Below are 60,948 nucleotides of genomic sequence, written 5' to 3'. Positions count from 1 at the left end.
CAAAACGAGTTCATCTAGACCACTGTGATGTAGTTACGTTTGCAAATAATGCACAATAGAGAGAACAGTGCTCTGAGGTACAATCAGGATTATTTTGGGAGATAGCAGATGTGAGTTTTTGAAGATACCTGTGCATGCATGCATCATTTAGTAGTGAAATTCTTAATCAATTCTTAATCTGTTTCTTTGTAATTTTTACAGTTCTAGGGTGGCAGTGGCAGCAGACTAAAGTTTTTGAACTTGTTGTGCAGCATGATACAATCATGTTTTATGATTGAAATTATTGCACAATTTAAGTGTTGTTGTGGGGAGATAATTCCCCTGATTTGCACAGGCTAGTTGTAAGCACTAAGTTGGGAAAGCAAGCACACACAGAGAAGACAGCACAGGGAAGAGAAATGTGATTAAAAATGCTCACATTTTAATTGAAATTTAGATTAAAAATAGCACATTAGGTATATCATTCATGCTAACAAATGTACATAGTGGTGACTTAAGAACAGAATAACAGTACCACAAATAAACCATGGCTCAGAATCTACTGTAGCTGGATTGCCACAGCCTCTCTTCCTATACAAGGCAGCTGTGGTGTCTACGTTGCTGCCATGCTCTGCTTTTCTTGGGCTCTGTCCATTCCTTGTGGTAGGCACCAGTGCCTGCTGCTTTCAAGGAAGACTTGCACTCTTCTCTGTTTACCACTAGAATGTGAGATAGATACTCTGATATGGGATAACAATGTAAAATGGAAATGATTTGGCTGAAAAAAATCTCAGAATCCAGAGAATTTTATTGAGTAAAATACATACAAAGGTGATATAGACAACCCAGAAATAGCTCAATAGGAATGTTTTTTGCAGTGCCACATTATAAACAAAACACATTAAGTAAATTTGCTGAGCCTTTTCAGCTTTTAGATTGTATATTGCCAGAGATGGATACAGCTTCACATTTTAATTGTCTGTATTATACAGATCTGAGTATTTCAAATCAATCTAGAAGAGGTTTTTGTTTAAAACTTTAAGCTACTGTTACTACTGTTGTATTCATCTTCAAAATCAGTGATTTTGTTGAATTACTCTATGCTTAGTTTGTCTACACCATCAAAACTCCAGCCACTTCTTCCCTGGGAAGTCACTTTTCAAATATCTTGTTTAAAACCAAAACCATAAAAAATAAACCACCCCCCCAAACAAACAAAAAAACCCAAAACCAAAACCCACTCCTGTTATTGCACGCCTCACACAAGTTTATATATAGATAAATATATATTAAAAAATGCTACAATTTTTAAAAAAAGGACTATGCACTTTACAGAATATAAGTTTACAAAGTCAATCAAACCACAGACGTTTGAAGAATTCTTCAATACCACAAAAACAAAGTTAAACTGAACTAATTGGCACACAGATTTTAAAGAATCCACAGCAAGTTCTTCTAGATCTTATGCAGTGCATGTACATTAAGAAGTAGTTACACTCTGTAGCTCCCTCATGAAATTAATTAAACTAACTATAAGCTGATTTCTCTTTTTTTTTTTTTTCAAAACATCTTTGAAAGCTATTGCTGAGGTGAAATTCAGGAACAACTTTAAACAGCTGTCAAATTTAATGAGTGCACCCTACACCTGAATCTGCAGTATATACCATCTTATCACTTGCTAGAAAAACAGGACCCTGAGAAAAAGAATTTTTTTTTTTTTCTGTATTTTTTTCCCAGCCTGTCTTCTGTCTGTGCTATGCGATGAACATGGATATTCTTGCAAGTTAGTTGATTATGCTGTTGCAGAGCAAGTAGATAGTATACCAGCAACAAGCAGAAAAGCTGGTTCTTCTTGGTTACAAATGCAAACAAAAGCAAAACATTCCACTGAAAATACCTAAAAACCCCACTATTCAATTTTTCTAAGCGTTCTGTAGATCACAGCAGAGGTTGGCTAGTAATGTATATGAAGGTTGGTCATTGTTTACTTCTAAGCCAAAGCACAGCTGAGCTGGTGCCCCAGCCTCTGTAACACACACTCCAGAAGGGGCCTCAGGAAGAACATCAGAAGGATGGTTTGAATCACCTTACAGTTGTGCTGGACAAGCCAAGTGCATGCTCTTCAGATGGTATATTTGTGTGTTATAGGAAAAAAAAACAAGAAGAAAAACACAGGTGTGGACAGGACATGCTGGCTGTGATTTTCATCCTCAGACACTGCTTTGTGCTAGTGATTTTGATTTGTTAAAATCTTCCTTTGTGCAGGTAGTCAGCATAAATGGTTCCAGTCTATCATAACTTTGGGTTTTTTTAATTAAATATTTTAAAGTTAATTACCCATTTTAGACTAGAATATGGTGTAAGTGGGCTGCAGAAGCAGGTGAATGCAAGAAGAGGCTAGATTAAAACAATCTCTTTTTAATATTGGCAGAAGTTGACCTTGGTTTTTGCACAGTGGCTCAGAGATCACCTCCATATCCATCCAGCATGTGGCTTGAATGCACACTGGGCACAGATGTGCTCAAGCTGGGATCTGGGCCTGGTTTGCTCCATAGCTTGGCTGGGACGAGATGGTGTCTGTGCTGCACAGCAGGCACTGAAGGGGTGCTCAAATACTGGGACTACTGGTGTTTGCCCATGCTCAAGGCTAGCCCTGGGCTTGCAATTGTGACTGCTGAACAAGTCTTGTATTGTGAATGACTTGAGCAATGTATTGAAATTAGCTATCTACCTGTACAGTAACAAAAAGTTTTTAATATCTATAAATAACTAATGGCACACTTTAATGGACTGACCAGGCATAAATGAGAATCTCTGCTCCATATTATACAGTGAAGTGATGGAGAACAACACTGGCATTGGATGATGTTAAACATTACCTAGAAGTAAGAAGAGGAGTCTAAAATTCACTTAATATTTCATTAGAATTACACCTCAGATTAATTCTTCCCAATGCAACCACAGTTGCATAATTCCTTTTTTTTTAAATACCTTTTAAATTTGTTTTCAGAAATAGTTATAGTAAGTGATGTGACACCACAAGTAATACAACCAACTGCCTTTGAGAAAGGAATGTAATTTGTGGCAAGGTCTGTTTTATTTCTGCTGATTTAGTTGGAAAAGGGTCCATACTACATGTGGTTAAAAAGATGGGAAAAGATCTTCACAGCCATTTAGACTTTGATATGACTTCCTGAAAAAATGTAAATTTCTTAAGGACTCAGCTGGCTCTGGGACATGAGACATACTGATCTGTAGACTAGTAATGAGGTTTTACTGGCAAGAGAAAGAATAATACTGTTTAAGTCCAATGTGTGATCTACATTTGTAGGAGAGGCTAAAGCCCAGGCTGGGCTGTTGGCATTCACAACATAATGCCCAGCTGTGCTGTGGGGAGTGGGCATCTGCTTGGGATTTCAGGAGTTTCTAATAAAGGCTGTAGAAATATTTCTAACAATGGGATTTCTAACAATTTTATCAGAATCAGGTGAAAGCCAGTGTAACAACAGCTTCTTTGTCCACTCAATGAAACCAGAATCATTTACCTGCTAAGTGGCACACACCTTGCACCATAAGTTTCAAGACAAAGAAACCTGGCAGGGACTCAACTTTAACTGCTTAAAGATTGGTGTAAATGGTGTCACATCAACTTTGCTCTCTCTATCATATACTTGCTATCCAAGAAGGCACTGTACTTTAAGGAAGTTCAGTATCAAAAAGTACCTCAAAGAAAAGTATGGTACCATATCAGGTGGTGGTAAAATATTCACAGGTGAGGGGAGCCCTTGGAAACAAAGCCTAATTAAAATAGATAATTAAAACTAATTAAAATATTTCTTTGTATAAGAAAAAAAAATGTGCTGGCTTTTATTATTTTAAATCCAAATTCTTCAAAGTGACCAAGGTAGATAAGGCAATCCGATCAATCAGAATTTGTCAGTTATAACAACAGCATTCCTGCTATATACACATGATTCCATACCTCCTCAATCCACTGCATCCTGATAATAGAATGAAACTAAAACATTCCCAAGTATTTACATTCTGCTTTCTTGGGATCCGTTGATCCTCGTTGCCCAGCAGGGAAGAAAGACCATTTCAGTAGTTCAGGGCTGGAATGCATGGGGCTCAATCACACGAATGGTGGAAACAGGTAAGCTGATCTGCTTGTCCAGTCAATGGAAAGCAAATTAAGATCCACGTGCTGGTGTTTTTTCCCACTGGAGTTAAAGGAGGCAGATAAGGTTTTTTCCTTCTTCTATTTCTTCTTGCACTTTGTCACTGGATGTGGCTATTTCAGCTTGCGCCGAGAAGACTGCACAGATGAACGTCAGAATAGTGCCACCAATAGCTGTGTAGAAAGCCCAGCCCAAGGAGCAGTCTCCTAGTTTGTAAGCAGAAGCATAAGGTCCACAATAGTTTATTGCTTTCTGGCATCCCCAACCTGCAGGGTAAAGTATCAAGCCTAAGATAAGGAAGAGGCCTAGAAATAAAAATAGAAAGAAGAGAGAAGTTTAACAAATGATCAGTTTAACACCAAACACAGCACATGTAGTAATGGTTATCATGGTGACTACTCACTCATAAGTACCAGGATTGGGAGAAGATGACTCTTCCCCATCCATCCGTCCTTTATTGATTGTTCCCTAGTATATACCACACAGTGTTTTATCTAAACTTGGAGCTATCCTACAATTTTTCTTATGAAAGGTTTACTTCATATGATAATGACTTTGTTCTTAATTTTAATCCCTGTATTCCTTCTACATCCTTTGTTTTCACACATTATTGCTAGGCATACAGAGCTTGCAAAACATTTGAGCATCCCTATCTACTGTTTATACTTGCACTTTTCAAATACTTAGGAATGTTTTCATCCCCTTTTGAATTTGTATTTAGCTAGCCCTCTCAGCTTTATTTAGTCATTCATCATAAACATTGTTGTCTTTTTCCTCTGGATTTTTCCTACCTTGATTTTCTTGCCTGGAAAAAATAAAATTTCAAACGGCATTTGCTTATTTGGCCACAGTAGACAAATAAGACAGACAGTTCAATAAGCTGCTTTTGCAATGAAGGGATTCTGGAGTCAGCCACAAACTAACGGATCTAAGTACCTGTCGCCAGTGCATAAGTAACACTGGGATCCTCTAAACAGGTGATCAACTGCTGCAGAAGGAAAGCACATTTCTAGTGATGCATGAGCAAAAGCCTCAACTCCTGATCTTGCTAAACCACCCGAACACCCTACTGTGCCTCAGCCTGGAAGTAAAAAGCTCAAACTAGATGTTTTGCCCATCTGATTGTCTCTCATATTGATAGTTTTCTCTCCTATGAGGACCAGTCTGTATCTAAGCAGTGAAGAGCTTCATTAAGGAAATGAAAAGTCACATTAGAGTCCCTGTACATATGATGTGTCTTTGTACAAAGGTGAGAGATTTAATCAAAATGCCTAATATGCTAGTGACTACAATGGTCTCATATTAGCCCTGCGCACTGGGTTTGCGTGGCAAGGTTTTGGTAGCGGGGGGGGCTACAGGAGTGGCTTCTGTGAGACACAATGAGTTAAAACCAGATCTCCTTCCTACAAGGTATGTAACTAAACATCAGGACAGCTCACAGGTATCAAAATTTGTTTTCCGTTTTCTTTAAAATTTTACTTATAAGAAGAGGAATAATTATGCAAAATAGTTTTTGCTTAAACACAATCAGTTTATCCAGAAAATGAATACAGCCTTCCAGATCCCATAAACATTACTGATTTTGTTGCCCTGCACTGTAAAGCACTTTATTCAGCCTGGCACCTTGAGGAAAATAGCTGGTAAAGGTGTTATCATCTTCTAGAAGTGGGCTGAAAGTTGTGCTTTTTATGTGTGGTGCTGGTTCATCCATAGATTTCATCCAATTTCAAAATTTCTATTAAGTAATAAACCAGTCACTTTTTCTACCCTATACTAACAGATTACCAAGAACAGCTGTAAAGACTTGTTTGCATCTTCAGTTCAGTTAGACTAGCCCATTCTGCAGTATGTTAGTGTTGGGATCACCCTGCACGGCTCGACCTTAAGGAGAAGGAGCTGTGGAAAACAACTAAGAAGAAGCGAGGAAAACAGGAACACCTGCAAGCAGCGAATCCTGACTGTGTGAGAGGCGTGTGGACAGCACGTGATATTTTGTATATAGCCAATTGCAATAATGTGTGTAACAAGCTGTAACCAATCATGACTGTGTGCGCAGTGACTAAACAAAGATTATGATATATATTGGAGTCAGACAAGACAATAAAGGGCTTCGGAATATAACTCTCATAGAGTTGTGAACTCCATCCTTCTCCCGCAACTGGTGACCCCGACGTGATACGATCTCTGGGATCTCATCGTTGAACACCGGTCAAGCGCAGAGGACGCCGCGGGAGAAGCCCGGTTGGAAGAATTGCAGTCAGCGGGACTGACGCAAGGAAAAAGAAAAAGGAATACGTTGCAACGGAGAAGCACCCAGCGAGGTGAGGTGAGCAACCGGGGCGGCATGGGGCAGAACACATCGCATGAAGAAGGGGCGATAGTCAGACTCCTGCTGCATATGCTCTCTAAGAGAGGACTGAAATATGATGAATATACACTTAGAAGGCTCCTAATTTGGAGCCGAAAGAAAGGGTACCCCCCCGATCCGTCTGTGGCGTTTAAGGCAGAGACGTGGGAGGAGATAGGAAAAATGTTATGGGAACATATTGAGAAAACCGCCGCAGAGTTAGTGACGGCGTGGAAGTTGATATTAACCACATTAAAAGCCTTAAAGGCAGAGACAAAAGCTGCAGCTGATATGGAGGAGGCTGTTAAACCGCCTTCAACCAATCCCTTTTTAACCGAGTCAGAGGGTCCAGGACCTTCAGCGACTCCGACTGCACCTCCTGAGGTGCCAGATGTACTGGGTGAACCGGCCGCATTAGATAAGTCAGAGATACAGATCTACGATGATATATGTGAGGGCAAGACGGGACAAAGCTGCCCAGAACAATGTACTCAATGTTCCCCTGTGTGTCCATGTGAAAGACTGATGGGGCGGGCTTCACCACCCCCGAAACCACCCAGACTTAACTGATTCAAAGCCGTAGTTTTGAAGCCCTCAGCCTGATAGCAACGACGAAGAAGAGCCTGTTGTAGAGACTATAGGGAGGCAAGAGCCTAGGATGAAAGGCGACCCTAGGGAGCGGTGGAAAGACGTTTTTTTAGGAGCAATGAAAGACGAGGAAACGGAGTTACTGATGGCATTTCCTGTTAGTGTACAGCCTCACGGGCCCAATCGCTGGGACCCATTTCATTGGGACTTGATTAAGAAAGTGCGGAAGGCAGTGCAAAATTATGGCTTGCAATCACCTTTCACGCAAGCTCTATTAGATAACATATTCACGGGAATGGTTCTTACACCATGGGATTGTCGGCAGATGATAGATATGTTGTTGACACCAACCCAAAGGTTATTGTGGGCAGACAGATGGTATAAACTCTGTATGCAAGAAGCCCTGAGAAACCTGGAGCGTCAAGACGGCGATCCGCTTCAGAACATTACTATGGAACAAATGACAGGCCAGGGACCATTTGTGGATGTTAGATTGCAAGCTCGGCTGCCTTTAGAAGCCTTGCAATTAGTTGGGCGATGAGCGTTGAATGCATTGCGAACAGTCCCTGAGGAGGGAAAGAGGCAACCATCTTACACGCAAATTAGGCAAGGGAGAGATGAACCATATATGTCTTTTGTTGATCGTCTGAGAGACGCTTTGAATAAGGTGTATACCAATGAAGACGCAAAACTAGCAGTGTTGTTGAATTTAGCGGTAGAAAATGCCAATGTAGATTGTAAAAGAATTTTCACAGAATCACAGAATCACTAGGTTGGAAAGGACCTTCAAGATCATCAAGTCCAACCATTAATCCAGCGCCACCATGTCCCCTAAACCATGTCCTGAAGCGCCACATCCACACATTTTTTGAACACTTCCAGAGATGGCGACTCCACCACCTCCCTGGGCAGCCTGTTCCAATGCCTGACCACCCTCTCGGTGAAGAAATTTTTCCTAATATCCAATCTAAACCTCCCCTGGCGCAACTTGAGGCCATTTCCTCTTGTCCTATCACTAGTTACTTGGGAGAAGAGACCAACACCCTCGTCGCCACAACCCCCTTTCAGGTAGTTGTAGAGAGCAATAAGGTCTCCTCTCAGCCTCCTCTTCTTCAGACTAAACAGCCCCAGTTCCCTCAGCCGCTCCTCATAAGACCTGTGCTCCAGACCCCTCACCAGCTTCGTTGCCCTTCTCTGGACACGCTGCAGCACCTCCACATCCTTCTTGTAGTGAGGGGCCCAAAACTGAACACAGGATTCAAGGTGCGGCCTCACCAGTGCCAAGTACAGGGGCACAATCACTTCCCTACTCCTGCTGGCCACACTATTCCTGATACAGGCCAGGACGCTGTTGGCCTTCTTGGCCACCTGGCCACACTGCTGGCTCATGTTCAGCCGGCTGTCAACCAGCACCCCCAGGTCCCTTTCCGCCAGGCTGCTCTCCAGCCACTCCTCCCCAAGCCTGTAGCATTGCATGGGGTTGTTGTGGCCAAAGTGCAGGACCCTGCACTTGGCCTTATTAAACCTCATACAGTTGGCCTCTGCCCATCGATCCAGCCTGTCCAGATCCCTCTGCAGAGCCCTCCTACCCTCCAGCAGATCAACACTCCCACCCAACTTGGTGTCATCTGCAGACTTACTGAGGGAGCACTCGATTCCCTCATCCAGATCATCAGTAAAGATATTGAATAAGACCGGCCCCAGAACTGAGCCCTGGGGAACACCGCTTGTGACCGGCCGCCAGCCGGATTTAACGCTGTTCACCACAACTCTCTGGGCTCGGCCATCCAGCCAGTTCCTCACCCAGCGAAGAGTAAACCTGTCTAAGCCACGAGCCGCCAGCTTCTCCAGGAGAATGCTGTGGGAGACGCTGTCAAAGGCTTTACTAAAGTCCAGGTAGACAACATCCACAGCCTTTCCTTCATCCACTAGGCGGGTCACCTGGTCATAGAAGGAGATCAGGTTGGTCAAGCAGGACCTGCCTTTCATGAACCCATGCTGGCTGGGCCTGATCCCTTGGTTGTCCTGCACATGCCCTGTGAGCACTCTCAAGACCAACCGCTCCATAATCTTCCCCGGTACAGAGGTCAGGCTGACAGGCCTGTAGTTCCCAGGATCCTCCTTCCGGCCTTTCTTGTAGATGGGCGTCACATTGGCAAGCCTCCAGTCTTCTGGGACCTCCCCTGTTAACCAGGACTGCTGATAAATGATGGAGAGTGGCTTGGCAAGCTCCTCCACCAGCTCTCTCAGTACTCTTGGGTGGATCTCATCAGGCCCCATAGACTTGTGGGTGTCCAGGTGGTTTAGCATGTCCTTGACTGCTTCCTCCTGGATTATGAGGAGTACATTGTGCTCTCATAGAGCTGTGAAGTCCATCCTTCTCCCGCATGTTAGGTTTTCTTAATTGTTTGTTTAAAGTAATTCAGACATGCAAAAAAAAATCCTCATTGAGAAAGAAAAACTGGGTCCTACCTAGTAAGCAGTTAATATACACAAAATGCAAAAACCATCATCCAACTGTCTAAAATTAATGTCTATGAATGCCAGACAGTTCACAAAAGAAAGTCCTTCCTCCAGCATTTTTCTAACGATGACACAACACCACGGGCATGAATGAACTAAATGTCATTTTTCATGGCAGCAAAATCCATTAGTGAGTGATATCTGTTCTCTGTGAAGGGATTTCATCACTGCTTACATATAAGAACAAATGACAAATTTTATGCAGTGTTTCCTGACTGATTGGCCAAACTACATTAAGTATAAAGTATTGCTTTATCTTGGACAGACCTAGATAAGCTGTACTTTCATCCTGCTGAGCCCAGCAGTTGTTTCAGACTAAAAAACAGCAGTTCCTTCTCCTCTATTCATCACTATTTTCCTGTTCTGTGTAACCAGCATGACTACATGATGTATTTTTCTGACTGTACATTGGTCCAGTTGCCATTTTTCTCTAATGATCACAAGCCCTTTGGTAGTTAAAAATCACCATCACTGAAGTAAGAAACCGAATCTGAAATGTCAATGTAGCTGCTGCCACCAAGGAAGCTTTTAAAGTTTACCCCCTCATCACTAACAAACCTAGAGAGCCTGTGTTTAACTGCAAACCTGGCTTATGGCTGAGTCACAAGCAGGACTGAGAAGTTACATCCATCTCTCTTTACCAACAATAGAGCACTGAACAACTCCTGAAAGCTACTGGTTCAATGTATGTATGCCCCAAGCTGAAAAGCCATTACTCAAAACTCAGCCCCCTCAAAAGGCTGCAGCACTGTCAAGTGTATTAATCAGGACTTTACTGAATTAAATTTTTTTAAAGAGTATAGAAAATTCCTGGAGAAATATTGACTGCAGCCCACAATTTGATAAACTACAGCTGTTTTCTTACAGTTGAAAACAAAATTTGGAGAAAAGTCTTAATTATGGGCTGTGAATACAGTCATTCTCATCTGTTTTTTTTTTCCTTTAGATGGCTAACTTCGTGAATCCTATACTGGCCTAGCATAATAAAAGAAAAAAAATGTAATGTTTTTACTACCAAACCTACCTTCTACTCCATTTCAGTGCAGACAGAAAGCTTCTCAGGACATGCACCTCTTCTCACTATCACTAATATTTATCGTCATTTCTCATTTCATTAATACCTGGTTCCTACTTGCTGGGAAAAGTGAATAAAGATGATTCAATTAAGCCAATTCAACATACCAACAACAGAAACAACACCCTTTGGATTTCATGCTGACTAACAGCAAGTGGAGAGGCACAGACTCTGACTTCACATATTCAGCTCAAAGCTCCAGTACCCAGCACAATGGCTGAGCTGCACAGGGTACAAAGATGCCTTCCTGACTCTCCCTCTCTGCCCAAAAAGGGGTGTTCATATAAAAAGATCAAGAGGAGCTTTGCTTCTTGCTTCCTAGTAACTACAAAAGAGCTACAGAGCTCATTTCTATGATTCCTGCAGCTTAAACAAAATACACACAAGATGCTTTACCGCCCACCAACAGAGCAAACTGTGGGCTAAAGCAGAAGCCAGCAATCCAAAGCACTTAACTGTCCAACCACCTGTAACCAGAGCAGCAGCTTCCAGAGACCCAAAGAAAAGAACCACTTCTGTGCTCCCAGGAACAGGGATGCAGAAGGAAGGAAAAATATCCATGTGGAAAGAACAAGGTAAGATATAGCAGGGGTAGCAAGGGCAGGAGAGGTTATGATACTGCTTGGAAAGGCAAGGTCTGCTTTTAAACAGGTGAACTGGTTAAATGTGATATGAATAGCGCAGCAGTCTCTATGTTCTTCCACCATTGACCTAAGGAGAAACGCACAACCATTTTATGCAACACGAAAAAGCCAGAGGGCTGTTTCTAAGGCTTACTCTGTAGCCTTGATCTACATCTAACACACATCCATGCAGCTGCAGTTGAGCAAAAAACACTTAGAGGCCAGTCTGCGGCTAGACGATCCACAAGGGGAAAAACCATGGTAAATCCTCAGCACTGATTACTCATATCAGCATCCACAGGGCAGAGCCTCGCCAGGTCCCTTACATCTCTGCTGCTTTCATAGAAGTTTATGCTTAATAACCTATATCCCTGCCTTTCTGTAGCCACTGCTCAGTCCCTGGGGCTCGCCTGCCTGCAGGTGTCTCATTTTGGTTATTTATTTGCATTACCGCAGAGCCTGACAGCTCTGCTCACAGTTTCTGCCTCCAATAGCTGACAACCTACTTTTCAGACAAGACACACAGAGACAGAGCACAAAGCAGAAGCGAGATAACCCCAACCAGCACAGTGGCAATAGTTTCATCACATCCATAGCCTGACAATAACCAAGTTTTTCTTTTACAGCCTTTGCAACAAGACAAGAAAAATGTCTATATTTGGTTTGCATGGCAAGGTTTTGGTAGCAGGGGGGCTACAGGGGTGGCTTCTGTGAGAAGCTGCTAGAAGCCTATGTCCGATAGAGACAGTGCCAGCTGGCTCTAAGATGGACCCGCCACTGGCAAAGGCTGAGCCAATCAGCAACGGTGGTAGTGCCTCTGTGATAACATATTTAAGAAGGTAGAAAAACTGCTGTGCAACTGCAGCCAGAAGAGAGAGGAGTGAGAATACGTGAGAGAAACAACTCTGCAGACACCAAGGTCAGTGAAGAAGGAGGGGGAGGACATGCTCCAGGCACCAGAGCAGAGATTCCCCTGCAGTCCCTGGTAAAGACCATGGTGAGGCAGGCTGTCTCCCTGCAGCCCATGGAGGTCCATGGTGGAGAAAATATCTACCCTGCAGCCTGTGGAAGACCCCACTCTGGAGCAGGTGGATGTGCCCTGAAGGAGGCTGTGACCCCATGGAGAGCAGATGCTGGAGCAGGCTCCTGGCAGGACCTGTGGACCCGTGGAGAGAGGAACCCACTCTGGAGCAGTCCATTCCTGAAAGACTGCACCTTGTGGAAAGGACAAGTGGAAAGGACCCAGGCTGGAGCAGTTTGTAAAGAACTACAGCCCATGGGAAGGACCCATGTTGAAGAAGTTTGTGGAGGACTGCCTCCCGTGGGAGGGACCCCACACTGGAGCAGGGGAAGAGTGTGAGGAGGAAGGAGCGGCAGAGACAATGTGTGATGAACTGACTGCAACCTCATTCCCCATCCCCCTGTGCCGCTCAGGGAGAGGAGGTAGAGAAATCAGGAATAAAGTTGAGTCCTGGAAGAAGGGAGGGGTGGGGGGAAGGTGGTTTTAGATTTGGTTTTATTTCTCATTATCCTACTGTGATTTGATTGGTAATAAATTAAATTAATTTCCCCGAGTCGAGTCTGTTTCGCCCATTACGGTAATTGCTGAGTGATCTCCCTGTCCTTATGTTGACCCACGAGCCTTTCATCATATTTTCCTCCCCCCCGTCCAGTTGAGGAGGGGGAGTGATAGAGTGGCTTTGGTGGGCACCTGGCATCCAGCCAAGGTCAACCCACCACAATGTCAAAGGAAGAGAAATGGGATTTCAGTTGCTTGTGGACAGCACAAAGCAGCATGGGTGTGCATGTTTTTTTTTTCTGAAGAGTCCCCAGGGGGGGTGGTGGAGGATGGTGATGGATGGGCTGCACAAAGCCAGGAGCAAAGTATCCCCCTAATGAACGAAAGACATCAGAGAGCATGGCCTGGAGCTTACAAGGGTCTGGAAAGGGGAGCCAAGCGCCTTATCCTTGGCATTCATTTATACTCACAGTGCACAGGAACAAAAGACCAGCTCCTAGCACAATCTACCAATTTGTGTACAAAAGTTGCTTTCTGGATCAATTAACTATTCTAACTCTCAGGTTTCTTGAATTTGACTCAGTTATTCTTACGCTTGACTCATTCAAATATTACTTTATTTAATCTGCATTATGCTGCTTTCTAAGCCATTTAATGCTGTAAGTTAAGATTAAAGCACTTATGCTTTTGTTAGTTGTAGAAGTACAGAGCTCAGTTTTGTGTTGTATAATTTTATGTCAGCATAATCTGATGAAGCAACAATTATCTCCTGTCAACAGTTTGCCTTGAGATGGATCTGGCAGGAGGACAGTAAATATTAATGATACAGATTTCTTTTTCTTAATAAATTTCTTGATAAAAAATCAGTTTTTGCTCTTGTCCCAGTGTCTTTGACCAGAAGGCAATCTTCAAGAGAAAGAACAGAGAACAAAAATCTGGTGCTCTATCTGAAGAAAAGTTTTCTGCAAGGAATCCTTCCAGTTCCTTGTGCTAACATACAGTAAATGAGAGTTTTAATTCACAGCCAATCTACCTGTGGATTAATTACTGTTTGTTCCACCTGCTGGGAGGAAAAAATTCATTTTGAAAACATTACAGGCTGTTTTCCACTGTGCTCCTCTACAGGCTCACAGAGCTCAGGCTTGCTCTGTTCTAGATTTAACCCCCTCTCTGAGCACAGCTGCAGTGCTGGGGGGTGCAGCTTCTGCTGTACGCATACTCTTGTTCTTACTTCTTAATTAGCTCTATCCCACTTCTTTAAATCAGTATGATAATTTTTCACAGTTACATTTTCCTTCTTAGTTGTTGCCAGTTCTCAGTTACCTTTTATCTTAGGATTCCTTAAAACAGAGGTCTGAAAGAATGCTACACAATGCCACCAGATGCCTAAGAACGACAACAGCAAACTATTTAAATGATTTTTTTTATCCAGAGACCTCATCTAAAACTCTTTGGTATAAGTCTGTCAGCAGAGAACATTTTCCCATGTTTCACTAAAGGCAATTTGCTCACATAACATTTTATTATCAATCCCTAATTACTTGCTTTCAAAGAGAAATAAAAAATCTAGATGAGGTTTAGATTTTATTTGGATTATTAGACTAAAATTATTAATTAGACTTCCTGATTACAACATAGACAACCTATTAAACATCAGCCCTTCTATATTCAAATGATGTAAAATCAACTCCTTTCTCCTAAAACACCAAAGCAAAACAATGCAGCATACTGTGAAATAACAATACGAATATGTCGATGCACCGCTTTGCGATGATGTTTCTGAAGACAGTTCAGTAATGCTTTTTCTATAGGAGAACCCTTTTTGTATTTGTACACTAAGAACTTTTCCCCTTCTAAGGGCCTGGAACTGCAGGAAGCAATCGCTCCTCATTTTTATACACTGCAGTAGTGCTGCTTGGCTAACATAATGGAAAACCAACAGACTGATCTATTGTTATGGGCATTTGTATGTCATATTATAGGCTGGTCAGTGCTGGGGTCAGATCTGAGTAAAAGCTTTTTCATTCCATCCTTAGAAACAATCCTCAAGACAGGGGTTAGGCAGATGCTTGTTTAGCTAAGTGAAGGCATGCTACTTAGTTTTGTCAGTCTCCTGTGCAGCTGTTGTGCCATATTAAACAACAACATATACTAACAAAGACAATTTCCATTGCAAAGCCTGAAACTATCTTCTCGTTTCCTAGCAAAATAGCAAAAAAAGCTTTTAAATGCTGCCAAAGAAACAAGAAATTAAGCAACTGTGATCAATGAGGTGGCAATGCAACAGGCTCCCATGGAGCAGCACAACCGAGCAACAACATTTTGAGACAGGAAGAGAAAAAAGGGTAAAGGCAGGGAGGGATTAGTCTTTCCCAACACCATGCAGGTAGCACAAGCAGGTCGCTTCCTCAATGGCAGCGATCCTGATCATTCTCAACTTCTGCACAACCACAAGAGATTAATGCTTCAGCCCAAGGGCATTGCACCAGCCAGGCAAAATAAACCTGCCTTTATTGCTCATATTTCCAAATGTGTCAATATGCTACCTGAACAATTTCATGCTTAAAATATTTGTACAAATGCACTATGTTAGCTTAATCTAAGGAAGCTTTCACATACGCAAACTTTACCTGACAAACACCCTACCCACCAGGTCACCATTCATGTGCCTTTGACTGCCTCATCCACCGACAAACAACTAAAGCAACAGCCTCATACTCAGCAGCTGTATAACAGATGCCTTCAGCCCTGTGAAATGATACAGTAATCCCATTTCAATCAGATCAGAGCTAACGAGGCAGGCTCAGGCCAGCTGACGTGGTGGTCACAGCACTCCACACTGGCTAGGAAAAGGGGTGAGGGTAGTGCCAAGGCACTGAAAGGAGTGCCAGTTACGGCATGGTGCCCAAGACCTGCCTCCGCAGCTGCTCTCCATCCACCTGGATGACTGTAGGCCCCACTGAACACAAGCAGCTGACCAGAGGCAAGAAGGACTTTGCACAAAAAGAAAGAGGAGACTCTGCAAGTCTGAGCGCCTTGGAGATAACATCTGGCCCGCTAAGAAATGTTGCAAAACAAACAGAAGAAAAATTCCTAACAATAAGAAGATCAATGCTTAAAAAAACCTACTCAGACACTGCACTCAATGCAGGTTCACACAAGCAGAGGGGATTTGGGATAAGTTGGAAGCATGGCTGTTGATGTTGGGGAGGGTTGCTCATTTGCACCAAGGCAAAGTCCATACCTCCATACCTGCAGTCACTGCTGAGGAACGCAGCCATATGCAGATTTCAATGTACCTGGGATACCCTAAGCCGAGGCAGGAGAATTCATTGTTTAAAATTATAACCAGATGATCTCTCAAAACCTGCACAGGTTTTTTTTCCCCTTTAAAATTGTCTTAGGGTTATATAAGGGGAAGTGATCATCCTAAGAGGTTACCACTGCCTACCCCAAGCTGAGGAAGAGGATAAGATCCCTAGTCTTTTCAACAGTAAATTAACTATGCCATTTGCTCATGTATCTTTCCCCATTTATTAAGCAAATAAAAGATGTTCATTCATAACCAAACCTATGTAAAAATAATACTTCTGATGGCATTACTGATGTTAGGGTGTGGAAATAGGAACAGGAATACAGTGCAGGGGATCTGTGTAACAGGGAAGGCTACTGATGGGAGACTCAGACTATTAAGTATATTTTGCTACCCACAGAAAAAGCCAAAAAAAAATCAGATTATAAATCTTGATGTGGGTTGCTTTGCTTTGGCAGAATGACAGCATATGGGGGATTTGTGATTTGGTTTTTTGATATTGGTGTGATCTTACTGATTGAACTCCTCTTTAACAAAGCATGAGGCTGTAGACTCCTGTTTTTAGGAGGGGAAGGGCCAATTCCCCATTAGCTTTTAACAAATTTTATATATGTGGTAAGAGTCCCCATTAGTTGGTGTATGGGATTGCCCGGCTAGACCGGTTTCGGAGCACGGGGGCGAGATGCAGGGAGCTGTGAATCGACTCAGCTTCGTCTCACCTTGACAGACCCTTATCTATGCAGAGATGATTTGGGGGGAGCTGCAGAAATGGCTCAGCCCGGTGTTGCCTGAACATCATGATAAGAACTGAAACCTGAATGGAGCCTTGAATAATCCATTAACAAGCAAATGCCCTGAGTACCATTCCACCACTTTTCAGTTATTTGGTGTGCTGATGGACCATCATACCACCAGAGATAAACACATAATCCACTCAGGTGAGTCCTGCCCCCGCCCATAAATGAAGGCCATAAGGCTTTGGGCGGGAAAAACCGGCAGGAAGAACCGGTTGGGATGGGCTGCCCCCGCCCGCCACAGCACACCCCACCGCCGAGCAGGGAGAAGCTGTCTGTGGCTCGGCTGCAGCAAGAAGTTGCACAGGGTAGGAGTGGGGGAGCAATGGACGCTGTACAAGGTAACTTCCCAGGGATTAGGAGGCCTTGCTTGACAGAGGGTAAGTGATTAAGAAACACGCATGCGGTGTTTGGCATGCTTTGGGATTGTGATTGGTGCACTCTTTTAAGGTATTAATGTCTAGCACACCTGTGGTTTAGAATTGCAATAGTGCATTCCTCCATTGTATCCATAAAAACCTGCAACAGTGGTGTATTGGACCTATGAGTGAAGTTCAAATATATTGTTACTGGACCTGTAAGTGAAGTTCAAATATCTAATTTGAACCTTACAGTGAAGTCTCTTTCTCACCGTCACAGTTGAGAAGGAAGGAAACATGGAGATTCAAAGTAAGATGAGTCCCAAGCCCTGAAATGACACCAAAGGCCCTTTGCTGGCCATCAGCCATGTGGAGTCATGTCACTGCACTTCACAGGGGCTCCTGTGCAGAAGAGGCTAGCCCTGCAATTAAGTCAAGATCAAGCACTGTATAGGGGAAAAGCCAAATGCTTATGAGTTTTCAGCAGTGCAAAGGTAACCGAAGACCTCTGCTTGCAGGGCCACTGCTCAGGCACAGCTGTGAGGGCTGGTCACTGCCCATGTTTGGCCTCAAAAGCCAATGAAGCATCAAGTGTTTTTAATCTAGGACAGCCCAATAACAGGCTTGAAACTGCTAAATGAGTAACTAAATTGCGGATAGTAAATTTGAGAGGTTCCTGAGTTAGGGAAGGAAATAATGGGCTATGTCAATTATTCCATCCCCAAAAGAAGCAGAGAACACCTGGTGCGTTTCACAACACTTGACATAACCTTTCCCAGTGCTGTCCGACTGGTGAGAATCAGTGCCCTCCAAACCATCAGTTGCTTATGCTGAATCATCGGAAAAGGAAAGAAAAACACTACCTGGCGACCATGGCTCTATAAAGGAGGCTAAAGCAACAACCTGCCTCAGCTTAAACAGAGGTAAAAAGGCTGCAGGCCATTTTTTTTTCATGGCATTACATTCCCTCAATACTGATCCCGCAGCGCAAAGATGACCTTGGGGCAGGCTGCAGAGGGGCTAAGGCTCAGCGAGAAGGAAAAGGCAGAGGGGAACATAGGAAGGGGAGAATTTTGGGTGGCTTGGCGGGCCATACTGCAGCAGAATGTAGGCTGCCCGTGTTGGGGAAGGAAACACAGCTCAAACCCACCAATTTCCTGCACCACCATGCCAGGCGCACCGAAGAGAGGAGCTAAGCATCAGTTAGCCCCCCCATCTTGAAAGAACCACTTTCATCTTTTTTCTTGCATTTGAGTGAAAACACAGCCTTTGTTAAATTTAAATAGTCTGCTAGTGCTTGCAACCTATATATAACAGCAGCATCAGTCTTGGCTCTGAAGCCTGGAAGCAAAAATCAAACCAAAAGGGAGCCCCGCTACTCTCCCATCACCCCCACCCTCTTGGGGGGCAGCCCTGCATCGCCAGGACAGGGGGAGCATAAAAAAGTTCTCAGCATCTCACCTACACCAGTAGAGGTAAGGGACTTTGGCATGCACATGTGCCACAGTAAAACATTTCTCAGTGGGTAGCGCGAGAGTCTCACACTGAGCACCATTTGATGGAAGAAATTTATGCTTGCTGAGAACATCAGCTGCCAAACTTGATCAGTGAAAACCTGCATTTTTGTCTATTTTTCTTTTCTATTTACAATCTGCTGGGTGTATACTGGTTCCATCTTGGTACCACAGGAGATGAACCAACCACCAAATCTAACCAAACACAGAAACCTTCACTTTATTTCTTTGAAGTTACTAATACTCTCCCTCAGGCTCAATGGCAATTTAGCACTTGAACTCATTTTCCTTCTCTGGCATATTCCATCACAGCAGTCTCCTTAGCTTGAACTTTCAGCAGTCAAGTGTATATTAGATGTTGCGCTGGCATTTGGCCATATAGGTCACAGGAAGCATTATACTACAGAAAGCAGTTCAGACCATCAGGATTTCCATTAGAAATCCCCCCTCCTTTTTTCTTTCTTCTCACCCCAAGAATTCAGAATTTTGGCATCAGAAAAGAAAAAAACTAAGCTAATTCCAGGAGGAAATATGCTTTTTGAAAAACGCATGCTCTGCGTTTTAGAAAGACAAACAAGAAGCTTCCTTGCCTTCGAAGGCAAAACTGCTCTTGCTCTGCTCTCCTACTGCCCAGGCTCCCCAGCTGAGCAACAGCTTCCGTCACCCACAGGCAGCAACATGAGCTCAAAAGGTGCTTTCTTCCTTGCTCATCCGCTTGGCCCTTTCTCAGACAAAATAATACATCTTTACAGCGTGCTGCTGCCTGCAACCAAATATCCTAAACTATTCTAGAACTATCATAACCTTTCGCGTCATGCTCTGAGCATCAGAGCTCTAGCAGCCTCATGCCCCCTCTGCAAGAGCTTGCTCTCCTGCGTTTTCTCCCCTCTCCAAGGAAAGTCCCGGTTGACCTCTTCTTCCTCAGCTTCCTCCTCTGCAACTCCCAAGGGCCTCCTTACCTCCCAGCAGCCAGGAGCATGCAGCTGCATGGCCCCACATACTGTGAATCCTCAAAATTGCGCCTCCCCCCATGCAGCTGGATCCTACTTTGTACACCCCCACAAGCAGCTCCAGATCATAGAATCATAGAATAATAGAATAGTTTGGGTTGGAAGGAACCTTTAAAGGTCATCTAGTCCAGCCCCCCTGCAGTGAGCAGGGACATCTTCAACTAGATCGGGTTGCTCAGAACCCCATTCAACCTGACCTTGAATGTTTCCAGGGATGGGGCATCTACCAATTCTCTGGGCAACTTGTTCCAGTGTTTCACCACCCTCATTGTGAAAAATTTCTTCCTTATATCTAGTCTAAATCTACCCTCTTTTAGTTTAAAACCATTACCCAGTGTCCTATCGCAACAGGTCCTGCTAAAAAGTCTGTCCTCATCTTTCTTATAAGCCCCCTTTAAGTACTGGAAGGCTGCAATCAGGTCTCCCTGGAGCCTTCTCTTCTCCAGGCTGAACAACCCCAACTCTCTCAGCCTTTCCTCATAGGAGAGGTGTTCTACCCCTCTGATCATTTTTGTGGCCCTCCTCTGGACCCTCTCCAACAGGTCCATGTCTTCCCTGTACTGAGGGCTCCAGAGCTGGTTGCAGTACTCTAAGTGGGGTCTCACCAGCGTGGAGCAGAGAGGCACAGAATCACCTCCCTCAACCTGCTGGTCACACTTCTTTGGATGTAGCCCAGGATACGGTTGGCCTGCTGGGCTGCAAGTGCACATTTCTGGCTCATGTCCAGCTTTTCATCCCCCAGTACCCCTGAGTCCTTCTCAGCAGTGCTGCTCTCAATCCCTTCATCCCCCAGCCTGTACTGATACCGGGGGTTGCCCTGACCCAGGTGCAGGACCCTGCACTCAGCCTTGTTGAACCTCATGAGGTACACATAGGCCTACTTCTCCAGCTTGTCCATATCCCTCTGGATGGCCTCCCATCCCTCAGGCATGTCAACTGCACCACTCAGCTTGGTGTCGTCTGCAAACTTGCTGAGGGTGCACTCGATCCCACTATGTCATTGATGAAGATATTAAACAATACTGGTCCTAACATGGACCCCTGAGGGACACCACTTGTCACCAGTCTCCATCTGGACATTGAGGCATTGACCACTGCACTCTGGATGTGGCCATCCAACCAGTTCTTCATCCACCCAACAGTCCACCCATCATCTCCATTTTAGAGAGAAGGATGTTGTGGGGACCATGTCAAAGGCCTTACAGAAGATCCTCTTCCCCTTCAGATGGTTCCCATCATTCCCTGCTCAGGTAATCTTGTAATCACCCAACCTCCCAAATGAAAATGATGACCAATAATTATAACACGCCAAACTATTTCTTAGTGCAATGGATGTAAAACAAACTCTTCCAGCAGCAAAGATGGACTGTTACAGACACAGCTGGCTTCAAACTTTCATCTTTTCATTTTAGAAAATTGTCAAGATGTTCCCTTGCATTTGAGAATAAAGCTGTACTCCTGTAACTGAACTATTGCCCGGGTACTGCAGTAGTTTCTGATCGAGGAACCCCCCCCAAGGTACCACAGCAGGGAACCGAAGGCATGAACAGTAATACAAGGGAAAAATAAGAAATCATGAAGAGGACAGAAAAATGAATGCAGGAGAGCTTGTGAGGATACCTGAAAAGAGAAAGAGAAAAAAGAAAGAGACTTCACTGCTTGGGGCTGAGCAGGACAAGCGCCGGGGGAAGAAAAAACCATCCTCAGAACAAAGCCGGGGTACAAGAGGAAATGCTGGGCAGGAATAAAGTAGGGTGAAATGTTAAGGAAACCCCAGTGCTGGAAGATGAGAGGAGAATACTAAAGTGGGACCCAACAAAGGTTTCTCATGGGAAGAAGCTGAGTCATCTCCCTGGCAATGCTGGAGGAGAAACTGCTGGGGTGAGGGAGAGAATCCCAAACCTGCAGTGTTTGGCCCAAGCTGAAAGTGGCTGGGGGAACCTAACACTCCCAGCCCATCTGCAGCAGCCCTTGAAGACAAAAGCCTCTGCCTCATCTGACTGAATGTACAACCATTAAAGGCATAACTGTGGCCTGGCCCAGTCTGCTTAAGCCACACAACAGCAAAATGCAGCCATGCATTCACCTGACGAAACCAGACACACCCCTTGGCATGCAGCCAGCACGCAGCTGGTCTCCTGACTGACATAACAGGATTTTTACATACTTTTTTTTTTTTTGCATGCTTCTGTCAGAAACCCTTTTAGTCAAGCCCCGTTTGAACTAGGAGACTGTGGATCATGAACAAAGGGGTGAGAGGGGGGTGACCTGTAAGAGGCCTCCCAGATGAAGCCATCAACACTCTGGAAAGACCTTACATAACAGGAGCTATTTTATCCCTTTTTGGTAAACCTACCTGGCAATACAGCCCTACTCTGGCACGGAAAAGCAGGAATAACAGAAACTGAATTCCCAAACCAAGCTGCCTTCCTGACACTCCAGCACCCCTTCCCCTCTGCTCTCTCCAAAGCTTTCTCAGGCACATGATGGTGTAGTTCCCCACAAGGAAACACAGGGGCCTGCTCAAGTTTTGAGGTCGAGATAATATATGTGCTGCTAATTTAGCTTCTGCTTCTTGACATGCAGTCAGTATGTCACTAGCAGGTCATGGCTCACCTGCATGTGTCAGCCACCGGCCACACTGCTGGCTGTGGAGAAGAGGCTGTGTCTGCTCAGCCATGAAACTGGGGCCCAGCTGTGCCGAGCTGTGCCCTTAGAGGTTAAAAAAAAAAGCCAAGAAAAGTTGTTGATTGATGAACTTCATAAAGGAAATTGTGTCAGAGACAGAAGGCTGAACCTGTTTTAGGCTCTATCCTAAGCTCCCCCCTACCCTCCTTTTGAGGCCAGGATATGTTTAGATTATACTACAGTGCAGTACCAAAGCCCAAATAAAGCTTGTAAACATATATGCAACTATCCTATATCCATATCAATATATGTCAATAGGTGTGGAGTAATCGCTGAGGGGCACTTTGGAAATTTACCCTCTAAGAACAGCATTGAAACCGGGTGGAACGTAGTGCTAGTGTACAACGAGTCTGTACCATGGCGATTCCCTAGACAACCCTAGATGTTGGCAACATCAGGGGCACTTGGTGTGCTGACTCTGGGAGAGATTGCATGGAGGGTGGAGCGGAGTGGAGACATCGCGGCCACGCTCTGTGAACAGGGGAATTTAAGGGTACACAGTGTGTACATTAATAAGCTGCACATGTGATGCCCTGGGTCAGTGACCTGTCAACTTTGATGAAATGCTGTACTTGGAGTGAACTTTGCTTATTATAATATCATTATAATACTAAAACGCACACCCCTCTCAAAAGTTACCCACCTCCCAAGGTGCGACCACTCCTCAATGAGCATGCGCACTGAATTTTTCCTAGTCTGTACCTTTAAATGCGAAGCGAGAGAATTTTGAACCAATCCTGATAAAGGTATGTATGACTAGAGTCACTCAAGCTCCACCTGCAAAGTAAAACACTATAAAATAGTTTGAAAAGAGCTGGATGTCAGGGAAGACACCATCACTCCTGACTTTTAGGATCCACCGACGGGCTGACCCTCTCTTCCCCCCCATCGGGACGCCTTTGGGTAAGATTCGAACACTTGGTCATACCAAGTGCCTCCCCGGGAAACTTAGAAATCTCTATAGAGTCACTTTACATCTTTTAACACGTTTATAGCCAAGCAGTGTTACTCATACTTTTGGCATTTGCACGTGCTTTGTAGGCAGTGAATTTATCACCGGCAATCCAAAGAACCTGTGTGTCTGTTGCTTCAATAAATCGCACTATTGATTGACTCAGCCGTGTGTGTGTTGTCCCTGAACGTGACCGTACCTCTTACCTCTGAGTGTGGCCGTGTGAGTTCAGGAGGTGTCCAGCTGAGCAGGTAGTGTGATGTTAGTAGTGCATCCGGACCCGTGATAGTCCAACGAAGGTGTTGGGTGCGACCGGACTACTAACGCTAACTTTGGGCATCATTCAGAACCTAAGCTCAGCCACCCCCAGTCCCTCTGATATCTGAGGATCGACTGGAAAGCAAGGGGGTTTAGTTTCTGCCAAATTGCTCTGCCTCTTAATGCAACAATAGGGGATCATCAATTATTTACTTCCTATAAATATATGATTACTGTGAAAATTTACTTTGAATTGGTTCTTATCAGCTACCATATAATAACATACTGCCTCTTCTAGCCTCCCCATTTCAAGTGATTAACAGACTGTAAAAATAGAATACTTCCCCAAAAAAAGACATTCAAATGAAAGTCTGCCTGGCCTTCTTGCTGCTGGGTAGTAATTATCTATTTTATTACATGGCTCCATTCTTTGCTCTATCTATTGCAAAGATGCTTTTCCAGATGAAACAATCCTCAAACATTTCCAAAACCAGGGCTACTGATTACTATTTCTACAGCTCCAGAATGAAAGACCCTGCAGTCTGAAAATAAGTGGTAGAAAATCTTGCTCTATAACAAAGGAGTTACATGAGTTTAAACAAGAGCCATATTTTCTTCCTTTATAGCTTTGTATTTCTAATTTTCTGCCACAAAAAAAACAACCCTCTGTGAACCAGATATGTGTATGGCTCCTTCCCATTGACCTAAATGAGAGTTTGCATGTTTCTCCAAGGGCCATAACAGAAGAGATGTGGCTCTGTGTTCTGCAATTTCACCGTAGGCATCATCCAGGTCACAACCAATGTTGCTAGACTGAAAAGATATATCCGGTATCTGTTAATGTTTTTTCATTATGAATTCCAGGAATAAATTAACTTTCTGTATGTTTTTAATTATATTAAATCTCCACAGCAAAAATATAGATATCTTAAATGAGATTAAGTCTGCAAGGTCCTGAGTTCCCATAGATGACTCTGCTGTGGGTACATCTTATCTTTGAAAATGACGTTTGACATACTTGCAAATATTGTACTGATATAGGCTGATAAACAAAATGATTTTGTGAATTCTTCTCCTACATTTATTAAAAAAAACATAATCGTCCACATTTGAAAGAATGATCTTATGCTTAAGATGATTAAGGCTGGATTGTATCTTGTTCTCTGGTCAGGGCATTAATATAGCTATTATAATCCTTGTATGGATTAACCATGATGACAGGGTTAATCAAGGACAAACTGTCCTTCTTGAACAAATTGCTTAAACATTTTCCAAAACTTGGGAACTGAGAAAGATGAAATTAACAGCTGTGATAAGTCATAAGGAAAATACTTTCAACTAAGTAAGCAGATGCTGTAATGCTACTGGCACAAAAGTAGCAGTGGACCCAATAAAATTAATCTCAAGAAAACAAGTTGTTAGCCACAAGACGCCTGGCTGCAAATACTGGCAGGCGTACTTCTCATAGCAATGGTTTCAGTAATGTGACCTTTCAATCATCCAGTTTCATGCTGTGTCATTATTTATCTGAATTATAAGAAGGGAAGTGCTTCTATCCTCAATACAGCTCAAAAAAGGACTGATCTATCCCCTAACATGTAAGAAATACTTCATCTACTATATTGTTCAGTTCTTGAGGTCACGAGTCCCTTTACAGGTACATCTGGTTTGATAGGGGTTGGACTAGATGACCTTTAAAGATCTCTTCCAACCCAAACTGTTCTATGATAATAAAACATAAAACTGCCTTTGCATATATTTTCTGACAAATACATGGTCTCCAGAACAGTTTTCTAAGATACAAGAATCTACTTCCTGCTAATCTTGATGTCCGACTAGATATTTTGAGATGGTACCAGAATTGTAAGTAAGGTTATCTTTTCAATAGACCCAAGTTTGATGTGCCAAACATCTACTTATGCTGCTAACCAATCTCTCTCGTACAAATACAGTTCCAACAGAAAAGAAGTAATATCATCTCTTGAAAATCAGGTTTCATGGATTATTTCTGAAGTACAGGGTAAGAAAGCAAGAAGATAAAACCTCCTCCTGGCTCTAATCTGCACTGCAGAGCTGCTTACTTTGTCACGCTGGTTCTGGCAAATCCTGTAAACCAGGAGTGACTACAGCAAAATGTGTAATTTTTATCTAAAGGATAAATCAGATAAAGCAGATCATTAATCTGCTACTTGTATGCCATCATCTGGACAGAAGCATCTTGAGCCAACTTAGGGATCTAATTCTGCTCCAGAAGCATGAACCTTACATTGTGGGTGATGCGAAATAAGCAGTACGCTTTTATACTGAAATTGCTTGAAATGGAGGACAGTGAGTCATTGCACTAGTGCTTTAGGAGTCAGTGTCGGCCTGGCCCTGGCCTGTACTGCTGGCTCCGGAGGGCTGCAGTGGGCATCAAATTCAGTTTTTGACTACTTCCCCATGTGTGTTTAGAATAAGATTAATTTAGGCCTCAACTAAGCAAATGAAACCAGCCAACTTCATAAAGGTTTGAACACCTATTGTTACACCTCCTGTCTAGGTATGGCTACCACAGACATGTTTGGCTGCCTCAATAGAGGTGAGGAGGGGGGAAGCCAGATTCCCATTTTGAGCAAACAAGTTAAAATTCCTAATTTTTATTGTAATGAAACCATTTTATGAATTAAAAACATCTGCTTAAGAGCATCACCAAGAGGGAAAGAGGAGTTGGCCCTGTTCATTCCTTACCTCCTCACAGGTCTCTGAGGGCTGCCAGAGGTAGGGCAGAAGACCACCCTCCTCCTCCAGATGACCACACTCACGCCACAGAAGATGAAAACCTGCGTATGGGACAGGTTCTTCACATGGCTCACTGGTGAGTAAAGAAAGCCAAATACTGCTCTAACTAGGACTGTCCAGTGTTGGTTTACATAACAGTCACTTAATCTCTGTAAAATCCACGGGTTTAAGCAGAAACACTAGAACCAATTCATCTTTTCAGGCAAAGCACAGCTGAGACTTGGATGGTGAAGAGATAAGCTCACAGGTCTGTGTAATTACAGCTGAACAATAAGCGGGCTAAAGGAAGGGTTTTTTGTAAGGTATTGCTTGTCAAGCTCACAGCCTTGAAGGAGGCTACTTAGCATGAAACCATGGGTGTGTGACTGCAGGCTGTTCTTATCTCTGGGGTGGTATTTGCTCTCACTACAGTCATGAAGTGTCTGAGACATAAAAATTACTAAAGTAGTAAGAGGGAGATAGACTGCCTTAACAAGAGTATTAACTTTGCTCTCTGCTGGTAACAAAGGAGAGAAGGTTTTGTTACTGAAATTCAAACAGAGGGGAAAAAACTGAACAGCAAACAAAAGCAACATTGGTCAGTTCATTTTGGCACGCACCAGGCTGCAATCCTGCTGCCAATGTCAATGTATTACATGCTCTGTAGCTATAAATTTCAGTTGTGTTTGAATAAACACCAGCATATAGAACTGCTTTGGGTCCGCCTAACGCAGTCTGTTTGTAGACAGGACAGAATCACTGTTTCTTCAGCTGAATGGCACAAAAATTAAAATCTTTAGCTGCTCTCAAAGTACACTTACCTGCAATCCCTTGTAGCAGCCCACAGACATTAAAAATGCTTTTCTTCATAATACTCTGCACACACAGAGTAAAGATGGACACAAATGCCATGGCGCAGAGAATCATGATTCCTGAGGCTAGGAAAATAGCGGTTGCCTGCCAGAATCCACTGGCAATCTCACTGAAGTTTTCTGCATAAGGACCACAAAGTGTGTCTCATCTGGAAAGATGCATATGGGAGATTCTGGTGCAGCGCCCATAGATGCCCAGCGTTGGATGGTAAGGCTCCTGCAACCCCCCTGTTCTGTTGTCCATGTCCTCAGAGCTCAAACTGTTTGCTTTACCAATCAGCCAGTCTGCACTCATGAAAGCAGTGAGCTCTGTGAAAGCCACGACAATACTCATGAGAGTCCATAGCATTGACCGACATGTTACAATGACATGACACATTTTGATGTTCAGTGCTTTTGATCAGTGCAGCTGACAGTCTTAAAATCCAAGCACGAGGGGAAAAAGAATTAAATTAAGCAAGAAAAGAAGGACCCTTAGAAAGTCACTGTGGCTGCTCTGCTTGCTCTTTCAGCTCTCTCACAATGGCCAAGACAAAATTTCTCAGGAGAAAAAGTGAATGGCCCCAAGTTTTGCAAGCAGTACAGTAATCTGTTCTCTCTGTTTAGTTCTTCCTTTTTTCTTTCTGGGATGCTGATCTCTGAAGTATGCTTTTCTTTCTTAACATTCATACTGGCATACGATGCTGCAGGCTGGTGGGGGAGGTTGCAAGGACTGCCCACTGTTTGACATCACACATCTACAAGAAAAAAAAGAGACAACACAGCAGCAGCGAGAAAAAAGTTTTCATTTCCACCCCCACAACAAACCAAGATCCTGTGCAGATCCACATCAACATGAAAAAGCTCTAATGAGGGCCTGTCAAACAGACCCTGCTGGAAACCTCCTGGGTTTGTCCCAAGGGAGTGATTAATCTCCCTCTGCCTGGCAGTGCAACCCATTGCCAGTGTTTGTCAAGCCCTTTGCAAGCAAAGGTCTCAGTAACACCCAGTGGTCCCACCCACTCCTACCACCACACCTCCATCATCTTCCTCTTGTCAAAATTACCAAGGTTGCTGGCAGTTACCCAGCAAAATGTTCATACACGTTTAACCAGTTTCACAGACGTGCAGCTCAGGGGGCTTGCTGCCCTGCCTTTGATTCAGGGAAGCAGCATGGCATGCCTTTGGAAAGGAAGCTGGGCACAGCTCTATATGCCACAGTCACCCAGGTGCGAGGGGCAATGAAGGAACTGCCTTCCAACCTGCAGTGCAAGGAGCTCCTGCAACCTTCTAGGCTTCTCCTGACTGCAGCCGACTCAGTCCCAGTCTCGAGAGGAAGCAAACAGGATTACAGCATGGACAGCCCATCCCGCAACATGGTGACACTGAAGTGTGGGTTTTGCAGAACCGGTGTTTCCCTGGGTTCTGTATCCAGCTTTACGCTAGTGTTTCAGAAAAGTGATCTGCCTGCAGGTATGTCACACCTTGTCTTGAAATGATGCTGACACCAGCAGCCTCCAGGTGACCTATGCCACTGTAAATAGGAAACTGTGGAAAAATGTCCCAGTCGCTGCCAAGCAGCCAAGAGCCCCGGTGAGAGGAGCTGCCAGTCAGCCATGAGCTTCCTAACTCCCCTCAATCCCTGCCCTTCCACAGTCCTCTGCAAGCTGGGACTGCAGGAAAAAAAAGGGCTTTCCCCAAGCTTTTATGCTGCCTTTGAACAGTAGCTGATGACATTTCTAGAGTTACACTTACCTTAGTACGAGATGTAATCAGAGATCGCTATACTTCGAACTCGTATCCAAATATCGTCCTTAAAATAACAAACAGGTCATTGCACATGCTTCTGCACTTGAACAGAAACTATGACACTTGGGGGGGGGGCAGGAAATGCCCTCATGTTACCCCTTCGGTGATGAGATGTATTGGGTTTGCATGGCAAGGTTTTGGTAGCAGGGGGGCTACAGGGGTGGCTTCTGTGAGAAGCTGCTAGAAGCTTCCCCTATGTCTGATGACAGAGACAATGCCAGCCAGCTCCAAGACGGACCTGCCACTGGCAAAGGCTGAGCCAATCAGCAACGGTGGTAGCGCCTCTGTAATAACATATTTAAGAAGGGGGACAAAAAACTGTGCATTTTGCAGCCAGAAGAGAGAGGAGTGAGAATACGCGAGAGAAACAACTCTGCAGACACCAAGGTCAGTGAAGAAGGAGGGGGAGGACATGCTCCAGGTGCCAGAGCAGAGGTTCCCCTGCAGCCTGTGGTGAAAACCGTGGTGAAAACCATGGTGAAGCAGGCTGTTCCCCTGCAGCCCATGGAGGTCCACGGTGGAGCAGATATCTACCCTGCAGCCCGTGGAAGACCCAGCGCTGAAGTAGGTGGATGTGCCCAAAGGAGGCTGTGACCCTGTGGGAAGCCCGTGCTGGAGCAAGCTCCTGGCAGGACCTGTGGACCTGTGAAGAGAGGAGCCCACGCTGGAGCAGGTTTGCTGGCAGGACTTGTGACACTGTGGGGGACCCACATTGGAGCAGCCTGTTCCTGAAGGACTGCACTCCGTGGAAAGGATCCATACTGGAGCACTTCATGAAGAACTGTAGCCTGTTGGAAGCATGCATGTTGGAGAAGCTCGTGGAGGACTGTCTCCTGTGGGTGGGACCCCATGCTGGAGCAGTGGAAGAGTGTGAGGAGGAAGGAATGGCAGAGACAATGTGTGATGAACTGACCGCAACCCCCATTCCCTGTCCCCCTGTGCTGCTTGGGGGGAGGAGGTGGAATAAATTGGGAATGAAATTGAGCCCGGGAAGAAGGGAGGAATGGGGGGAAGGTGTTTTAAGATTTGTTTTTATTTCTCATTACCCTACTCTGATTTGATTGGTAACAAATTAAACTAATTTCCCCAAGTCGAGTGTATTTTGCCCATGACCGTAACTGCTGAATGATCTCTCCCTGCCCTTATCTCAACCCACGAGCCTTCTGTTATAATAACTCTCCACTGTCAAGCTGATGAGGGGATTGATAGAGCGGCTTTGGTGGGCACCTGGCATCCAGCCAGGGTCAACTCAACACATGGGGATGTAGCACTACCAAGTTTTCCTCACAAAAAAAGATACCAACATTCAACTGGAGGTAAAAGAGTCAAGAACCAGATCTGCACCTCACCGCTGCACTACTGCCAAACACAAAGGGGTCAGCACATGCCAGAAAAACATACATCCCTGTTCGTGTCTCAATTTTTTTTGGTCATGGAGCTGGTATTTAATTTCTTAAGAGTTTAGAGCCCAGCGGTTGAATCCTAGTCCCACTGAATTCAAAACGTAAACCACACATCTTCAACACATTCAGAATTATCATCCAGTAATTTTTACTCTCTCCTATACCAGTTATAGTGGATCATCAACATTTTATCCACGTTATTATTATTCCTCGTCTAGATCTGCAGACTCTTTTGGTACTGACAGATACACAGACTTAAGCTGCCATGCCAACAACTGAATTTTGTATCCCTTAGATCGATGTTACAGCATTGCTTTAAGAAAAGGCAAAACATATTAAGTTGTGCTTTTAGCCCTACTGAGACAATAGTTCATCTCATTTTCCTTTTTTTTTTTTTTTTGGAAAAGCATGAAGTTTTCAAGCAACCTGACAGACTGGTGACTCAAATACACCCTTTGAAACAACAGAGAGCTTATGCCGACCAGACCCAACCCACAGGGAAGTCTGCTGCCTCCCTGGGGCCTGGGTGAGAGATGTTACGAGGAAACTCCCTGGTATGGTACGGTCCACCGATTACTACCCGCTGTTGGTTATGCAGGTTGACTACGACGAGGTTGCACAAAGAAGCCTAATAGTGATTAAAAGGGACTTCAGAGCACTGAGGTGACTGGTCGATGGAGTGGGAGCACAGGTAGTGTTTTCCTTAATCCCTTCAGTGGCAGGGAGGAACAGTGAAAGGAACAGGAAAACATACCTGGTTAACACATGGCTCAGGGGCTGGTGCCATCGGCAGAATTTTGGATTTTTTGACAATGGGGTGGTTTACATGGCACCAGGCCTGCTGGTGGCAGAAGGAGCTCAGCTGTCAACAAGGGGGAAAAGGATTCTCGCTCATGAGTTCGCGGGGCTCATTGAGAGGGCTTTAAACTAGATTCGAAGGGGGAAAAGGATTCTCGCTCATGAGTCCGCGGGACTCATTGAGAGGGCTTTAAACTAGATTCAAAGGGGGAAGGGGATAAAACCAGGCTCACTAGAGATGAGCCTAGGGATGGCATGCTGGTGTTGGGGGCAAGATCAATAGCCCAGCTCAAGTGCATCTACACCAATGCACGCAGCATGGGCACCAAACAGGAGGAGCTGGAAGCCATTGTGCAGAGGGACAGCTATGACTTAGTCGCCATCACAGAAACATGGTGGGATCACTCACAGGACCGGAGTGCTGCAACGGATGGCTATAAGCTCTTCCGAAGGGATAGGCAAGGAAGGAGAGGTGGTGGGGTGGCTCTGTATGTTAGGGAGTGTTTTGATTGTATAGAGCTCAACGATTGTGATGACAAGGTCGAGTGCTTATGGATAAGGATGAGGAGGAAAGCAAACAAGGCAGATACCCTGATGGGATTCTGTTATAGACCACCCAACCAGGACAAAGAGGCAGATGAACCATTCTACAAGCGACTGGCAGAAGTCTCACAATCGCTGGCCCTTGTTCTTTTAGGGAACTTCAATTTATCGGACGTCTGCTGGAAGTATAACCCAGAGAGACAGTCTAGGAGGTTCCTGGACTGTGTGGAAGATAACTTCCTGACACATCTGGTAAGTGAGCCTACCAGGGGAGGTGCCTCGCTTGACCTGCTGATTACAAACAGAGAAGGACCGGTGAGAGATGTGGTGGTCGGAGGCCGTCTTGGGCTTAGCGACCATGACATGATAGAATTCTCAATTCTTAGTGAAGTAAGGAGGGGGGTCAGCAAAACCACTGCCATGGACTTCCGGAGGGCACATTTCAGCCTGTTGAGGTCACTGGTTGAGAGAGTCCCTTGGGAGACAGTCCTGAAGGGCGAAAGGGTCCAGGAAGGCTGGACAGTCTTCAAGAAGGAAATCTTAAAGGCAGAGGAACAGGGCGGTCCCCATGTGCCGTAAGAAGAGCTGGTGGGGAAGGCGACTGGCCTGGCTGAACAGGGAGCTTTTGCTGGGACTCAGGGAAAAGAGGAGAGTTTATCACCTCTGGAAGAAGGGGCAGGCAACTCACGAAGAGTACAAGGATCTCGTTAGGTCAAGCAGGGACAAAATTAGAAAGGCAAAAGCCCAGCTTTTTGACTCTCTCAACCAGTGACTTGAACAGGCCAAAGTCTGCCCTCCGGAAGTCCATGGTAGCAGTTTTGCTGACCCCTCTCCTTACTTCACTCACAACTGAGAATTCTATCATGTCGTGGTCGCTAAGCCCAAGACGGCCTCCGACCACCACATCTCTCACCAGTCCTTCTCTGTTTGTAAACAGCAGGTCCAGCAAGGCACCTCCCCTGGTGGGCTCACTCACCAGCTGTGTCAGGAAGTTATCCTCCACACACTCCAGGAACCTCCCAGATTGTTTCCTCTCTGCCGTGTTATACTTCCAGCAGATGTCCGGTAGGTTGAAGTCCCCCACAAGAACAAGGGCCAGCGAATGCGAGACTTCTGCCAGTCGCTTATAGAATGTCTCATCTATCTCTTCATCCTGGTTGGGTGGTCTGTAACAGACTACCAGCAAGTTATCTGCCTCATTGGCCTTCCCCCTCATCCTTACCCATAAGCACTCTAATTGGTCTTCACAATCATTAATTTCTATGCAATCAAAACACTCCCTAACATACAGAGCCACCCCACCACCTCTCCTTCCATGCTTATCCCTTCGGAAGAGCTTATAGCCATCCATTGCAGCACTCCAGTCATGAGAAGCATCCCACCATGTTTCTGTGATGGCGACTAAGTCATAGCTGTCCCGCTGCACAATGGCTTCCAGCTCCTCCTGTTTGGTGCCCATGCTGCGTGCATTGGTGTAGATGCACTTGAGCCGGGCTATCGGTTTCAACTCTGGCACGCCACCCCTAGGCTCAACTCTAGTGAGCCTGGTTTTATCCCCTCCCCCCTCCAAATCTAGTTTAAAGCCCTCTCGATGAGGCCTGCCTTTGGGCTGCTTAGTGCAACCTCATCGTTGCCAACCTGTAGGACCAACAGGGGGTAGTAATCAGTGGGCCGAATTCTTATTTTATTTAGAGTTGACCATCAAAAATGCCTATATAAAAAGCCGAACTTCAACAATGATCATCATCTCAAAGCACTAAGAAAAAAAAATTGTTACAAATTCAACCATCCACTCAATAAATCAAAATAGAAACAAAGCCGCTTGCATGCACATCAAGTACACTGCCAGTCTCCAAGAACTGTTGCATGAGTAGTGTCTGCAGCACATGCAGGAGATCATCAATTTGGCACCTCTTGTGCCAAAATGGCACAGTAGGCTCCTTATCTATATGACAGGGGATTCATTTCTACATGATAGTGGACATAAAATTAATTAATCTGTGTTCAGCGAATGCCATCTTTAAAAAAGTAAGGGGTTATTTGTTTTGGGTTTGTTTTTTTTCTTTTCCTTTAAACTTGAATTCATTGTCTGCAACAAGAGTTGACAGATCAATTTGGTGTTTTGCATAGGATAAATTCCAAAAATACACTGGTTCGTGTACACTACGCTTTCTGCACTGGGGTAAGACAGAACTTCCCAAGTTAAAAAAGAAAACACAAACAAGTTGAACTGACCATTTGAGTCCTTGATCCCGGAATCACTTTTGCCTGTCTATTCTCTGAGCTGTCAAGATGGCACAGGAGTAACTGAGTAGAAGCTCTCCAAGCTTTTCCATGGAGACTGGTCCATTTGCAGCACAGCCAGAGCATGCAATAATATTTAACTGGTCTGACTCATCATTTGGATAATGATCTCATCTGAAAAGAAGCTGTGAAAATACTAAGTGACTTGATATGATATAATTGCTGTTGCAAAATCTAGATTCTTCTGCAAGTCTCCTAGAAAGAGGGTTTTGTTGGAAAACAGAGATGAGAGACTCTTAAAGCAGACACTCCTAGGGATGTGCCCAGAGGCCAGTTGGTACATGCGCACAGCTAGGTCAGAGCTGCCGGTAGTGCTTGCAGGAGCCTCTCAGCAGCAGGCTGTCCTCTCCCAGCTGCTACTCATGCCCTGTGCCCTTACTGGTTTTGCCCTTGTAGGGCTGAGATCGACCTCAATTGCTTGCCTTTGTATTTGGAAAAATTTTCCATGTACCAGACTTTGGTAGTGGAGATGTTGCCACTGGCTTCATAGCTGATGGCATCTGCACTGTTGATGATACCTGCTTGAGTACTGAGCAATATTTTAAGACGCTGCCTGAGCAGGTCTGGATAGAGCACTAAAGAACACAGCTTATGTTTTACCAAAATTCACAGGCTTATCTTCTCAGGACTGGAAGATACCTTCACAGATTGCTGCAGGAGATGAATGGCAATCGTGCTCCTCCGTGTTCAAGGTGTGTGTCACTGACTACAAGAACACTGACATTTGTATACTCCATGTGTTTTTCCCAAGAAGGGAAAGAAACTACTTTATTCCTTTTTCACTACAATCAAAATCTGCTATCCTATTCAGGGAAGAGCATATAAAAGGCAGAAGGTATTAGATGGACAAGTCCTCCTTGTTTTTCTCAGTATTGTGCTGTTAAACAGTAATTTTTGAACTGTTTCAAAACCAAGCTTAGGATAATTCCTGCCTTCTAAGCAATATTCGTATTTGCTCATAATCATCATAAGGGCATGACTCCGTAGTGTGAGGTAAAACTTCTATGAATCCTAGTAGCTGTATTGAACTCTTGAATTTCTTTAAAATACATAGCTACAAAGGAAGAACATCAGTATCCACTCCGGGGGGGTTTAACATAAAATTATCAGAAAAAAACTCTAAAGTATTTTGAAGAGTTTGAGAAGAGTCTGTTTATCTAGGACTTGCACAACATCTTGTCTCCCAACTACAGGTTAAAGAAAGAAACCGCAGGAGCTGTGCAGCAACACTGCTCTCAATTGCCATATGCTAGAGCCAGATACTGCTTGCAGCACGTGTGCAGCCCTTATTCTCTTTGTTATTCCACAGATGCTGTCTCGTACGTGTGAGGGCTTAAAAGCAGTTGAAACTGCAATGAAATATGCTGCAATAAGAACAAGAATGCATATAGCTCCTTTCCCCAAATGTGGAAAACCTTTTGTGTACCAGATTTTTGGTTTCTTTATGAGCTGTTACAATAAGGTTGTATAAAAAGGTACTTGGGAAGTTGTTTGGTTGGTAGAAAAAACAAAAAAACGTGACAGGTTAGGTTAGATTAGGCATGAGTGTCTGAAATGTAAAACTAACATATTGGTCACAGTTATACCTAGTAAATCAATCCTCTCCCTTGTTTCCAAACCAATATTTATGTTTAAGGATTATTTTTTTACAGGGAACTATAAAAAGAAACAATAAGCAGAAAGTACTTAAACCACAAGCAAATGCAAGGAAAAGATAAGGTGAAATACTAAAAATAAACCTGGAGCAGTTGTGAGTTGGTGAGGAAGGAAAGTAACAGTAAAACATCCATGTCTTCATGCAAATATGGTTAAAAAAGAAAATAAAGGAATAGGAAACGGCTGGTGAGAGGGAGTGTGGTGGAACAAAGTACACTATGGAAATGCAAACACAGACTGTTACAATAACTTGCACAGGAAAGCTGCATACATAGGAAAAGGTCAAAGCACTACTACTATACTCAAAGATGATGAGAGTTGATAGAATGATAGAAATGATGGCTATTCAGTTGCACCTGTGTGGAGACTGATGCATTTGTTCATGCTCCTAGAGCCTCACTGCTGAAGGACAACTCAGAAAGCCTATGCTGTTCTTCAAGGACAACCTGGCAGGGCAGCTCAGCAGCACCATTGCTTCTCAACAACAGTGGAGAGAAGCAAGCTCTGCTTGACTCAGGGCAGGTTTGACGTGAGCAGGTGTCCTCACTCCAGGTGCCTCTGAGGTGCATATGCTTTATACCACTTATTGGCACAAAAAATTACATAACCAGAAATTTAAAATACAAATGTTAAATGATGACCTAGGAAATGTGATACTGGATTTTATAAGAATCTGTAGAAGAACAGCAGATAATTGAAATGTATGCAAAAGAACAGTCAGTGATGGTTTAACCTTTAAAAACTCTTTGTGGATTTGTAAAAAGAAGTTTAATACAGATGACTGGAATTTATCAAACATAGCAGTAACCTTTCAACATTGAAGAATGTAGTGCTGGGGGGGGGAAATAAATAAATTCAACCCAGCCTCAACTAAGACCAAGAAACAGGACACCTATGAATTCTTGTAAGCAATTCCCTTAAACCCATGAAGAACATGGATTATGGAAATAAGTCTAACTTTCCCACAGTCTATTCCTTTAGAATGACAGGCTAAAATCCAAAGCTTAAACTATTGTTTCTTTGTGAGGAAAAGATCAAGAAGAGTCTTGGGACAAGCAGGCAGTTATCCTTCCATGCATTTTAAACTATATTTTGTCTCCTGAAAATACTAGGAAGATATACACAGAAGAATGATGCTGAAGACAAGTTGAGTTAGACTAAAACTGGCTACATCCCTTTATCAGACCCCAAACAACTCAGTTTCCTAAGGGTAGGCTACCATTGAAAATCTTATAACTAAGGAAGTAGAGCATTCAATAATTCAGTACAGCTGCAAGGATTTTTATCTCACACTGCAGAGTCATGCCCTTATGATGATTATGAGCAAATATGAATATTGCTTAGAAGGCAGGAATTATCCTAAGCTTGGTTTTGAAACAGTTCAAAAATTACTGTTTAGCAGCACAATACTGAGAAAAACAAGGATGACTTGTCCATTTTCTCTTCTGCTTTTTGAGACAGCAGAGAAAAAAGCATTCGTTTAGGATTGTTGGTATTGTACTTAAGTGGTAGTTAATCACTCAAAAACAAGTGATGTCTTTGTAAGACAAGTAAGGCATGGAAACGATTAACACAGAAAATCTCTATTTACCTTTTTTTCCTCCCTGCCTTGGCAGACATAAGCCATATTTGCATCGATACTGGAAAAACAGGGAATATTGTGACACTTCCACTACTCTACCTTTCTTAAAAGCTGATTTTAAAAATCTACTATAAACTCAGTTCATTATGTAAGGTAGCATATAAAGAACATATCTTTTAAAAATATCTATATTTAGCTTGGCAAAATAAAGCATTAGCATATAGAAAATTTTTAAGTCTCACAATAATACTACACGTACATCTAAATTAATTCAAAGTCATGCTCTGTATCTCAGGGAGGTAAGTGTTATTCCAGTTCTGATAAACTATGATGCATGTTGTCAAACAGATGCACTGTAAAAATCAGAGGGAAAACAGAGAACAACCCCCCAGACGTTTTTTCTCCCCAGTCATGAAAGCAAGAAATTGAAGCCCATGTGCTTCCATCAACAAAATCAAGGCAATGCTCACTGGGCAGAAGTGGTGGGAGTGTTTCTTTTGCGGAGATAAAACCGCCGCAGAGTTAGTGACGGCGTGGGAATTGATATTAACCACATTAAAAGCCTTGAAGGCAGAGAGAAAAGCCGCAGCTGATGTGGAGGAGGCTGTTAAACCGCCTTCAACCAATCCCTTTTTAACCGAGCCAGAGGGTCCAGGACCTTCGGCGACTCAGACTGCACCTCCTGAGGTGCCAGATGCACCGGGTGAACCGGCTGCATTAGATAAGTCAGAGAAACAGATCTACGATGATGTATGTGAGGGCAAGAGGGGACAACGTTGCCCAGAACAATGTACTCAATGTTCCCTTGTGTGCTCGTGTGAAAGATCGATGGGGCGGGTTTCACCACCCCCGAAACCACCCAGACTTAACCGATCGAAAGCCGTAGTTTTGAAGCCCTCAGCTGAGCCCCTGCCACCTTTATGGCTCCCGTTGCCTGATAGCAGCGACGAAGGAGAATAGCCTGTTGTAGAGACTATAGGGAGGCAAGAGCCTAGAATGAAAGGCGACCCTAGAGAGCGGTGGAAAGACTTTTTTTAGGAGCAATGAAAGACGAGGAAACGGAGTTACCTATGGCGTTTCCCGTTAGTGTACAGCCTCACGGGCCCAATCGCTGGGACCCATTTCATTGGGACTTGCTTAAGGAAGTGCGGAAGGCAGTACAAAATTATGGCTTGCAATCACCTTTCACGCAAGCTCTATTAGATAACATATTCACGGGAATGGTTCTCACACCATGGGATTGTTGGCAGATGATAGATATGTTGTTGACACCAACCCAAAGGTTATTGTGGGAAGACAGATGGCATAAACTCTGTATGCAAGAAGCCCTGAGAAACCTGGAGCGCCAAGACAGCGATCCACTTCAGAACATTACTATGGAACAGATGACAGGCCAGGGACCATTTGTGGATGTTAGATTGCAAGCTCGGCTGCCTTTAGAAGCCTTGCAATTAGTTGGGCGACTAGCGTTGAATGCGTTGCGAACAGTCCCTGAGGAGGGAAAGAGGCAACCATCTTACACTCAAATTAGACAAGGGAGAGGAATAAAACATGATGAAACCTCAGTAAGGAGGGTTTTAAAATGGTTCTGAAATCAGGGCGTGCCAGCAGATGCTGTGACTGTCTTTGAGCCAGAAACATGGGTGAACGGAGGGATGATGTTGTGGGATGCCATCTCGAAAGGAGATGGGCAAGCAGCGGAGCTAGCAACAATGTGGCGATTGCTATTCGAGACTGTTTTGAAGACCCAGGGGCTAGCAGCAGACTCTGCAAAAGCTTTTGAGTTATCTACCTGGGAGAAAGCAGGGAAATTGGTGTTTGACGCAGCCTCCAAAGGGGATCATACGGCTGCGAAAGTGTTAACAACCTGGTGATTAGTCAGAGACTCTATAAAGGTGATAAAATCAGAGCGGACAGCGGCGGCAGCAGCTGCCGCTGCCACAGCCCCAGGAGAGAAGGGAGGCCGAGCTGGGGATGATGATAACGAGCGACCCCCGCCCGCGCCCCCCACCCCACTGCTAAAGACCAGAAGATCCTGTCACGTCCCACGGACGCAGAGTCCAACTCCGACGTGTCGCCAGCTGACGCTTTTGCTCTTGTATGGGGAATGACGGCTCATTGACTGTTTCAGCAGCACTCCCTGTACGGTCAAGAGCAGGAACTTCAATATGCCATATTTGTAAAACGGTGTTGTGGGTTTGTTCTATGTCGTTGTAATTATTGTCACAAATGTATCATTTCTTTTGCAGGGAATCAAAGAGTATATTTGAATAAGACACTCTCCCCACGGTGTATACGGTGTAACAGAGTTGGGGGGATAGAGAATTTTGGGTATATTCGATATTTCTGTTGTATTATAGAACAATATATCAGGCAACGAAGATGGAGGGAGGCAGTAAGTTCATGGTAAGAGTGCAGCCATGGGCAGACTATTTCTGGGGACGAAGCACCATCAACAACAGAAAAAGGATAAATACCACTTGCAATCTGCCAGAAGTTTTTTGGGCGCTCGAAATAGGGGAACGAAAACCTACCTCAAAAATGACTTTTTGCAACAACCAAGCAGACCCAAAAGAATGGAGTTGTCATATGCTAATAGATACAGGAGCGGATATAACCATTATTTCCAGCAGGGACTGGCCAACAACCTGGCCAACACATAATCCAACCCATGGGTTGATTGGGGTCAGAGGCGTCTCTAATACCATGCAAAGTTCAGTACTCTTGCAATGTAAGAACCCAGATGGGTATACAGTAACAGTAAAACCATATGTAGCTCCCATCCCAATCAATTGGCTAGGGAGAGACGTTTTGGGACAAATGAGTTGTGTTCTAAGTAGCACTCCTGAACATTTTGTGGAGCGGCCATTGAGGAGCGACCAACACTCAAATTGACATGGAAAACTGATACACCGGTTTGGGTGGATCAATGGCCGTTATCTCAAGAAAAGGTTGCTAAGCTACAGGAATTGGTAAAAGAGCAATTAGAAAAGAAACATATTAAACCCATTACAAGTCCATGGAATACACCTGTATTTGTAATTCCTAAAAAAAAAAGTGGCAAGTGGAGATTGTTACATGATTTAAGAAAAGTGAATGAGGTAACTGAAGACATGGGGGCCTTGCAACCAGGTTTGCCGTCCCCTAGTGTGATACCAAAGAATTGGGATCTTTTGATCCCAATCGACCTGAAGGATTGCTTTTTTACCATTCCTTTGCATGAACAAGATGCAATGAGATTTGCTTTTTCAGTGCCATCAGTTAACAAAGCTGAGCCTATGAAAAGATATCATTGGACAGTGTTGCCACAGGGTATGAAAAACTCACCTACAATTTGTCAGATATTTGTTGATTGGGCTCTACAGCCTATTTGGGCTCGATGGGGTCAGCTGTTGGTTTACCACTATATGGATGATATATTAATAGCGGGAGAAAACCTTGAAAAGAAACGATTAGTAGACGAACTAACAACACAGCTAGGTTCATCTGGTTTGCAAATTGCTCCGGAAAAAATACAGCATAAACCACCATGGAGTTACTTGGGATGGAAAATCACGCAAACAGCCATTTTTCCACAGAATGTGATGTTGAGAACCAAAATCAGAACATTGAACGATGTTCAAACATTAGTGGGAGATTTGAATTGGATTCGTAATATTTGTGGAATAACAAATGTAGAAATGACACCATTGTTGAATCTGTTATCAGGAGATTCAAACTTGAATGCTCCTAGAGCATTAACGCAAGAAGCTAAACAAGCATTATCAGTAATTAGTCAGAAAATAGCGATAGCCTATGGACATCGCAGAATATTGGAACAAGGTGTCCAGGTTGCTATCACAAATCATGAACAACATCCTTTTCCAATCTTAATGCCGTGGGATGAAAACGAGAAGGATCCATTACATGTGCTAGAATGGGTTTTTGCCGCTTTCCAACCCAAAAAAAAGATTGTAACCTGACCGGAAATATTTTCGATATTACTTATGAAAAGTAGAACATGGGTGGTGGAAACAGTAGGAGGCGAACCACAACATATTTTAATACCAATTCAGAACGATTACTTAGAATGGGGACTTCAAAATTCTTTGGCGGAATAAACCCATGAATGTTGTTTGTGATTCAATATATGTAGTTGGTGTAGTTCAAAGAATAGAAAGAGCTATTTTAAAGATAGTTGTCGTGGTTTAGCCCCAGCCGGCAACTAAGCACCACGCAGCCGCTCACTCACTCCCCCTCCCACAGTGGGACGGGGGAGAGAATTAGGAAAAAAACACCTCATGAGTTGAGATAAACACAGTTTAATAGGACAGAAAGAGAGAAGGAAACAACAATGATAATACCAACAAAGGAATGTACAAGAACAAGTGATGCCCAATACAGCAATTGCTCACCATCCAGTGATAGATAGCCCGTCCCCGAGCAGCGATTTCCGCCCCCCAGCCAGCTCCAGTTTATGTACTGGGCATGACGTCGTATGGTAGGGAATATCTCTTTGGCCAGCCTGGGTCAGCTGTCCCGGCTGTGTCCCCTCCAAGCTCCCCGTGCAACCCCAGCCTGCTCGCTGGCAGGCCAGCACAAGAAGCTGGACTGTCCTTGACTGCTCAGCAACAACCCAAAACATCAGCACATTATCAACAGTTCCTCATCCCAAATCGAAAACACAGTCTCACACTAGCTTCTGTGAAGAAAACCAGCTCTATCCTGGCTGAAACCAGGACAGTACCCACCCCTTATTCCATACCATTTACATCATGCCCGGGTCCTACACTTTTCAATACATTCCAATTATTCATTATTACTCTTCCTGTCTTTTAATATATACACACAGATATCACTTTCTTAGTCCATGGGCCATCACTTTAAAATGTCTGTGGAGTTCAGTCAGTCCATGACTCTGGGCTTCATCCATCATAGCAGTCTCTCAGGGCAGGGGAGATGGTATGTGGTGTTGGATTGTCATCTGGCACGGTCCATGTCCATGATCTGCAGGTCGAAGATGTCGGTCTCGAGGGAATTGTTGGGCGCAAGCTGCTGAAGCCAGTTCTGGTTCCATCACTGCTGCACGTTGCTTGGTTTCAGTGAAGCTCATTCTTCATCAGTCTGGGTGATTCTTACTGTAATACCATTGATATGGTAGATAGCAGCCATAGTAGTAATGACATACTGTATTGTGTAACAATTAACGTAACACAGTTCAAATCATTGACTTCTCACCCAAAATCAAGTCTCCTTGAGGTACACATCGGACTTCCCCATCCTTCCGCATTACCCACCATTGCACCCAGGTCCCTGGGCAAAGGCAATCCCGCGAATGGGTTTGCCTTTGCCTGTGGCAGGAGTAACCCAGACTGTCTTCCCCAGCATATTTCTCACATGCACCACAGGGACTTTATCCCCTTCTACGGTACGTAAAAGTTTTGATTGGGCAGGGCCGGCTCTATTAGTAGATCCCCTGGTGTTGACTAACCAGGTGGCTTTTGCTAAATGTTTATCCCAATGTTTGAATGTCCCGTCACCCATTGCTCTCAGTGCAGTCTTTAACAGTCCGTTGCATCGTTCAATTTTTCCAGAAGCTGGTGCATGATAGGGGATGTGATACACCCACTCAATGCCATGCTCTTTGGCCCAGGTGTCTATGAGGTTGTTTCGGAAATGAGTCCCATTGTCTGACTCAATTCTTTCGGGGGTGCCATGTCGCCATAAGACTTGCTTTTCAAGGCCCAGGATAGTGTTCCGGGTGGTGGCATGGGGCACAGGGTATGTTTCCAGCCATCCGGTGGTTGCTTCCACCATGGTAAGCACATAGCGCTTGCCTTGGCGAGTTTGTGGAAGTGTGATATAGTCAATCTGCCAGGCCTCCCCAGATTTATATTTCAACCATCGTCCTTCATACCAGAGGGGCTTTAACCACTTGGCTTGTTTGATCGCAGCGCACGTTTCACATTCATGGATAACCTGTGCAATAGCGTCCATGGTCAGGTCCACCCCTCGATCCCGAGCCCATCTATATGTTGCATCTCTTCCCTGATGGCCTGAGGTGTCATGGGCCCACCGAGCTATAAATAATTCACCCTTCTGTTGCCAGTCCAGATCCACCTGAGCCACTTCAATCTTAGCAGCCTGATCCACCTGATGGTTGTTTTGATGTTCTTCAGTGGCCTGACTCTTGGGTACGTGAGCATCTACGTGACGTACTTTTATGACCAGGTTCTCTAGTCTGGCAGCAATATCTTGCCACAATTCAGCAGCCCAGATGGGCTTGCCTCTGCGTTGCCAGTTGCTCTGCTTCCATTGCTGTAGCCACCCCCATAGAGCATTTGCCACCATCCATGAGGCAGTATAGAGTATTGGCCATTTTTCCCGTTCAGAAATATCTAAAGCCAGCTGGATGGCTTTCACCTCTGCAAACTGACTTGATTCACCTTGTCCTTCAGCAGCTTCTGCCACTCGTATAGGGCTCCATACAGCAGCTTTCCACCTTCGATGTTTGCCTACAATACGACAGGACCCATCAGTAAACAGGGCATATTGCCTTTCGTTCTCTGGCAGTTCATTATATGGTGGAGCGTCTTCAGCACGCGCCACCTCCTCTTCTGGTGATATTCCAAAATCTTTGCCTTCTGGCCAGTCCATGATCACTTCCAAGATTCCCAGGCAATTAAGGTTTCCTATTCGAGCCCGCTGTGTAATAAGCGCGACCCACTTACTCCACGTAGCATCAGTCGCATGATGTGTAGAGGGGACCCTCCCTTTGAACATCCAGCCCAGCACCGGTAGTCGGGGTGCCAGGAGGAGCTGTGCTTCAGTACCAACCACTTCTGAGGCAGCTCGAGCCTCTTCATCTGCTGCCAATATCTCCTTTTCAGTTGGAGTATAGCAGGACTCAGATCCCCTATATCCTCGACTCCAAAACCCTTAGGGTCGACCTCGAGTCTCTCCTGGTGCCTTCTGCCAGAGACTCCAGGTAGGGCCATTCTCCCTGGCTGCCGTGTAGAGCACATTTTTAACATCTTGTCCTGCCCGGACTGGCCCGAGGGCTACAGCATGAACTATCTCCTGTTTGATTTGTTCGAAGGCTTGTCGTTGCTCAGGGCCCCATTTAAAATCGTTCTTCTTCCGGGTCACTTGATAAAGAGGGCTTACAATCAGACTGTAATTTGGAATAGGCATTCTCCAGAAACCCACAACACCCAAAAATGCTTGTGTTTCTTTTTTGCTAGTTGGTGGAGACATAGCTGTTGTATTGTTGATCACATCCATTGGGATCTGTCGATGTCCACCTTGCCATTTTATTCCTAAAAACTGGATCTCTTGTGCAGGTCCTTTGACCTTACTTTGTTTTATAGCAAAACCAGCTTTCAGAAGGATTTGAATTATTTTCTTCCCTTTCTTGAAAACTTCTTCTGCTGTGTTAGCCCATACAATGATGTCATCAATGTGTTGCAGATGCTCTGGAGCTTCACCCTGTTCCAGTGCAGTCTGGATCAGCCCATGGCAAATGGTAGGGCTGTGTTTCCACCCCTGGGGCAGTCGATTCCAGGTGTATTGGACACCCCTCCAAGTGAAAGCAAACTGTGGCCTGCACTCTGCCACCAAAGGGATCGAGAAAAACGCGTTGGCAATATCAATGGTGGCGTACCACTTGGCTGCCTTTGACTTCAGTTCATATTGAAGTTCTAGCATGTCCGGCACAGCAGCGCTCAGTGGCGGCGTGACTTCATTCAGGCCACGATAGTCTACTGTCAGACTCCACTCTCCATTAGACTTTCGCACTGGCCATATGGGGCTGTTAAAGGGTGAGCGAGTCTTGCTGATCACTCCTTGGCTCTCCAGCCCACGAATCAGCTCATGGATGGGGATCAGGGAATCTCTGTTGGTGCGATATTGCCGCCGGTGCACTGTTGTGGTAGCAATCGGCACCTGTTGTTCTTTGACCTTGAGCAACCCCACCACAGAAGGGTTCTCTGAGAGACCAGGCAAGGTGGACAGCTGTTTAATTTCTTCCGTCTCCAAGGCAGCTATACCAAAAGCCCACCGGTACCCTTTCAGGTCCTTGAAATACCCTCTCCTCAGGTAGTCTATGCCCAGGATGCACGGAGCCTCTGGGCCAGTCACAATGGGGTGCTTCTGCCACTCCTTCCCAGTTAGGCTCACTTTGGCCTCCAGTACAGTCAGCTGTTGGGATCCCCCCGTCACTCCAGAAATACAGATGGGTTCTGCCCCTGTATGGCTTGATGGCATTAGAGTACGCTGTGCACCAGTGTCCACTAAAGCCTTATATTCCTGTGGGTCTGATGTGCCAGGCCATCTAATCCACATAGGCCAATAAACTCGGTTGTCCCTCTCCTCTGCCTGGCTGGAGGCAGGGCCCCTCTAGTCCTGCTCATAGTACTCGTTACCCACTTGTAATTATGAATCAGAAGTCCCTTCAAGAGGATCAGAGGTGAGATCAGCTCTTCTATTCTTTCTGGGGAACTGCCCACTGTAAAGTCGAGTGACGATATTTCTGGAGGAACCCGAACCCCCTTTTGTAATTGTTTTTCCTTGCAGCTCGCGTACTCGTGCCTCTAGGGTCGAGGTAGGTTTTCCATCCCACCTCCTCATGTCCTCTCGGTAGTCACGCAACTGAAACCACAGGGTGGCTCGCGGTGTGTATCCTCTATATCTTCTCTCTTGAACAGAAGAGCGCTTACTCCTAATGGCTGAGACACTGGTCCGTACGGGTGGAGGGTAGGGCATATCCTCTTTGAGTTGCTGGAACTCCCGGGACAGTTTCTCTACAGCAGAGAGTCAGGCCCGTAGGGAGGAAGAGAGACTTTCTTCGTATTGCCGGAGTTGGCCAGCCAATTCATCCACCGTTGGTCTCTCTCTGTCCTTCCAGGCCATTACTGCTAATGAGTTGGCATATGATGATGGCGCACTCCGTACAAACTTCCGCCACATAGGTCGCGTGCAATTGACTTCATCTGGATCTTTGGATGATTGTCCATTGTCCAAGTCACCATAAATCACTTCCAGCACAGCTAGCTCCCTCAGGTACTGGATACCTTTCTCCATGGTGGTCCACTTGCCTGGGCGACATAGAACATCTTCCTTGAAGGGATACCTTTCCTTCACACGCGACAGGAGTCATCTCCAGAGGCTGAGGACTCGTGCACCTTTTCCAATTGCTTTGTCAATGTCCCCTTCCCTAGAAAGGGATCCCAGCTGCTTGGCTTCCCTACCCTCTAATTCCAGGCTACTGGCCCCATTATCCCAGCATCGGAGCAGCCAGGTGACAATGTGCTCACCTGGACGACGGCTGAAATCCTTTCGCATATCTCGCAATTCACTCAGGGTCAGAGATGGGGTAGTTACCGTCTCTTTTATGAGTTCTTCCTCTTCCTCCTCTTCAAGCGATGACTCGCTCTCTTCCCTCTTCCGTACTTTTGATGGCCCTGCTTCAGAGCACTCTGCCTCCTCACTCTCTTCCTCTGCCTCCTTCTTAGCTGGATCTTCCTCATCCCTTACTAAACGAGCTGACTTCCGCTTCCAAGATTTCTTTTGTACAGGGGCAACTGATACCGGGATGGGCTGGTTCTCTGGTTCAGCTGCAACAGTCTGAGTAGCTACAGTGCCTGTTGCAGGGGTTGGAGTAGTCACAGTGCCTGCCACATTGCCATCAGATCCAGAGAGCCTCTCTCCCCTTTGCATAGTGTTAAACAGAGCTCTGTAGGCATGGGCCAGGCCCCAGCACATTGCAATGATTTGTGTCTCCTTGGAACTGCCAGGCTGACAGCATACTTCTTCCAAATATTCTGCTAGTTTATCAGGATTCTGCACTTGTTCGGGAGTGAAGTTCCAAAACACCGGAGGTGCCCACCGCCCTAGGCATTTGCCCGTGCTGTTCCACACGCCCTGCCATTCATAACTATCCAGCCTTGGGGTAGATCTCCGGGTGATAGTCTTAAATTGCTTGCCAACCTTAGACAAAACGAAACAATGTTCCCCAGAAGTAGCAATAGAGGTATTTTAACTACCCAAGGGTGTTCAAAATACTGAAAAGTTATTGTGATGAAGGAGGAAACGTTATGATAGAGGGTAGCAAAGGTACCATTCTGCATTTCCTCCATAAAAAGCCTTTCAGAGGCAGAAGTATAATTGCTAATCGTCTCCACAAGACAGTAGCCAAAATACAGTAACGGCTTTAGTACAGAGCTCAGATGATACCACATTAAGCTCAAGGTCAGTGTTCTAAAAACAAAACTCACAGGCGAGACATTACTAATCATTGCAGAGTACAGCAGCCCGCAGAAACCAACACCGATCCTTAATATGTACAACAAAGACGAGAGCATCATGCAAATCAAATAAACTGATATTGTGACCTGCAACCGTTATTATCTCAAGCCTCGAGCCCCACGTTGGGCGCCAAAAAGGACTGTCGTGGTTTAGCCCCAGCCGGCAACTAAGCACCATGCAGCCACTCACTCACTCCCCCTCCCACAGTGGGGTGGGGGAGAGAATTAGGAAAAAAAAACCTTGTGGGTTGAGATAAACACAGTTTATTAGGACAGAAAGAGAGAAGGAAACAACAATGACAATACCAACAAAGGAATGTACAAGAACAAGTGATGCCCAATACAGAAATTGCTCACCACCCAGTGATCGACAGCCCGTCCCCAAGCAGCGATTTCCACCCCCCGGCCAACTCCAGTTTATGTACTGGGCATGATGTCGTATGGTAGGGAATATCTCTTTGGCCAGTCTGGGTCAGCTGTCCCGGCTGTGTCCCCTCCCAGCTCCCCGTGCACCCCCAGCCTGCTCGCTGGCAGGCCAGCACAAGAAGCTGGACTGTCCTTGACTGCTCAGCAACAACCCAAAACATCAGCACCTTATCAACAGTTCCTCATCCCAAATCCAAAACACAGTCTCACACTGGCTTCTGTGAAGAAATCCAGCTCTATCCTGGCTGAAACCAGGACAACAGTGAAACAACAGGATTTGTATCAACAGTTTCGAACATTATGGTATCTACTTAATGAAAGACACCAACCAGATTTTCTAACGCATATATGAAGCCATACGAATTTGCCAGGAGATATAGTGGAAGGAAATGCTAGAGCAGATCAGTTATTTGCTCCAGTATGGGCTGGACCTGTCCCGGACCGTTTAGGTCAAGCACAAGCCTCTCATGCCTTTTTCCATCAATCTGCCAAAGTTTTAGTGAGACAATTTAATCTAAGTGCAGGTGACGCTACAGCTATTATACAGACTTATGCTGATTGTCAACAAATAGGCCCCGGAATCCCGATTACAGTAAATCCCCGAGGATTGCATTCGCTACAACTATGGCAGATGGATGTGACACATGTCGCTGACTTTGGAAGATTTAAATATGTTCATGTTTCAATTGATTGCTATCCTGCAGTAGTTTGGGCCACTGCACAAACAGGAGAAACTAGTAGGCATGTACAAAAGCATTTGCGAGCTGCATTCGCAGCCCATGGTATACCCCTACAAATTAAAACCGATAATGGTCCTGGTTATGTAGCCGAGTCAACCCAAAGATTTTTTGCTCAATGGGGAGTGACGCATGTTACTGGAATATCGCATTCCCCAACTGCACAAGCTATTGTTGAACGAATGAATCATTCCCTGAAGTGTTTATTGCCAAAACAAAAAGGGGGAGAGGCTACCACACCACCCCAAGAACGTTTGAATAAAGCCTTATATGTGTTAAATTATTTGTGTCTAGCAGAAGGAGAAACAGTACCTCCCATAATAAAACATGTAAAAGGAATGACAGGAAGTCTGTTTGAGTTAACACAAAATGTGCAAGTAAAAGTTAAAAATTTGGAAAAGAATGTGTGGGAAGGACCTTTTCAGCTGCTAACCTGGGGACGAGGTTATGCTTGTGTCATTACAGATTCTGGAACTCGTTGGGTAGCCGCAAAATGGGTAAAACCATGGGCGAAACAGTCACCGTCGTCGTCGGACACATCATGACACTATCAGGTGTCATCGCAATCTGGATGCCACCTCAGCCAAAAGAAAATGTATGGGTAACATTAGCAAATCAAACAGGACAGGACACCTTCTGTCTGTCTCTTTCCTCCCCAGGCAATCCCTTTTCAATCTACCAGAAGAGTTATGGTGGCTGTGTGGAGATCAATTGGCTGGGAAACAGCTGCCCAGGAACTGGTCAGGGCACTGTACCATGGGCGTCCTAGTTCCTAATTTGCAAATAATTAATCACACTGAAATTAGCGGTATCATTAGAGGAACATGGAAAGCTTTTAGGGCAAAGTGCTCTATAACTACAAATCCTTTGATAAGATATAATACTGGTTTTCATAGCTTTGTGCAGGTGCTTTTTCCATCGCTAGGAGTAGTACAGCTAGAAAAAGCAATAGTTAACTTGTCAGCAGAAATGGAAAATATTGCTAATTGCACTGTAGACGCGATTTTAGGCTTGCAGCTGTATACGGAGGGGTTAAGAGATGGAATTTTGGCCTGTGAGAAAAACTGCAGTTAGCATAGGAGGAAACGGATGGCTGGGTAAGAAATAGATACTATGCTGGGTGAGAGAAAACAGCCCACAGAGATAAGAAAGTTGATCAAGGTTAGTGGAGGATGTGGAAGACGTGCAGTAACGGAGGAATATAAAGCACAATTCACAATTTTGTTTGCCTTGTAACATTCTGCTATTGGCTTAAGCATAGTTGATATGTGACTGCTGGATTATGGTAAGATGCCGTGTGAACAAAGACTACGAACCAATAGACGGGGTGGCTGTGGCGCGTGCAGCACGTCTGGCCAGCGGGCGCATATGCCATAGGCTCCCTGTGTTGAGAGGTGGCAACCGAGGCGTGTTCCAACACTCACTGGCCACATGTGTCGAAACTCGTTCCTCTGCAAATGTATAAATACCGGGATTTCCCAAAGGGCAGTGGGCCAGTGTACGGCAAGGCCACCGTTGCCTCCGTGGGGACGCCCACATAAAGCTGGCACCTACCGACTGCTGGGCTGAGTTCGCGGCACAGGACGATACAAGAATGTACAGATGGTCCATCTTCCTCACAGTCCTCGGGTTGCGAATGATCCATCAGGTTTTGTTTATAGATAAACAAAAAGGGGGAGATGTTGGGATTACCCTGCAAGGGCTCAACCTTAAGGAGAAGGAGCTGTGGCATTGAGAAGCTGGTAAACAGCTGGACACCTGCAGGGCTCAGCCTTGAGGAGAAGGAGCTGTGGTAAACAACTAAGAGGAAGCAAAGGAGCGCGTGGACACCTGCAGGCAGTGAATCCTGACTGTGTGAGAGGCGCGTGGACAGCGCGTGATATTTTGTATATAGCCAATTGCAATAATGTGTGTAACAAGCTGTAACCAGTCGTGAGTGTGTGTGCAGTGACTAAACAAAAATTATGATATATATTGGAGTCAGATAAGACAATAAACGGCTTCAGAGTATAACTCTCATGGAGTTGTGAAGTCCATCTTTCTCCCACATCATGTCAGAGATTCTGCTTCAGGAAACCCAGGGTTGAGCCTGAGGGAAGAGGAAGCGCCCAAGAGTGAGAGTGTGTGTGTGCGAGGAGTCGAAAGGGGCACCCGTCGGCTCACTGGAGTTGCCTGCTGCGAAGGAACTCCAGTCCTAGCAGTTAAAGTCTTGGGTAGTCTGTGTGCAACTCCTTGATTGGTGTGTGAATGCTCTGGCAGTGGCTTCTCCCTTAACACCCTGTCCTGGTTTCAGCTGGGATAGAGTTAATTTTCTTCATAGAAGCTTGTATGAGACTATGTTTTGAATTTTAAATGAAAGAAATGTGGGATAATTTACTGATGTTTTCAGTTGTTGCTAAGCAGTCAAGGACTGTCTGGCTTTTTTACTGGCCTTGCCAGTGAGAAGGCTGGGAATGCACAGGAAGCTGGGAGGGGATACAGACAGGACAGCTGATCCAGGCTGGCCAAAGGTATTTTCCATACCATATGACATCATGCTCAGTATATAAAGCTGGGACGAAGAAGAAGGAAGGGGTGAGGGGGATGTTCGGAGTTATGGCGTCTGTCTTCCCAAGTAACCGTTACGCGTGATGGAGCCCTGCTTCCCTGGAGATGGCTGAACACCTGCCTGCCGATGGGAAGTAGTGAATGGAATCCTTATTTAGCTTTGCTTGCATGCATGGCTTTTACTTTACCTATTAAACTGTCTTTATCTCAACCCATGAGTTCTCTCACTTTTACTCTTCTGATTCTCTCCCTCGTCCCACTGTGGGGGAGCAATTGGGCGGCTATGTGGTGCTTAGTTGCCAGCTGGGGTTAAACCACGACAGTCCTTTTTGGCACCCAACGTGGAGCTCAAAGGGTTTGAGATAAGAACAGATTTGATTGGAATGTGCTAGATCGAATTGATAGCTGTTATTGCTGTTTAGCTATCAATTGGCAGGCTTCTGTGCTTGCTATGGGTTTGCTTTCCTTACTGTATATTAGTCTAGTGCTCGTTAGTGGCTGCTTTTTGCTTTCACTTCTTGCTGTGCTGCTGTACTGCTTATCGTCTGACTCTGCTGTGCCTGGGAACATTTTGATAACAGCAATAGTGATGCACCTGGGCTGGCAGATGGCCAGGGCATCGCTACTTTTTCTGTGCTGCTGTACTGGACAGGCTAGAACTCCAGTGTGAACTCAAGTCAAAGGGACTGTGACCTGTGGGTGAGTCCATGTGGGAGCAGGACACCCTGAAGCGTCTGTGGCCGTGGATAAGCCCATGCCAGAGCGGGTATATCTTGAAGGATCTGTGGCCATGGATATGTCTGTGCTGCAGCAGGTATACCTCTGATGGGATTGTGGCACAAGGATAAGTAAGTCCATGCTGAAGAATGTACATCTTGTGGCTGTGGATAAATCCACACTGCAGCAGGTACACCTTGAAGCACCAGTGGCTGTGCATGAGGTCATGCTGGAGCACCTCAAAATGTGTGGCCATGAATATGCCCTCGACAGTGCAGGTACATTCTTGGAGGGACTGGAACCATGGGTAAGGCCACACTGGAGCAGATTTACTTCTGAAGGGACTGTGGCTGTGGGTAAGACCACGCTAGAGCAGGTATATGTTTGAAGTCATCGTGGCCCATGGAGAAGGCCATTTTGGAGCAGGTGCACCTCGAAGTGACTGCAACTGTGGATGTCTATGCCACAGCAGGTATACCCCTGGAGAGACTGTGGCTCATAGAAGGGACTGCAGTCTGTCAATAAGTCCAAGCCAAAACAGGGGCAAGGGGAGGAGTTCATTGCAATGTTAAACCCTGTAACCTGTCCCAAAGGGACCAGGGGTGGAGATTGTAATGGAAATACCTTTAAATTCTTGTAACCCATTATTTGAGTTACGTGTTATAGGAATTACTATAGCAGGAACCACCTGAAACAATGGAGGACAAGCCTTACAAGAAGCAGTGCAAGTGCAGCAGTGACCTGAGCTGGCTTTGGTGCCCAGTAACTCCACGCAACACACCACCTCTCCTGTCCTGAGTGACCACGATAAAAGACAGAGCCCAAAGGCATGGACTAAATGAACTCAATGGGCATTTCATGAACATTTGTGGACTTTTTAAAGACATTTTACAGGGGTGGTCTATAGACTAAGGGAATGATATCTGTGTAATATATGAAAGGATGGGAAGGGTGGTGGTGGTTAATGAGGTTATATTGGATAGTGTGGTACCTGAGCATGATGTAAATGGTATGGAATAAGGGGTGGATACTGCCCTGGTTTCAGCTGGGATAGAGTTAATTTTCTTCAAAGAAGCTAGTGTGAGGCTATGTTTTGGATTTGGGATGAAAAAACGTTGATAAGGTACTGATGCTTTCGGTTGTTGCTAAGCAATCAAGGACTGTCCAGCTTTTCATGCTGGCCTTGCCAGTGAGAAGGCAGGGGGTGCATGGGAAGCTGGGAGGGGACACAGACCCAGGCTGGTCAAAGAGATATTCCATACCATATGACATCATGCTCAGTATATAAAGCTGGGGCGAAGAAGAAGTGAGGGGTGGAGGGGACGTTCGGAGTTATGGTGTCCATCTTCCCAAGAAACCATTAGGCGTGATGGAGTCCTGCTTCCCTGGAGATGGTTGAAGAACTGCCTGCCGATGGGAAGTAGTGAATGAATTCCTTGTTTTGCTCTGCTTGTGTGCGCGGCTTTTGCTTTACCTATGAAACTGTCTTTATCTCAACCCATGGGTTTTCTCACTTTTACTCTTCCAATTCTCTACCCCATCCCACTGTGGGGGAGTGAGTGAGCGAGCGAGCCGCTGCGTGGTGCTTAGTTGCTGGCTGGGGTTAAACCATGACACACCCCCAAGCGGCACAGGGGGATGGGGAATGGGGGTGTGGTCAGTTCATCACACATTGTCTCTGCTGCTCCTTCCTCCTCAGGGGGAAGACTCCTCACACTCTTCCCCTGCTCCAGCATGGGGTCCCTCCTAAAGGAAGACAGTCCTCCACGAACTTCTCCAACATGAATCTTTCCCACAGGCTACAGTTCTTCATGAACTGCGCCTGTGTGGGTCCCCCATGGGGTCAGAAGTCCTGCCAGCAAACCTGCTCCAGCGTGGGCTCCTCTCTCTCCACGGATATACAGGTCCTGCCAGGAGCCTGCTCCAGTACAGGCTTCCCATGGGGTCACAGCCTCCTTTGGGCATCCACCTGCTCCGGCGTGGGGTCCTCCACCGGGCTGCAGGTGGAGATCTGCTCCACTGTGGAGCTCCATGGGCTGCAGGGGGACAACCTGCCTCACCATGGTCTTCACCAGGGGCTGCAGGGGAATCTGTGCTCTGGGACCTGGAGCACCTGCTCCCCCTCCTTCTTCATTGACCTTGGTATCTGCAGAGTTGTTTCTCACATATTCTCACTCCTCTCTCCTGTCTGCAGTTGCTGTTGTGCAGCAACTTTTTCCCCTTCATAAATATGTTATCGCAGAGGCGCTAGCACTGTCGCTGATAGGCTCAGCCTTGGCCAGTGGCAGGTGCATCTTGGAGCCAGCTGGCATTGGCTCTATCAGACATGGGGGAAGCTTCTAGCAGCTTCTCACAAAAGCTACCCCTGTAGTTGCTCTGCTGTCAATATCTTGCCAAGCAAACCCAACACACCCTGTCACTCCAGAGATCCAGATGGGTTCTGTGTCCCTATACCCTTATGGCACCAGCGTACACTCTGCATCAGTGTCTACCAAAGCCTTATAGTTCTGTGGGTCTGATATGCCAGGCCATCGAATCCACACAGTCCAGTATATCCAGTCATCCGGGTGAAGTCCCTGGTGACTGGAAAAAGGGAAACATTGCACCAGTTTTTAAAAAGGGTAGAAAGGAGGACCCTGGGAACTACTGACCCATCAGTCTCACATTCAAGGTCAGATTGGACGGGGCTCTGAGCAACCTGTTCTATTTGAAGATGTCCCTGCTCATTGCAGAGGGGTTGGACTAGATGACCTTTAAAGGTCTCTTCCAACCCAAAGATTCTATGATTCTATGAGAGAGAGAGAGAGATGTATTAAATTATGTGGGACCTGAGCATGATGCAAATGGTATGGAATAAGGGGTGGAGATTATATTGGGTCTGGCTGAGATGGAGTTAATTTTCCCCATAGCAGCCCTCATAGTGCTGTGCTGTGTATTGGTAGCTAGAAAGGTGTTCATAACACAGCAATGCTTTGGCTACTGCTGGGCAGTGCTCACACAGCATCAAGGCTGTCTCTGCAACATTTCCCCCCACCAGTAGGCTGGGGGTGGGCAAGATCTTGGGAGGGGACATAACCAGGACAGCTGACCCAAACTGGCCAAAGGGATATTCCATACCATATGATGTCAACTCAGCAATAAAAGCTAAGAGAAAGGAGGAGGAGTGGAGTGGGGGGCATTCATTTTTTTTCAACGTTTTTCTTCCAGAGCAACCACTACACGTACCAAAGCCCTGCTTCCTGGGAAATGGCTGAACATCGCCTACTTATGGGAAGGAGAGAATAAATCTTTTGTTTTCTTTTCCTTCCACGTGCGGCCTTTGCTTTTTGCTTATTAAACTGCCTTTATCTTGACCCACGTGTTTGGTTATTTTTTCCATCCTAATTTCTCCCCCCCATCCTGCTGAGGAGAGGAGTGGTAGAGCAGCTTGGTGGCACCTGGCATCCAGCCAAGATCAACCTACCACATGAATTTATCTCTGCATTTGTAAGGCGTTCTCTGTCAGCCTATACCTACAGCCAGGGAAGTGCAAATAAGATATTTATAAACGCTTTACTAAACAAAATTAACTTGAAAAAGTATTTCAAATTTTATGAAGTTCTTCCTTAGACCCTCCCTTTGTTCTTCTCTAGTCAGAACAGGCGCATAAATAGGACATAGGATGTGAAGTATCAACAATGCAAAGGGCATAGAGGATCAACAAGACTATCTTTACAAAGGACACCACAGTTTGCAGAAGGGGAATTAAGAACCAGAGACATAAACTTGGGGGTTTAAAGAAAGAAAAAATTCAACTTGCAGTAATTTATTAACTTAACTTACCTTAGATTTCCATGTATTTCAGAATGGTATCTGATTTTATAATTGCTTAACATATACACTGACGTGGTTCTGAGAAGTCTGGATTTCAAGCATCACTCATTTAATACAAAGGGCCACAGTGTATGTTACTGCTTCAAGTATAGATTAAACTATTCTGCTTGAAATACTTTAAGTTCAATATTTTCTAATCCAAAAGCAGTCACTGAGACTACCTCCTCTTTGCCTTCTTAAAAAAGTCAGATGAATGCTCTGAACAGGAAATTGGTGCTCAGAAGAAAATATGCAAAAAGAATAACCTACTGCACATCTTCCATCCCTCAAACAGCAGTCAAACCTCAGAGTCAGACAGCATGTGAAAATACCAGATAATATAATCTTAATTTTATTTACTCACCACTGTTCCAAGTCCTTAGGTCTTGGTCAACCACTTCAGATGCCTGGCAATACCTAGAGAAATAATTGATGTAAAATGTAAGAAAGGTAGGGAGCCAAAAACATTAAAACAATATTTATGATTAGTATTTGTGGCTGGAATGGTACAACTCTGCTTGTAAGAGATTATACGCACATGGGTAACATTTTAGTACCAGGACACTTCTCCTTTGCTAGAAATGCATCATTCTGGACATTACTCCAAAACACCAAGGAGCTAATAAAAATATGCACGTGTGAAAGAGTAACACATAAACCACGAAGCATGCTTAAAATTGCATCTTTTTGTCTTCCTCTATTTTACTAATAATATATGCCAAGATTTGAAAATAAATTTAAAATTATTTGTATATTCTATTCCAAATTATGACAGTGTTAAAATCATGTGTGATTTAGGAAGAACTACAAAACTTCCTAAGCCACTGGAATAAAAACCTAGACTACATAGCATGTTCACCCCACTTATGAAACTTATGAAACGCAGCTCCAACACCTTCCGCCACCCCACACACATATATTTCATGGAATTCAGCAAGGATAAACGTGAAGTCCTGTACCTGGGATGGGCTAATTCCTTGGACAGGCTGGACACTGACTACCTGGGGAGAAGCTCTGCTGAAATGGAGCTGGGGGTCCAGGTGGACAGTGGGCTAAACATGAGCCAGCAGTTAGCCCTGGTGGCAAGGAAGGCCGAGATAATACAGGTATATAGCTACAGGCTAAGCTCTCATTAATAACTGATTATTTGCCTTTACCTAGCACTCCTGGAATACACATCTGGAATACCACGTCTACTTTTTGATCTCCAGTACTAAAAAGTAATAAAATAAGGTGATAAAGGTAACGTAAGCTTGATTCGGTGATGCTGAACTACAGGATTTCTGACAATAATAACAAATTTGCAGTTTTATACATACATCAGGACAGGATATAAGAAGAACCTCCCCTTATCTAGAAGAACAAAGTGAGTGAGAAGGTCAGTAGACTCTAACAAAGAGAGATAATTTGGCTTTTGAGAAGATGGTTTCACAATGGAAAAATCAGTGCAGAACTCCTAGCAAAGCATGCTGCCAAGGACAGAGGAAAATGTACTGGGAGCACTAGGAAGTCAAGCAAGGCTTTAAATGGCCTCTGAATTCCTGGCACATGGAATATTCCACCAGGGGAGGCCGAGGCCCCTTAGTGCCCTTGGGGCCCTGACATTTGGTTGCTAATTAAATACTCTAACCAGTAGCATGTTCCTCAGCAATGAGCTAGAATCACTTGACAGGCTCAGGTTATTCTATCTAAATGTGACCTGGTTTAAAAAATAACAACTTCTAAAGAGTATTATTAGCATCCGAATTATTGTCCCTGGATTACCACACACTGTGGTCGGCAAAACAGTAAATTTACAAATAAAGTAGTCTACTGGCAGAAGTGGAACAGAACAACTCCAAGGAAGACAGCTCAATTATCTTCTACTGAAGGCCTGGAGATGGCAACTGTGGAGTTCTGTTAAGACACGAGCAAATAATGCACCATTTAATTTAACTAGTAGAGAGCCTGAGCCTGTCACAGAATGTTGGGATCACTCTGCACGGCTCGACCTTAAGGAGAAGGAGCTGCAGCATTGAGAAGCTGGTAAACAGCTGGATATCTGCACGGCTCGGCCTTGAGAAGAGGGAGCTGTGGCACTGGGAAGCTGGTAAACAGCTGGACATCTGCAGGGCTCGGCCTTGAGGAGAAGGAGCTGTGGTAAACAGCTAAGAAGAAGCACTGTATAAGAAAAACAGGATGGAACCCGGACCACGTAGCAGTAACGGCAAGTAGGAGGAGTATGATAATGCAATCTTTAGAGCTAAGCCAATGATTGTAAGACAAGTATGCATAAGGTAGAACTTAGTGTATAAATATGTGTAAGGTTTTGCAATAAAGTTGAAGCTTGCTTTATCACTCATATTGAGTCGACTGCATGCCTTCCCTCGCTCGTCGCAAGTGGCGCCCGAACAGGGACCCCCATCCTTGTTTTTCACCGGACAGCGAGATCGGAGAAGCACTGGTAGCAGCGACCAGGGAGCAGAAGATCGGCGGACGCTGCCGCGGCGCGCCTGATCCGTGCTTGAACCCAGGATAATTAAGAAGGGGTTCGCCGTCCGAAAGAAGGCTACCCAAGGGAAAAGGCTGCAAAAATAATTGACCGGATAATTAAGAAGGTCAACGTAGCGCGCAATGGAAATAGAGGTAGCATTCGAAATCTTAAAATGCTTTTTAGAAAAGCGGGGAGTAAGCCAATTAAAAGATCTGGCTGGGTTAATTGCGTTAGGGAAAGCGAAAGGGTCTTTTAAAGACCCTGAAAGTATGTTTGAAGTAGACGAGTGGCGTTCTTATGGAGATTGTTTGTGGGATCTAGTAATCGATGATGATAAATCAGCAAAAAAGTTAATGAAATCTTGGAGAGATGTTATTAATTGCATGAAAAGATATAAAGCTGAAAAGCGAATAGCTACAGCTGCCTCTGATCGGCTCGAGCAGTCCGATCCTGCCGCTGGACGTCTCACAGCAGGGGGTGACTATTTTTCACCTCCGCCTTCGGGAATTCCTGTTCCCGTTGTTCGCCGACCCTCTCATCCCCCTCCTGATCCACCGACAGAAAGGGCTTGTCCCTCCGCACTGCCGGGGGAGAGGGAGGGGGAGAGGGGAGGTCCAAGAGAGGAAGAGAGGGTAGACAGTAGCGGTCAGGAGACTGCTCAAGCTGATAGTCTTCTAAAGGCCACCCCCAAACCATCCCAAGCTCATCGACAGCTGCGTTTAGTGCGGATTGGTTGGGACAAAATAGCACGAGAAGCTGTTGAACAAAAAGATTTTGATTTATTAGATCAAATTAACCCTCAAGCCTTCCCGGTAATCTACCAGGTAGATAATGCGGGGGCTATGACTGGGGTGCATGAGGCCCTAGATTGGAAAATATTAAATCAATTACGAAACACAGTTAATGAGTCGGGAGTGCATAGCGAGCCTGCAAGGCAAATGCTAAACTATATCTGGGGTAGCGGGATGCTATGTCCAGAAGATATTAAGAACATAATGAGACTTATTTTGAAGCAATCACAACAATTAATTTGGCAAGCCCACTGGCAAAGACTTTGTGAAATATCTGCGCACTCGCCTCGAGCCCCAAATGATCGTTTGGCTGGAATAACTGTAGAACAGCTAATGGGTATAGGTCCTTTTGCCTCTGTAGAAATACAGATGCAAACTGGCCCAGACGTGTTGTTAGAATCTATGAAGTTAGCGCGAGAGGCCTTGCAGAAAGTTAAAACTGCACCAGTTACTCCCTCATATATGTCAATTAAACAAGGGAGAGAGGAGCCTTTTGCATCTTTTGTAGATAGAGTCACAGACGCTATTAACCATGCAGATATGGCAGATTTTATGAAAGGACCTTTGCTGAGACAGTGTGTATTAGAGAATTGTAATACTTGCACGAAGGGCATCCTTGTCACCTTACCCTTAGACGCCAGCATAGAAGTCATGTTAGAGCGAATGAGTAGAGTTCCTGTAGGAGCTCAAGCCATGTTAGTTGAGACAATCAAAGAACTAGGGGAAAATTTAGTCAAAGCGCAGGGACAGGCGTTTGCAGCCCTTGCCCCACTGAAGCCTCCGGATGCCCACCAAAGCAAGACGACTGGCCGAAGAGAGTATAAGTGTTTCCGATGTGGCCGCCCAGGACATGTCCGCCAACAATGTCGGGAGCCACAAGTGTGGTGCCAGAACTGTCAAATGAACAATCATAATACTACAGCCTGCCGGCATTCGGGAAACGGGAAACTGAGCGCCAAGAGCCGCAGCGCGCCGACACCAATTGCGGCTCCGGTCACCTTCAGACCAATGGCAGCCCCCAACCAAATAACAGTGCAGAGAAATCAGACGCCATTGCCCAGCTTCGACCAGCAACCCAACTTCGACCAGCAACCAGGGGGAGCCTCGGACTGGATCTGGCGACAGCAGTAGATGTCACGCTAATTGACGACCGGCCGCAAAAAATTGCTACAGGAATTAAAGGACCCATAGTTATCAATGGACAATCTCATGGAGCGTTGTTGTTAGGGCGATCATCCAGTGGTCTCCAAGGACTTTTTATATTACCAGGAGTAATCGATTGTGACTTTACAGGAGAAATCTATATAGTTGTACAAACAAACTTCCCACCAGTTCATATCCCAAAGGGAAGCCGCATCGCCCAACTTGTACCAATTCAACAATTAACTCAACAGATGGCAGCGGAGACCGCTCAATTTCGTGGATCAAGTGGATTTGGATCTACAGGAGGACTGGTAATGTTAGCTATACCAATGAACCAGCGCCCACTCGCTCGCGTCACACTTTTACATGGAACTGATAAAAAACAGCTATCAGCACTTTTAGACACGGGTGCCGACATTACCATCATCGCCAACAACCAGTGGCCTAATCACTGGCCTTTACAGAATGCAATAGGGGGAGTAGAAGGAGTGGGAGGAACGGCATCTGTTCAGCGCAGTCAACAAAGAATACACATTGTCATTGATGGGAGAATTGC

The 60,948-nt window shown here is 45.1% G+C and overlaps 1 protein-coding gene across 1 annotated transcript; it reads right to left on the bottom strand.

Moving 5' to 3' along the window:
* Positions 1-4,205: 4,205 nt before the first annotated feature.
* On the bottom strand, positions 4,206-27,728 carry LOC309415235 (LHFPL tetraspan subfamily member 2 protein-like; the record flags this gene model as incomplete). Its single annotated transcript, XM_082012691.1, is given in 3 exon segments — positions 4,206-4,462; positions 27,299-27,494; positions 27,498-27,728. Coding segments are annotated over 3 exon segments (684 nt in total).
* Between the last annotated feature and the right edge of the window lie 33,220 nt (positions 27,729-60,948).

This window comes from Phaethon aethereus (genome assembly GCF_964289735.1).
Source record: "Phaethon aethereus genome assembly, chromosome: W".
NCBI lineage: Eukaryota > Metazoa > Chordata > Aves > Phaethontiformes > Phaethontidae > Phaethon > Phaethon aethereus.
This window is presented reverse-complemented; position numbering and strand designations above follow the sequence as displayed.